The sequence below is a fragment of the Zootoca vivipara genome, chromosome 10 (genome assembly GCF_963506605.1).
Source record: "Zootoca vivipara chromosome 10, rZooViv1.1, whole genome shotgun sequence".
NCBI lineage: Eukaryota > Metazoa > Chordata > Lepidosauria > Squamata > Lacertidae > Zootoca > Zootoca vivipara.
The window spans coordinates 18,897,456-18,968,954 of NC_083285.1; the positions used below are offsets into that span (position 1 = coordinate 18,897,456).

Here is a 71,499-nt window from a genome sequence, read left to right on the forward strand (position 1 = left end):
AGGTTGCCTACCTGATATAAACAGTTGCTTTGCCCCTGTTGTCCAGTTCTGTCAGTTCAATAAAGGTTCTTGCTGTTATCACTGTGTCTTGCCTTGTGGGAACCCACCTATACTACAGGGGGCATTGGGGGGGTGTGTTGGACTTGTGGGCACACTCCTGTCCCCCATCCATGGACACACATGCAGGCAAACACCTGAATATGTTCCTCCCATAGAGTCACCCAATGACATGGCAAAGTCTACACCAGATTCCGAGATCTTTCACCCACCTGTAGTTTCTTGTGTGAGCTTATACCTGTCAAAGCTGGTTGCCATATTTCAAGAAGTGAAAATCCGTACACAAAAGTTCCAGTAAAATGAAGTTTTTGACCTAAGTTTTCACTTTTCCTGGACATTTTATCTGGTATCCAAAAATTCCGCCACATGACAGCAATGCTACTTTGACCATGGCAGGTGTTCCCCAATCTTATGCCTTCCAAATGTTTTGGAATGACAGGAAAGATATGGGTTGTAGCTAACCTTGTGTGTGCACTGCTTTCCAAACCAGCAGCGGGAGTGCATTGGATGTAGAGTAAACAGGAGTCTGTACACTGCCATAGATACCCTGCTAATACTGGTTGATCATTTATCTTAGTAGAAGCCAAACCCAGTTCTATGACTTGGTTTCAAGCCACACCCCCATTTTGGGGGGCCCTCCCTGTTTGCTTCTACAGTCATACCTCGGTTTGAGAACGCTCCAGTTTGAGTACTTTCAGTTTAAGTAGTCTGCAGACCCAGAAGTGTTTACTTCCTGGTTCCGTGGCGCGCGCATGCACAAAAGCGATCTGTGCAGTGCGTGCATGCGCAGAAGAAATCTCCGCGCACATGCGAAAATAGCGCTCAGTTTAAGTACTTTTTGGGGAGCGAATGGCTCTCCGGAATGAATTGAGTATTTGAACCGAGGTAGCACTGTACAAGCACACAATGTCAGTGCTATATCTTTCAGAGGGTTGGTGGGGAGGCATTAAAAAACACACACACCTTGGAATCCTAGATGAATGGGGATCGTGTGTAGAGGTACTATTGCAGAGACGACGAGATATTCAGAAGTACATAGAAATGAAATGCAGAATGGCCTGGACACAGCTTAACCACATGGGACTTGTAAAACTCCCATGACAAAGCCCAAGTGGTGTTTAAAAATAAATAAATTAAAAGCATCTTTGTGAGAAGGGAATTTAGAGAGGAGTAGCAATGGCTAGGGTGGGGAGTTAAGGGCGCTTAATCCTTTTCCTACCTTCCTACCCTCCCTCTCTCCCTGCCTGCTGACACTCATATGCTTATCAGCTCCCCGTCCCCCAGTGACTGTTATCTGTGTGCGTTTAAGGAAAAAAGCACATTAAATACAAAGATATATTTAACATCCTGTCTTGTCTGACATATGGGCCAAACTCTGTAAGAATCCCAATCAGCCTCCATTTATATGGATCGAGCAAATTGGCCCTCAGTCCTTTGCAATAATCCAAACAGATACTAAGAACGCCTATAAAATGCTTTCTTGCCTCTTCTTTCTGTACAACTTGAGGCCCAGCCTGGGCTGCCTGTTGATTCCAATGAAGCTAAACGCAAGACTGTTAAAGCTTTATCATTCTGGCCGAGAATTCCAAAGGGTGATTTATTCTCCACGCAGAGATTTTATTTTATTTTATTTATTAAACTTGGCTGGGGGCCAAATCCTTTGGCATTTTAAATGTAAACTTAGGCTGGAATATATTGCCTTACGCCGAACATTTGTAACCTCTATTGATCGGCTCAAGTGGAAGTGCAGAATTAAAGGTCTTTATTATTGATGTGGGGAAAATTACTTCTCTACCGTTCTCAGCCTGAAGATATCCATCACTTCCCCAAGAGCACCTATCTATAACTCTTCCTTTCCTGTGGCCAGGAAACATATACTTATTTATAGTGTTTTCCTATAATTTAATTATGCTCCAGATACAGCCAATCCTTTTTAAAATTCCAGGCAAGGGACTATCTCAGCTTCGCTTTGCCATGGCACAGTGGGCTAGCTGCTATTCATTTCTGGAATGAGAGGGAACCTGCAGGGCTTGGAAGCTCTGGGCTATTTTCTGAAGACCTCTGCCAACACTTGCCTTGAGTTTGGCTTAGCCCCCAGTGCTGTAGTTTGCTTAGATTAATGGGTATGGAAGGAATCGCAGTGCATTTCAGATATATTGTTTACGTGTGCTTTCCAGTTGTAAGGCAGAGATAGAACTCCAGATGTTGATAGAATCAAACTCCCACTAGTCCTAGCCAACAGGGCCAGTGGTCAGAAATGACAGGAGTTGTTATCCAACAAGATGTGGATGATACCGTGTTCGCTATCTCTGATGTACGGTCTAGGATGGAGAAAACATACCACAGAGGTGGGTTGTTATGCATGTAAAAAGTTTTTTCCTATGATATGCAAAGTTACAGAGTAGCTTACAGCTAGGAAGCTAAATAACTCTTCTGGGTGATTGATAGCTTCTCTGTGAAGACTATATACTTTTTACTTATATAGTCTTCACAGAGAAGCTATCAATCAAAATCCAAGATCTCTGGTTTGCCGAGTTGTCTCTCGAGTAGGTCTGAAGTCTGAGTGACCCACAATGCAAAAGCTACAAAGAGCACTGCAATTGTCGAAAGAGGTTGGCATATTCGAAGAAGAACAGCATTCTTCATAATACAGAAATAATTTCACCCAGGAAATCCATCCGGCTTTCTGGCTTCTCATCCCGCTTGGAGCACAGGTGCCGTTAGGCTGGCATTGATGTGAAATCTGCGGCATAAAAAATGTGCTTCCAAAGTTATATGGCTATTCTAAAGAACAGCTGGAGGAGAAGAGCTGGATTTAGACACACATGTTTCAAGATCTCTGGGTTTCGCATTAATTGTTTCCCTGTGATATCCAAAACCTGATCTCCCTGTCTGTTTCCTAGGGAAGTAATCAACAGATTTCAAACACTGGATAGGGTTTGTTCTTTCTCTTTCTTCCCCTACCTCTTATGCTGTAATCCTATCGACCTTTGTAGCTAAACAATTTATGAGGCAGAACGACATTTCCATCCCTGAATCCCACCCCCCTCAGTCATTGCATCTCTGTCATGTTTTATCTCAGCAAATCGCCCTCGAATCAGTATCTTGCTGCAGCTTTACTTACAATTATCATTATTTTGCCTACTTCTGTTAAGGCCCTATTCTTCCCCCACTGCCAGAGCTGCAATTCTCAGAATGGTTTAACAGTTAATGCCACCTCACAGGGAACTCTGGGAAGTGTAATTGTGTGATGGGAATGGGAGTCTCTTAACAATGCTCAGCACCCTTAACAAACGACAACTCCCGGAATTCTTTTGGGGAAGCCATGGTTTAAAATAGTATCAGGAACTATGTGAAACTATCTAATAGCTTAATCCTAACCATGTCTACACAGAAGTAAGTTGATGATGATGATTTCAACTGATTTCAGTTGGACTTGTTGTTGTTGTTGTTTAGTCGTTTAGTCATGTCCGATTCTTTGTGACCCCATGGACCATAGCACGCCAGGCACTCCTGTCTTGCACTTCCTCCCGCAGTTTGGTCAGACTCATGTTGGTAGCTTCAAGAACACTGTCCAACCATCTCATCCTCTGTCGTCCCCTTCTCCTTATGCCCTCAATCTTTCCCAACATCAGGGTCTTTTCCAGGGAGTCTTCTCTTCTCATGAGGTGGCCAAAGTATTGGAGCCTCAGCTTCACGATCTGTCCTTCCAATGAGCACTCAGGGCTGATCTCCTTCACAATGGATAGGTTTGATCTTCTTGCAGTCCATGGGACTCTCAAGAGTCTCCTCCAGCACCATAATTCAAAAGCATCAATTCTTTGGTGATCAGCCTTCTTTATGGTCCAGCTCTCACTTCCATACATCACTACTGGGAAAACCATAGCTTTAACTATACGGACCTTTGTTGGCAAGGTGATGCCTCTGCATTTTAAGATGCTGTCTAGGTTTGTCATTGCTTTTCTCCCAAGAAGCAGGCGTCTTTTAATTTCGTGACTGCGTTCACCATCTGCAGTGATCATGGAACCCAAGAAAGTAAAATCTCTCACTGCCTCCATTTCTTCCCCTTCTATTTGCCAGGAGGTGATGGGACCAGTGGCCATGATCTTGGTTTTTTTTTATGTTGAGCTTCAGACCATATTTTGCACTCTCCTCTTTTACCCTCATTAAAAGGTTCGGGATTGAGACTGCAGGCTTTAGGTTTCAGGCACATTGAACAACAACAACAACAACAACAACAACATTCTGCCCATCTGACTAGGGAAACTTTCAGCAAATTAGAACATCAAACACAGTAAAACATTAAAAACTTCCAGCCTTCAGATGTCTTCTCAAAGTCAGATACTGTAATTGAAAGCACTATGTTGTAATCAGTGAGATAGCTCAGTTCATAGAGCATGAGTTTCTTAATCTCGGGGTCATGGGTTCAAGCTCCTCGCTGGGCAAAAGATTCCTGCATTGCAAGGGGTTAGACTAGATGATGCTCATAGACCTTTCCCACTCTGAGGGATTGAGAACCTCCAGCCTGTGGGCAATTTCCCCCAAATTGCACTCACTTGCCCCACACCTGACATTATATGCGCAATCACGTGTGCAGCAGGTATAGACATGGCTGGATTGGAACAGCAACCGACTTTCCCAATGGGGAACTGCAGCTGATTCCTACAGAAAGCAGGATTGAAGTTCTGTGATTCTACTCATGACTTAAGTCCCACTGATTTCAATGGGAACCAAATGCAACTAATTTAGTCTGGATCCATGTGGTAGTTTTTTTATTTTTTAAAACAGGAGTGGGAAAGAAGAAGAGAAACAAATTACTGAACAGGCCTCCCAGTCAAAAAAAAGCATTATCCTTGCCTTATTCTGTGCATTTCCCCCCTTCTGTGATAATTTTGCAGATGGCCAGTAGATGGCATCATCTGCATTCATATTATGAAGAGTTTAGCGGCATATCTGTTTTTCAAAGCCAAACTTGCAATGGCAAATTTAAGTTAGCCGTTGGGAAAGTGTTCAGAGTTGGAAAAATGAAGAGCACTGAAAAATAATAATGTGATTTCCCTAATATTTTCTCACATTCATCACTTAATTTGGGGTCTTTTTCCTAAACTTCCACAGTTTATGGAAGGCAGAGAACAGATGGGCACAATCCACAGGTGCTTGCCACAAAAGCTTTCTACTGAAAACTGTGGAAAGCATTCAAAATAATGGAGAAAGCCTATGCACTTATGGCAGGTTCTTCCCCTCAAACCTTACCCAATGCATATACAGTGGGCGGTGGTAGGGATGAGGGCAACTGGCTCATCTCTGCTCTTTTAAGCCACATGACTTCAATCACATGATTTAGAATGCACAGATAAGTCAGGCATGGCTAAAGACCTATTTGGGCATTCCAGACCAGCATTCCCCAACTCGTGGATTGCAAACGCTGTGCAAGCAGGTGACAGGCTTTATAAGTGAACCCCAAATAATGATTGCTTGTAGTGCAATGCTGTGTTGATATTGCTATAAAACGTCTAGATTCAGTGATATCTCATTATTACCCCCCTCATGCACACATAGAGTGTGTGTTCATGTGTCTAAGTATCTATCTATTGTTAAATTATGGCACCTCTTTTTCTCTAGGATATCTGTCACAATTGGCTTCTAAAAATACTGCAGCTGAATGTGCTATATTCTGCACCTTTAGCTACCTTTCTGTCACCACTAGCGAAGAGTGTGGTAATTATAAAAAATTATATCCTCTTACACTTCCTCTTTCATAAAGGAATCTATTTACCTCAACTTGCAAAGTCAATTAATAAAACCCCTTCAATAGGTTTCTGCTTCACTTGATTCTTTCACAGATACAATGGAAGAAAATGTCACTGAAAGGTAAAAGAGGGAATACTGTGTTATAATTACAATTAAATAAGAAGATGTATCCCCCATAGTATGATGGGGGAAAAGATGACTCTCTTTAATGAAACAACCTAGGTGCCAGAAATAAGTTTGGTCCTGATCCAACTAAAGTTAGCAGAAAAAATCTGTTTCTGACTTCAATGGGATTTCCTCCCAAGTAAAGTGTCTATAGGATTCTAACTTTGATTAGAGCATTTAGATATAAGATGGCCTGCTGGCTTAGCTGAAGGGGTGAAGTTAGGGCTAGTATTTCCCCTCTTGATATGGCTTCCTGTGCAAAAATCCAGTCACTGAGATTTTCTTCAGCATGAAGATTCACTGATAAGAAAAACAAATAACAGCTGTCACAAAGCCTTGCAGCATGGAGTTCCCCTGTTCAGAGTCCGGCCAGCCATGCCCTGTTCCAGGATACACCATTCAGCCTCTCTTAATTTCTATCTCCCCTCCCAACACACACTCAATATTCTGCAGTAACTGAGCATGCCCAGTCCTCATTGTGCTGTTTGGGGGTGGTTGTTGTTGTTTTGGGCCACTTGGGGCTTTTCCCCAAATATTTTTTATATGTCTGCAAATGTTGGGGTTCCCTGAGCACACTGATGTCTTGTATGTTGGTAGTATCGTTTCAGACTGGCACTCAACCCTGATCATCGCTAACAGAGGGAATAATTGCATTTCAGGCTGTCATTACACAACTATTAAGGAATGATATTTTTTAAAAGGCAGGTGGAGTGGACATCAATGGTTTCCCCACTCCTGCGGAAAATTTGCATCAATAATAATAATAATAATAATAATAATAATAATAATAATAATAATATATTTATACCCCGCCCATCTGGCTGGGTTTCCCCAGCCACTCTGGGCGGCTTCCAACAGAAAAAATACAATACAATAATGGATTAAACATTAAAAACCTCCCTAAACAGGGCTGCCTTCAGATGTCTTCTAAAAGTCTGGTAGTTGTTTTTCTCTTTGACATTTGATGGGAGGGCGTTCCACAGGGCGGGCGCCACTACTGAGAAGGCCCTCTGCCTAGTTCCCTGCAACTTGGCTTCTTGCAATGAGGGAACCGCCAGAAGGCCCTCGGTGCTGGACCTCAGTGTCCGGGCAAAACGATGGGGGTGGAGATGCTCCTTCAGGTATACTGGACCGAGGCCATTTAGTGACTTTAATGGAGCCAAGGTAAATGATACACCAACATTTATTACATTGCACCAGAGCAGGATTGCTAACTTGGCCCCATGGCCAATTTTAATTAATTAAAATTCATTATTTATACCCCACCCATCTGGCTGGGTTTCCCCAGCCACTCTGGGTGGCTCCCAACAGAATATTAAAAACATGATAAAACATCAAACGTTAAAAACTTCTCTAAACAGGGCTGCCTTCAGCAGAAGTCTTCTAAAAGTCAGATAGTCATTTATTTCCTTGACATCTGATGGGAGGGAGTTCCACAGGATGGGTGCCACTACCGAAAAGGCCCTCTGCCTGGTTCCCTGTACCCTCACTTCTCGCAGGGAGGGAACCGCCAGAAGGCCCTCAGAGCTGGACCTCAGTGTCCAGGCTGAACGATGGGGGTGGAGACACTCCTTCAGGTATACTGGGCCGAGGCTGTTTAGGGTTTTAAAGGTCAGCAGCAACATTTTGATTTGCTCTCAGAAACATACTGGGAGCCAATGTAGGTCTTTCAGGACCGGTGTTATGTGGTCTTGGCGGCTGCTCCCAGTCACCAGTCTAGCTGCCGCATTCTGGATTAGTTGTAGTTTCTGGGTCACCTTCAAAGGTAGCCCCATGTAGAGTGCATTGCAGTAGTGGGGAAAGATTGTGGAAGGAAAAAATACAAGTATAGGAAGGATTCTGCATTCTCTCCTGCCCATGCTGCATCTTAACTTCCTGCCTCTACACTCGCTTTAGGGGAAATGACTCACCTTGTATCCCATGGGATGTGCTATTTTAACATCTGGTCTCTGCTTTCAGTGAACAGGTTTATCTTCTGTCCTCCCCTACACCAAGTTAATTGATCTTCATCTGGCTGATTGCACACTTACCCAAGGGCAGTCATTGTAGAGGTACGGTAGTATAACCATTTTTGAGAAGGAAGGAGAAGGCAAAAGACAATGGGACAAGGAAACTGTACACATAGATCATAGATCATAGAATTGTAGAGTTGGAAGAGGCCCCAAGGTCTCTCAACTAAAGCATCCATGACAGATGGCCATCTCTGCTTAAAAACTTCCAATGAAGGAGAATGGTAGATAGAAAACAGATAGAATGAGTAAAAATCAAAATTATACCTAAGGTTTTTCCCCATGGAAAATCCAAATTCAGCTTTAAATTATGGGTTTTTGTGGGCAAAATCCCCCCAAAATGCTCATACATGGAGAGTTAAAGTGCAGACCTCTGCTTGGAAAGTGAGGGGGAAAAGGTGAGTGTGGATAAGACCTAAATTCTGCTTGTTTTCAATGAAGTTTACTCCCTAGTTGGTGCGTTCAAGAGTAAAGTTCTAGACATAGCAGCGTTAAGCTATCTTAGTCAAAGAATCTGCTGGATAATTGTCACATCATTCAGGTGTCTGCTCAAAGCGATGTCTTTTAACTTTGCATTCACCACCATGAAAGATAAAGGACAAATATTTGAGCAGCTAACAAAATGTTCGAGCGATTAACAGATTGCTAAGAGAGATTTAGGGTGGGGAACAGGGCGAACTCAGGCAGCTGCTCTTATGTACCCAATAAAACAGTCTGGCAGTAACAGAGTAGACTCCCAAAAATGTTGGTGTTTTGCAAATGGTGAAGAGGTGCTTCCCCCATTCTAAAGCTTCTGAAATAGTCAGTGGCACAGAGCTCCTTGCTGCCATTTGCATTGAATGAATATAGAATAAGTTCCCCTAAGAGAAATGGGACAGGGTGATATTGTGTCACTCGCAGGAGGAATTGTATGGGGAGGGCAAAACATGGCTGTGGAGGGTTTAAACCACTAGCCGTCAATGCTAGGGCAAAGTTTGATAGCGCCAATGTATGGAGTTTTCGATGGATTGGCCTTCCCTTCCCACAGTAGGCTTTATGTTAAACTTTTGTTTGCAAGCAGAAATTTTAAGAAAATAAGTATTCAGGGCAAAAGTTTCTATTAAACTGCTTTTATTGTGCAGGTTGTAGCCTTGGCTGTAGAACATGCAGAATTAAAAAAAATATGTGTCAGTTATTATACTTTGTAAGCATACAATAGCTATGTAAATATCTTGGATCAGCAATGTATTTCATTTGGGAACTTTTTCTGGGTACACAGTTTATGCAATCGATTTCAAAGTGATTTTCCTTAGGTAAAGACCAAATAAGATCTTGTTTTCATTATCACCAAAGGTGTGTCTCAATACTGCAAAAATATATATCTAATAGTACACTCTCGCTTATGTACATAGTAAAAATGTAAAACTATAGCAAGACCAGTGTTTGTTTTAAATGCAAGAAGAGAGAAATAGCTACTAGGCTTGCAATTTATGTGCTAAAAATAAGGGATCCCTCAAAAGCTCTTCCTAATTTTTATAGACCTGTTAAAACAACTCTGCAGACGTTATTTAGTATTACTGGAAATTCATTGGCATTTTCTCATTGGCTTCAGCAGTGACTTGCATCCTGAGTAAAAGTTGACTATGTTTTCTCTGCCGCTGCCAACTTAACAAGGTTTTTGTGGCAAACAAGCACAGCCTGGGCCTTCATGAGCAAAATGCATCTAAATACGTAGAAGCTTTAGCATCCTTGCAACCTGATGCAAGTTGGCTTGGGCATCACAGGACAGTCCTCTACATGTAGTAGTTGCACCGAGTTCAGTGGGGTTGCTCCTGAGTAAGTGGGTACAGGATTGGAGCCATAGTATCCAACCACCAACAGTACAATCCTGACCATGTCTACTCAGAAGTTAAGTCCTATTGAATACATTGGGGCTTCCTTCCAGGAAAACAAGAGTTGAGATTGCAGCCTCAGTCTTTTCCAGGTGATGAAATGGCACAGCATCTGTTGGAGGAACAGCACCTTTCCTAGTGCACTACTCACTGATTTTATGTTAAAAGGACAAAGCGAATTCCACTGTTTAAATAACAGTGGGAACGAGCTCAAGGTTGTGTAAAAATGAAAACTACCCGGTAAATGTAAGGCTCTTTTAAAAAGCTACTAAAATAGTGTTTCCTGTCACAAAACTTGAACGTCCCCTTACTGCAATAAACTTGCTTGTCTGAGAAAGAACTGCATTTCCCCAGCAACAGAATATTCCTGGTTGAGTGCTGGGGAAATGTGATTTCCTTCAAGCAGGAATAATTGCCTTTTGGAAAGATGAAGAGATGCGTCCATTGTGTGATAAAATGGACACCACATTGGCTGAGCAACGATAGCCGGCATGGTGTCTTCATGACATAGGAGCCAATTCCTAGGAGCTGTGGGGTCTTCAGCCCCCGCCCAAGTTGATAGGGATTGCCATTCAAATAATATGTGTGCATGTGATTGATTATGCAGGGTGAGGCTTACCTGTGCCCCCCAATATTTTATTCAAGTTGGCCCCCCTGCTTCATGGTGTTGCTGGGCTTCAACTCCCAGCATCCCTGGCCATTGGCCATACTGGCCGGGGCTGATGGGAGATGGAATCCGATTCAAATGACACACTGGGTTGGGAGATAAGCAAAGGTAGGGACTGGCGTCTGCAGCAAGAGTTGGCCTTAGCAGGGCTGGCCAGGAGGTGAGATTTGGACTCCACTTTCAGCAGTGGAATGTCTCGATCCCAATGAACGAAGCGGGGCCCATCTCCTAAGTAACATGTTTAGGACTGCACTGCTTTTTTTAATGTTGAAGCTTTCACATTGTGCCAAGAACTATGCAAGGTATTATCGCTAATAATGCTTGGCTGCCATCTGGAAGTTGCTACAGACTTTATGCAAGGTTGCAAACAAGCCATTCACTGGGAATGACCCCCAGCAAAAGTAAGCTCAGGCCTTAGAATTCCTCAGTTTGGATACTTAAGGAAGTTTATCCCAGTTAACTCTACCTCACAGCTATTTTTTTTTTTTAAAAAAAAGCAGCAGCAGCAGCAACAAACAGATTTCTTGCAAGGCTGAATAAGATACCTTCTCACCACAGTTAACATTTACAGTGAGGGCAAAATCTCCAAGCTGGTCATAGCACGACATCATGTTGCAGAGGCTTTATTTCTGATTTATTTCTTTTTTTTGTCACTGACAATTTCACACAAATTACCTCCATGAAGACTTCCTGATTGGTGTGTACAGCTCAGCTTAGGAGGGGGGGGGAGGGAGTGGGGAATCACAATGTAGTACATAATGCTAAAGCCACTCACTCTTGCAGTGGATTAGTGTGAAGTAAGCAAAGCGTGAATGTACCAGCAACATGCTGACCTTGGCTGAGGAGGGGATTTCAAAGAGAGCCCCTTGTACAAGCGAACAAACCAAACCAAAACACCCTTGCAAACCCAGTTCGTAGTTGTCATGGCTGCAGGAGCTGGACACACCTCGTCCCTCTGCTGTAATGTTGGCATATCCCCTTGGAACCTTTTCTTGCACGTGTTGCCGCAGATAGTACTGTGGCATGCAGTTCGTAGTAGCTTGGGCGACAAATTATCCTCCGGTACAGGTAGCGCCGCAGAGCATTTCCTGGTTTTACATGGGGACCCCGGTTCCAGAAAATAAATCCACAATGCATTTCTGGCTTGGATTCTGACCTTGGCTATTGACATCAGCCGGAACCACACCTTGATGATAAAGCAGGTGTGGTGCATTCCTGCGAAGCTGCACATTCGATCCCGGGCAGATCTAGAGTGTCACATGCAAGAACCACCAATATGGAGTTCATGCCACTGGGTTAGACGAATGATTCCATATTCAAAGGCACTAAGGTGGCTCCTTGTGTACTCCTTTTAGTGACATGCAACAAAGATCGGCAATGAATCTTTCAGGAGGAACCACAAATCAAATCAAAGGTGAAGCAACAGCTGTAGCATCTTGTGGGCAGGAATAGTTGCCTGGGTTGAAGGCGCTATCCTAAAAACATTTGGTTTCTCTCTGTGTGTCTCTCTCTTCACCATATATATTAGTTATTTGTACTTAGATCTATCTGTGTGTAGCAGTTAGATATGGCCCACTACAGTAAAGCACTACAGTCGACAGACAATAGAACTGAAAAAAGAACATTCTTTTAAAATCTGCCAGTTTGTCACGTCCATTATGCTGCAATAGCTTTTAGATCCTTTTTATTTTTTTTGTCGCGCACAATAAAATCAAGAGCAGCATTATAGCGCTGGCAAGCAATGTTTCGGCTCTTTATTTTATAGCGTTGTGAACTGAACTTGCAACAAATGAACGGAAAGGGTAAGCAGAACATGAGTCAGTTCGTCAAAGGGTCAGCAAAACAATAGGCAGCTAGGCTAGGAATGGGAGAGCAGCAATTTGGCCTAAAAAAAAAAAAAAATTTGCAGATCAGCCTCCCTCCTGAAAAAAGAAGGGAAGATATAATTCCAGGAGAGATTAAGTAGGAAGGAAATTTGGGCAAGTGATTCTTTGCTGCACTCAGGTTGGTTGCTTCATCAGATGACATGTGCCAGTTGCTTTGTTCATCGTTGATCTAGCCTTGGGACTGGCACACACACAAAAATGGAGGGGAGGGGAGAAGACCCTCTCTTCAGGCTCCTCGAAACGTCAGTTATGCTTCTTTCCGTACTGTTGCTCTGATGGAGCTGAACATTTTCCCAATAGCCTCGTAGAGTGGATTGCAGAAGGTGTGGATGCAGATAGAATAGACTCGGCCGATGCACTGGATCTCAATCAAGTAGCTTCTGATGCAGGGCACCACTGCCCAGATGTGGAGGAAGGACAGGATGGCAAAGTAGATGCCCCAGATGAGAGCCAGGGGGATGCCAAAGAGGGCAGACAGTAAGCGATAAAACCAGTATTTTGTCACAGTGAAGGTAGTGAAGCTTGCCTTCCAGACCCCATCGAAACTATGGGTTCCCTCAGGTTCGGCAATCACATCTTCGAAATCAATCTGCAGACCAAAGGTGACATAAGTTCAGAAGGAAAATCGAAAAGCGACAACCAAGCCTGCACCTATTCAAGCCGTCAAATCTGACAAATAAACTCTACAAGGCACTTCTTTCACTTTGAAGGCAACAGCCATGCAACTTGATATCCAGAGTAACCTATATCAACACAATGCTCGTGTTGTAAAAGAGGCACAGGAGGTGGAGTTGAGGTGCTGGCGCTAGGAAAAAGACTGGGAGGCCCATGGTAGCCTTCACTATGGTTTACCATCTTGTTTTGCCTATATGCAAGTAGAGGTGTGTGTGTGTGGGGGGGGTGTGTGTGCAGAAAGTTAATTTGCTTTTTCAGCTGCTGCACTTTGAGTCACAAATCAGCCATAATCTGAGCAGTTTCTGACATTTGTACCAAACACTAGGGCAAATGAAGCACTCAAACTTTGTTCCTCTGAGTCCATCTGCTTTCTTACCTGCATCCAGTCCAGAGGGTGGCTCTGACTGTCTGCTTCCTCCGCCTAAATTTGTTTGGCCCCAAGCAAGCATGGGGATGGGGACAAAGTTAGAATGAGTTTGGCTCTGGGTCCATCTATGGTTGGCCACCCTGCTTTCCACCAATGGATATCAACCACCACTGCATCTTGGGCTAGGCTTTCTATTTTGGCCAAACAAGCTCAAGGGTATGGAATCTTTTCTTTCAGCCGTGGGGTTGCATTTCCCCAAGGGCTGCTTCCCAGGGGGCATATGCCAGTGAAGGGTGGAGCCGGAAGCAAAAGGTAGTCACAGCAATAGATGTGGCCGCTTCGTGTCAAAACGAGAGGGGCCTAGGCACACATCTCTCCCGTCCGCCATCCAGGAAAGTCAAAGGCATCACCACCACCCAAGGACACAGTCCAGCCAGGCCAAAGCGCTCAAGGAGGGCACAGAAGAGAGGCAGCGAGGGGCATGGCCTAAAGAAAGGAGAGAATCCCAAGACTCAGAATGAGTAGCCTAGAAGACCACACCTGGCCCCTGGACCTGAGATCCCTCACCCCTGCTGTACTGGATTCAATACAAACAGCTTGTGGCATGTCATGTAAATGTAAGCGTTCCAAGTATATGTGCATTTGATAGTTCCAGTGCTTTTATTTCTAAAAAAAAATGTTTAGGGGTACTCTCATTTTCCTACTCATATTGAAATACTGCCCCTCAATGCGGCCAAACTTAGATTCACAAAATGTTTAGGGGCATGTGTAGCCCTGCGTCCCCCCCAGTCTGAAAAAAAAGCACTGGATAGTTCATTTCATTTATTGTAGTACTAGGTTGTGTGTATGCTATGCTGTTGAAGCGCATTAGAGGCACATTCTTTCCCTCAAAGAATTTGGGCACTGCATTATGTTAAGAGTTGCTGGGAACTACAGTTCCCAGAATTCTTTGAGGGAAACTGTGTGCTTTGCATGTCCTTTAAAGGTGTGGTGTGTACATAGCCCCAGTGTATTCTGTCACGAAATGGCTTTTGTTCTGGTCCTTTCAAACTTCAGGGTCCAGCTTACTTGCAAGTTACATGTAGTTTGGCCATTAGGAAGAACTACCTTTCCTTTCGATTTGAGGGGTTATTGAGTCCTTTTTTCCTAACCAACAAAAGAAAGAAAGAAAGAAAGAAAGAAAGAAAGAAAGAAAGAAAGAAAGAAAGAAAGAAAGAAAGAAAGAAAGGTATCCAAAGGAGTACATATTTCAGAAATGCCAAAATATCCACAGAGTCTGTCATAACATTTCTTTCTGCGAGAAAATTCACAGAAACATCTTGAAACAAAATAGCTCATCCACATATTGCACGAACGCATCTTTTGATATAATCCACAGCACAGGATATTTATTGTCGCCAAAATAACCAAATAGGGGAAGTACATCAAGAAAAAGAAAACAGAGCGGCTCAGATCCACTGCACTGTGCATGGATTCAGAGAACACACAGTTCTCCTTTCCATTGAGGCTCCAACACACACACACACACACACACACACACACACACACACGCCAAAAAAAAGTAATGACCCCCTGCTATGCAGGACTCTTTCACCCAACCTGGGGCTTGAACCCACAACCCTGAGATTAAGTGTCTCATCATGCTCTACCAGCTGAACTAAAGGCATTTTCACAGCAGCTGAGGTTAGAAAGCAGGGCTTTTAGACCTCAGAGTTCCAGAAAGCTTCTACTGGGGGTCTTCCCATTTCCCCAAAACAGCCCCAAAAAGGAACTGACTAGCAATTCTGTAGCAAATACAGTTTATACATCCTAGACAATTATTTACCTCACTTATCAGTTACCTTTCAACAAACATGGCAATCTAGAATAAACCTTGATATCCCACCTGTTATTTCGAAACAGCATTCTATCGCTAACATAACAGTAATTATTTCTTCTGAGCATTACAGGCTTCAAGACATTTGATGAATAGGCTTTGTGGGAATGCAATCTGATTTCTCCCCAGTAAGCAGATTCAACAATAGACTCAAAAGTCTGCATAAACGTGGTTGATGTTCACAGTGGGTAGTCTTGAAGGTGTGAACCATACATGCTACTACATGTAGCCGCGACAAATCTAGTAGACAAATCCATAACTATGTAATAAAATAATAATAATAATGTTAAATTATTTGTACCCTGGCCATCCGGCTGGGTTTCCCCAGCCACTCTGGGCGGCTTCCAACAAAGATTAAAATACATTAAAATGTCACACATTAAAGACTTCCCTAAACAGGGCTGCCTTCAGATGTTTTCTAAATGCCAGGTAGTTGTTTATCTCTTTGACATCAGGGTGGGCGCCACTACTGAGAAGGCCCTCTGCCTGGTTCCCTGTAGCTTTGCTTCTGAAATATTGTGTGTTGCATTTGTATGAGAGTGTGAGAACGTGTGAGAGAGCAGAGCTACCGGTAGTGCCAGTAGCAAGCTGTAAAAAAATAAAAAATAAAAAATCAGTTTGTACACTGCACAATAAATGTGTGCAATAAATTTAGTTACTGCGATGATATATTCTAGGGGTTGAGGACCTATGAAAGGGTATTGTAGGCTAAGACTCATTCGAGGTTCATGCGTTGACCTCAGTAAAAATGTTGATTATTATTACTAGGCGCTGGGATGAGGTCCTGCAAAAAGCCTCCTCTAATGTCAACTGAAGGCTCTTGGGGATGCTTTCAAAGCATTTTATGCTATCGTAATGACATCTTAACTCATCTAGAGGGACAAAGCCGATATACTTAGTCAAGTCCCTCCTCTCACCCCAATACTGTACATCATGATATCGTTCCATGATGGCCGTGCTGAAGAAAGCTTGATGGACCTGTCATAAAAACCTTAATGCATATTGGTGGGTCACTGTCCTTGGCGTCATTTGTGATAAGTGGTGTCAAACTGCAGGCAATGATCTAGTTCAGTTCTCTCTACCATCCAAAGCAGAACAGAGCATTTCAGTCAAAAGAGCTGTATGGGGCAAAGACATGAGAGTGGTAAAAAGAAGCTTTAGTGTATTGTGTTCCCAGGCACAGAAATTTTAAATACTTAGTTCCTTTATATATCTGGCTGTTCATACACACACACATACACACACACATACACACACACATACACACACACACCATTTTTAAGATTATGTCTGTTAATTGCCTTGGGGCAGATATGTGGAAGGTAATTCATAAAATATAATAATATTTTGCTTGCTGATCATAAGGTCGGCGGTTCGAATCCCTGCGACGGGGTGAGCTCCTGTTGCTCGGTCCCAGCTCCTGCCCACCTAGCAGTTCGAAAGCACATCAAAGTGCAAGTAGATAAATAGGGACCGCTCCGGCGGGAAGGTAAACGGCGTTTCCGTGTGCTGCTCTGGTTCCCCAGAAGCAGCTTTGTCATGCTGGCCACATGACCCGGAAGCTGTCTGCGGACAAACCCCGGCTCCCTCGGCCTATAGAGCGAGATGAGCGCCGCAACCCCAGAGTCGGACACGACTGGACCTGATGGTCAGGGGCCCCTTTACCTTTACCTTTTAAATAATAATAATATAAACATGTCTGAGTCCTAGTCCTAATCTCGTTCTTTAACCACCACTCCAGAGAAATGGCATATGTTTTTGCTTGGTCATTTTTGGGTTCCATTTCCAATAGATTTTCCAAGCAGCTATTAATAACTTATTTAAAGTTGCATGCCGGTCATGCTCAGAGGTACCGTGTTTCTCCAAAAATAAGACACCGACTTATATTTATTTTTCCTCAAAAAAACACACGGTGGCTTATTTTCAGGGGATGTCTTTTTTTAAATTAAGTATCTATCACTTTTATTAAGCCTATCACTATGGCTTATTTTCGGAGAAACACGGTAGGCAGACACCTGTTCCTTAATAGTACATGTACACAGGGGAATTTGTTGATTCTGCAGCTTCCAGGAAATGTCGCGGAATGAACACAACTCATTTTAAACGCTATTTTGCATGTGTCTCTTCCATCCCATTTCTGTATTAGTCTGGGATCCTTTTTTTTAAGTCTGTATGAAAATCTACATTCATATCAATGTATACTTTACTAAACATGTTTTATTCTAAAATAAACTTATGAATACATTTTGGTGATTTTTCAAGCTGAGAATTGTACTGCAAAATTTCACGAAGTGTGAAATGCGATTGTGTTCCAATTTGTGCATTCATCCAGAGGGTGCAAATCAAGTTAGTTTGCTTGAGAATGTGGAGAAAATGAAGCTCTCTCTCTCTCTCCTCTCTCTAAATTGACCAAGGTAAAAAAACAAAAACAAACACTCCATAAAAACCTTTTGCTGGGGTCAAGGTTTTTAAACGGTATGATAATCTCTTCTTCACCCACAACCCATTTCCTGATCTCAATACTGCTTGGCTTCCTACCATTCAATTTGGTAATTTCACTTGCACAACAGCTTTTGTTCATGTTTGCTATAAGAAATATTAAAGCTTAGTTTTGCATATGGGCCCGTTGCTCAAATGACTATGTATGTGTGGATTTTTTTTAAAAAAAAATGAATAAATATGCAGTGCAATCCTAAATTTGTTTTATTGGAAGCAAAACCCTCTGATCTTAATAGGCCTTTCTCCTGTAGAAGTGTGTTTAGGACTGCAGCCAAAATAAGGGGGGGGGGAGATCCACCAGAAAGCTTCAGAAATTTAAGGGAAGTTTGCATTTTTGTTTAAGACCTGCAGCCTATGCGTTATAAAGTCAAAAGGGAAGGTATGTTGAAGAGAGGAATCTTTTGATGCTGGGAATTCTTGCGCAGGTGCATTTAGTCGTGCTTAGAGATGTAAAATTTCCAGAAATTTTGAAGCTTGTAAAAAAAACCCGTTTTTTTTCTGGGGGGGGGTTTCGGGGGGGGGAAACGAAAATTTTCAGAAAAATTGAAAAAAATGCTACATTAGCACTTCTTTTTTCTTTTCCAGATTGAAAGTCATTCTGTTACTTTAGAAACATAAAATATAACTATGGAGAATTTTAATGGGCACAAAACTATCACAACTAGCATATTAAAAAATATAGTGTATCCAAACAGGAACTGAAATTGAACTTGTCATTCATCACTGTTTGCTATGCAACATGCTTACTCCACCTCCCATATTTTGCCCATGAGACCTTATGTATTTCCTCACACTAATGTGTGTGGTCTGTTAACCACTTTAGCTACTACTATGTGCTTAAATTAGTTTATTTCACTTTTTAAAGACTGTTTTACAGCATTTAATGTTTAAAATAGTTTCTTTTTTTCCTTTCATAACACTTCTCTGACAGCACATACACTTTCAGGCCCTTTTTGTTGCTCTATATTTTCTTCCAGTGCTTTGAGGCCTAGTGAAGAGGAACAGAACCCATGCATACCACACGCATGCAAAAACAAAACTGAAACCTTTTTCTTTTCTGGTGACAACAGCACCTCCTAAAGGAAGAAATGTATCTTGTTCTTGCATTGGTGAGGTCAGTTTGTAACCTAGGACTTGCTTTTCCTCACAGAAATTAGAATAATCTGATACCATACATATTTTTAAAAAATGATTTATAAAATATTTGAACCCCTTATCTTAAAATATTTTATTCATCATGTTAAATTAAAACATTCCATAATCTATTTTTTATTTTTCCAATTTTTCGGAAAAAAACAAAAAAGGCTTCAGGAAAAAAACAGAAAAAAACTGGTCCCCCCCCCGAATTTTTCCGTTTTTTTCCTGGGCCTTCACATCTCTAGTCGTGCTCTCTTGAATTCAGTTGTAGTCTTCAAGGTGTTGGGATTTAGAAACCTTTGTAAAATATGCAGAATGGCCTTTGCAATATAATTAAGTAACAAACCTTACTGGGATTTCTGAAGTAAAATCCCAAAGGATAAAGGGTGCTTCCTGTTTCTCAACCACACTGCTATTGCTCCTAGTGGTTAGGTCCTAGATCAGGCATAGGCAAACTCGGCCCTCCAGATGTTTTGGGACTACAACTCCCATCATCCCTGACCACTGGTCCTGTTAGCCATGGATGATGGGAGTTGTAGTCCCAAAACAGCTGGAGGGCTGAGTTTGCCTATGCCTGTCCTAGATAAGTAGAGGAGCCTTAGCCTCCTTGGAAGTGGGATGGAAAAAAGATAAATAGCCTCCCTGGGTTCTGGGTGGGTAGAGGAAATTGATCATTCCTAAAGCTTCAATCTTATATACCCACCTACCTGGGATTAAGCCCCTCTGCTCTGAATGGGCCTTACTCCTGAGTAGATGTGTACAGGAGTGCACAGTTAAATGTTTGCAAAAAGCCATCTTCCACCATGCCGCTATGATTAATCTTAGTTTCAGAGGAAGTAGTGCTGATTAAAATTATATTAAGAATCCCTGTTTCCCTGAAGGTCTCGGATTATTAGCGAATTAATTCATACCATTTGTAGGTGGATGCCTTCATCTCTAAATTTACATCAGAGATGGGGAACATGCGACTCTCCGGATGTAGATGGATTCTAACTCCCTTCAGCCCCAGAAAGCATGACGAATGGTCAAGGAAGACGGGAGTTGCAGTCCAGGAAAAATTCAGTGCTAAAAGTCCCCCACCCATGGCTTCCATTACAATCACCACCATTCTCTGAATGACTCTCTGTGTGTTTTAAATACTTAATTGTTAAAAAGGACCATCAGAGGATGATGATGCTTCTTGAAATAATAAAAATCTGTCATGTTCAAGGGCAAATAAGGCACCCTCACATGCTTAATGACCCAAACTGCACAGCTGAAAACAGATAAGAGTATTACAATAGAGAAAGATTTTATCACGCTCGTGTTCCCATAGAGCTCAGTTTCCTTTTTGAAACAATTCACTTGGAGCAAATATGCATTGCTCATAAAATGACCACAGCTATGAGTCATGGAAGTCTCGTTGCAGGGAGCAGGCAGGCAGGGGAGACAGATCAAAATTGGAACGCCACCAGAGAATGGATTCACTTTCCTTAAAAGGGGAGAAGTGGGATGGTGGCCTTTATATTATAATTACAAAGCCATTAAGGATCATTTGGAGAACCTTGTTAGTTAGCCTGAACTGAGGGGAAAGAAAAAGCCTTACCACAAAGTGCCAAAAGCTACAGAGACTGTGGAGCAAGTACTGGAACTAGCCTGGGTTTTGTTTTTTTCTGAACAGAGATTTCCCCTTTCCTTTGGAACATACACATAAGCAGCAGACATCCGGGTGTTCAACTTATCAAAGGAACGCTGCAGTTGGAGAACCACAACAGGTCAACACACACATATCTGTGAGAGGTATCAAGTGCAGGAGAAGAATGTGGGATTGATTATGAACCGAAGCATCTGCAGTGGAAAAAGCAGGCAGAGATTCAGGGGATCTGTGTGGTCTCGCAAGCACACAATCCAGGTATTTTAGCAAGGCGAATGTTAGCTGCAGCTGATGGGAGTTGTAATCCCGATTTATCAAACAATCGTTTCATTTGTACGCCACCTTTGCTTTTTATTCAGGCTGCAGTGCAGTTTAACTCTTCCCTCCCCAGCTGCAATACCGATGAAAATGGTGCTAATGGATGCACTGGGGTCAATTTTAGTTGGGATCACACTTGGGGAGGGAAGGATTAAATCTACCTTTCCCTGCATCCTGGAGTCTCATGCTTAGTATTAAATGTGGGGTTGGGAACCTGATGAAGCCACACACTGCACATTGAAAGTACAGGTAAAGGTAAAGGGACCCCTGACCGTTAGGTCCTGTCGTGACCGACTCTGGGGTTGTGGCGCTCATCTCGCTTTATTGGCCGAGGGAGCTGGCGTACAGCTTCCAGGTCATGTGGCCAGCATGACAAAGCCGCTTCTGGCAAACCAGAGCAGCACACGGAAACGCCATTTACCTTCCCGCTTGAAGCGGTACCTATTTATCTACTTGCACTTTGACGTGCTTTCGAACTGCTAGGTTGGCAGGAGCTGGGACCGAGCAACGGGAGCTCACCCCATCGCAGGGATTCGAACTGCCGACCTTCTGATCAGCAAGCCCTAGGCTCAGTGGTTTAACCCACAGTGCCAAGTAGAATGTAGTTGATGATGATGATGATGATGATGATAATAATAATAATAATAAATATTTATATCCCGCCCATCTGGCTGGACTTCCCCAGCCACTCTGGGCGGCTTCCAGAAGGATATTAAAATACAATAATCTATTAAACATTAAAAGCTTCCCTAAACAGGGCTGCCTTCAGATGTCTTCTAAAAGTCTGGTTGTTGTTCTCTTTGACATCTGATGGTTAGCTAAATATTTAATCCCGCATGCTGGTTTCCCCCGACATCGGTGCAGCCGTGTGGCTGGGGTTTGATGGGAGATGTAGTCGAAAAACTCTGGAGTGAACTAAGCTGGGGAAGACTGACCTACAGTACTCTATTCAGAGTGCTAGACAGCAAAGAGCACTTTCCCTTATGGTCATTTGCAAATAAAGATCTTCTTTCACTTGAAGAAGGGGGTGTAATATCTGACTTAAAAGATTGTGCAGCCAAATTGCATTTTGTCATAGGCTGCCTACGCACCATACATTTAAAGCTCTCCAAATAACCCTGGGGAATGTAGTTTGTTAAGGGTGAAGGGAGTTGTAGATCTACAGTTCCCATGATTCTTTGACATGTGCATGTACTTGAAATGCAAGCTGCATAAAGAGACATTTATAACTGTTGCTGTCCTTTGTAAATCCTAGCATATGAATTTGACAGGCGCAGGCCGACCAAAGAATGCAGCACTTTCACCTTTAGCTGTGATGGAATCTTTCCTCCTTCCTATTTCGAGAAGCTGAACTTATCAGCCAGCACTTTGCTGAAAACTAAGCAAGCGCGCTAGATATAAACAAAGCTTTGGGCCATATTTATCCTTCGTGTAATTTATCCAAAACCCATGAACCCTACAGCCTAGAAGATATTAGTCTCTAAAGCCATTAACAGAAATGTACTGGAAGGTAGAGGGGACTGCAGCGCATTGAAGGTCCTGAGAACTTTGAGGTTAGCAAGTTTATCTCTGTTTCAGCGGCATCGGACAAAAAATGCAGTCATGTGTTCTTGTTTTAGCCATGCACAAATAAAGTCCAAATGCAGAATTCTCTCATGTATTGTTTCTGAACCCAATTTCATTCACAGAACATCCATAAACTAGAAACCCTGTGAGCTACACTAGGCTGAGAGGCAAAGCCTGGCCCAAGGTCACCCAGTGAGCTTCATAGCTGAGTGGGGATTTGAACACGGGTCTCCCAGGTCCTAGTCCGACACTCTAACCACTACGCCACACTGGCTCTACATGCAAGTGACGAGCAGGGGGAAGGAAACTAGTGCAGGACTATATATGCCATGTTGAGTAAACAGGACTAGATAGGAATGCCCTCTATCTAGTTTGCCTACATGTGAAGAAAATTCTACAATGGGCAAACTGGAATCTGTGGGAATAGCTGCAGCCTCCCCGAGCCAATCAGGGATGCCTATTCTTCTGACCTTCCCAGGAGCCTCCACTCTGAGCACAACTATCTGACAATCTTTGTCCATTCTCTCTTGCATACTCAGAGCAGAAGCATGCATACAGGAAGTGGAACGGTGGTCTTGCTTTTTACCAATATTGGCGGCAGGTGCTTTCATGCTGGAAGTCAAGACACAGTCCAGGCATTAAATGTTGCTTTCCAGACTCCGACACTGAAGCTGGATCTGGATGTTATGCTGTAGTGGGAAAACCAGATGTGTGAGCAGCTTGCACACCAACCTACTTTCTGGGCTTCTGGCGTAAGTAACTCTAAAGGGGTATGTGACATATATTCCCCTAGGACAGAAATATGGGTACCATATGCTGCGACAGATGGATGTCAACAAGCCATTTTTGGAGATTGCCCTGGGTGGGCCATTGGCCTTGCCCAATAAATTGCTGTTTTGACTTTTATGCACATGGTTTACACATAGCTATAGCAAGCAAACATTTTCCTACGGGGTTATGACTCATGGGCACTGGCACTGAAGTGAAAACCAGTACATAAGGGTTCAATTATGCTGAAAAAAAACTGAGGCATAAACAAAATTAGTCCTTGATCCTAATCAACATCGCCACTGGTTCATTCCTTGAGGAATAATTCTTCACATCCAAGATAGAGAAAATTCTCGCTTTTCTATCAGGGTGCCAAAGTAAAACAAACCGAGCTGGCCTCTGCATCAGTCAACGAGTCAGCAGAGCTTAGGTAATTTTAGGAATCCTTGGATTTATGAAAGCTAAAAAGACAAAAAGAAATATATTGTAATATGACCTGTGAACTGAAGTTCCAAATCTATGTCATGACCTTAGTAAATCACCTGATTTTTAAAATTTATGCGAGAAACTTGAAAACAGACATGCACACATGCAATGGCCTTAAGCACTTTTCGGATGGAAACTGTGTGTACAGTGAATGCACACAGTGATGGGAAGGGAGCGCATAATGGTAAGCTGCACCCCAACTTAAGCATATTAACTACACCAGATGTGGGGAACATCAGGCTTCAGTGGGGTGGGTGCCATTGCAATCCTCCAAGTCATGCTGTCCAGCTGTTGAAACTCTTTCCAGACCACATGCCCTCCCTAAGCCACACCCCCTATTCTCACACCACTCCCCTCTCTGCCTCTGCTCCACACCCTCTTTAAGTGCATTTGCCTGGCTGGAATCGGTCTGGTCAATTTGCTGAGTTGTGGACTCTGCTGATGCTATTTCCTTTCCCCAGTTGGTGCCTCAGATGGTGACACCTTCCTGCATCTGCTTCTGGTCCAACCCTCTATTGCTGTCTTGGATCTCGGCCTTCTCTTTGGCTCCACTCTGCACTTCTGCCTGGTGCTCTGGTCTTTGTCTGGCTGGCCTGTCTCTAGCCTTTCTGGTCCTTGCCTGTTTGTGCCAGAAACTGGCCACAGCCGCAGCCTGTATCAGAGTTAGGCCATGGCCTGATACAGGGAAACTGAGATGTTGGTGGATTTTGAAAACAATCTTCAAAACCTGTCATGATGTGATGGCTCTGTGTGTGATGCAGAAGTGCCAACAGAGGATTTCTGTATTTGTCCAGGCTCCAGGGCCTTGTGGTAAGGGGAGGAAACTTGACTCTGCATAGCTCAGCTGGTTAGAGCGTGGTGCTGAGAACGCCAAGGTTGCAGGTTCAATCCCCGTATGAGACAGCTGCATATTCCCGCATTGCAGGAAGGGTATCTTCCAATTCTACATTTCTGTGTTGCAGGGGGTTGGACTAGATGATCCTCAAGGTCCCTCCAATTCTACAATTCCATGATCCAGGGCCTATAAAGCCAAGTGCAGTGCCTTTCCCCTCTGAGGTGATGCATGCATTTCTTACAGGTTAACAGAGCACTTTCCCTGCTAGGGGTGTGTCCACGGATTGCATTTCAAGCACAGGCTAGCTAGCCTACCACACAGGGTTGTTGTGAAGGTAAAATGGGGGTGGAGAGAATGAGAAACAGTATGCAGGCTGAGACCCTACCTGCCTGCAGACTGTCTCGCCAGAGTGGTGCATGCTCTAGTTATCTCCCGCTTAAACTACTACATTGTGCTCTATGTGGGGCTACCTTTGAACTAATCCAGAATGCGGCAGCTAGACTGGTGACTGGGAGCGGCTGCTGAGACCACATAACACCGGTCTTGAAGGATCTACATTAGCTCCCAGTATGTTTCTGAGCACAGTTCAAAGTGTTGGTGCTGACCTTTAAAGCCCTAAACAGCCTTGGTCCAGAATACCTGAAGGAGCGTCTCCACCCCCATCGCTCTGCCCGGACACTGAGGTCCAGTACCGAGGGCCTTCTGGCGGTTCCCTCATTGCGAGAAGCCAAGTTGCAGGGAACTAGGCAGAGGGCCTTCTCGGTGGTGGCGCCCGTCCTGTGGAATGCCCTCCCATCAGATGTCAAAGAGAAACACAGCTACCAGATTTTTAGAAGACATCTGAAGGCAGCCCTGTTTAGGGAGGCTTTTTAATGTTTAATAGATTATTTTATTTCATTTTTCTGTTGGAAGCCACCCAGAGTGGCTGGTGAAGCCCAGCCAGATGGGCGGGGATAAATAAATTATTATTGTTGTTGTTGTTGTTATTACTATAGGGGCCAGCAGGGCTGCACAGGTGGGGCTGTGTTGTTTTCTGGGCTTCCCAGCACTGTGTGTCACTGCCATTTATTGAGAGGCAGAAGAGGAAGGCAGCAGGCTGCTAATGCAGGTACAGTGGGAAAGTCATTCCTTGCAGAGCGCCCTGCTCTGCCTTTCAGTAAAACAGCACACAGTGTTGGGAAGCTAGAAGGGCAACACAACCCCACCTGCTGCTACTATGTAAAGTGCCTCAAGCTACTTAAATCTCTGCTAACTCCTGCAGAGACAATCAGCTGCCTCTTTTAACTCCAGTACTGAGAAGAGAAGCTGCAATTATCTCACATACCCTATACTGAGCAAGGGAGTGTGAAAGGGGATCCAATTCAACCATTTCTGCCTATGTTCTATTTCTCAGCCATCCTTACAGGCTTACCTAACTTCCTTGTAAGTACAACACAGGGTTGCAGCCTATGTTTATGAAAACAAACACAACCCGAAACACGCAGAAACAAAGTTGCAGGCAACCGTGAGTAGGAGTTGCCAGAGGGAACGCACACAAGGGCCTCTTTCACTTTGCCCCATCGTTTTAGGAGGCCGGCATAATCTAGAACTGGCTGTCATTAGGGAGACTAAGAGGAAAAAGCGTCCATGGCTACATTTAATGATTCAGAGAAAGGCCATGTGTGGGAGTAGGGAGAGGCTGTGCTTGGGGAAGGAACAAGAAAGCATTGGAAAAGCAGAGAGACTATGGCATAAATCCTAATGTATATAAATGGTGCACATAAACTCTGCAGGCGTTAGCAGATTCTTTGTACATGTAAGGATGTGTAGCCACTGTTCTCAGAGTCTTGGAGTAGCAAAGGATTTTGTAGTACCTCCCTCTCCCCCAGATACTGGTACACACCCTTTATACACTGTGCTGTGGTTTTATTGTACAATACTTTTTTTTTTAAAAAAAAAGTTCTTCATCCTCAGGTGTTGGGTCTGATCATGCCTGTTTTAAATTTCTGCTTTGAAAATGCAAATTTCAAGACTTTTCACTGACACTGGGGGTTATGAACCATTATCAAAGGGCAGAACGGGAGAATAAGCGAATATTTATTCTGCTGATTTCTAAAGCCACCTGTGTGGCTTCTGGGAACTATATATTATGATTTTGTAAGGAACATAAAAAGGCAAAGGAAACTATGGCTGTAATCCTGTCCATGGTTACTTGGGAGTAAGTTCATTGAACTCAATAGGACGGCTTACTTATGAGTAGGCCAGGTATGGGTAGGATTGCAATTTACATTAGGTTGTAAGAAAAAAAATCCACCCCTGCCCTCCAAAATCTCCGGTTGGGCATCCATTCCACACATCCATTATTAGGAACAACCAAAATGCCGCAAAATAGGGAGCTCAGTTGGACAGAGCATGGTGCTGATAACACCAAGGTTGCAGGTCCAATCCCCATATGGGACAGCTGCACATTCCTGTATTGCAGGGGGTTAGACTAGATGATCCTCAGGGTCCCCCCAACTCTATGATTCTATGAATCATTTTAAGTTCTGCAGAAGTTCTGGAGATATCAAAAAATTGCCCACTATTTTGTAACATTTTGGTTGGTCCTAATAATGGAATTGTCCAACGGTGGATATTGGAATGACTTTTTTTTTAAAGAAAAATTTCAGGTCTGGCTTAGTCTTCACAAACAGCCTAATCAGATGGTAAAGCTGTAGTCTGTACCACTTCAGACTGCAGTGTATATGTGTACATGTTTCAGGAGTTCTTCCTCTATATATTCGAAACAGCATGCCAGGGAGAAGGTGCTTCAAAGACCCTTCCCAGCTGCTATTTACTTTGGTATAGGCAGAATTTCCAAATACATGCATATGGGAGAGCATCAGATCCATACCATACACTTAACAGTGAAGTGCATACTGGACACAATGCCCAGATGATTTGTACACCCCCTAACCATTAAAATAACATGGTGAAATAAACGTAACTGAAATACAGGGTGGTACCTCGGTTTAAGAACAGTCCGGTTTAAGAACGATTTGGTTTACAAACTCTGCAAATCCGGAAATAGTGTCTTGGTTTGAGAACTTTACCTCGGTCTAAGAACGGAATCCGAACGGTGGAAGGGCACCGGCAGTGGGAGGCCTCATTAGGGAAAGCGCGCCTTGGTTTAAGAACAAATTTGGTTCAAGAACGGACTTCCGGCACAGATTAAGTTCGTAAACCGAGGTACCACTGTAGTGAACTAAAGCAGGCACCCCCAAACTTCGGCCCTCCAGATGTTTTGGACTACAATTCCCATCTTCCCCGACCACTGGTCCTGTTAGCTAGGGATCATGGGAGTTGTAGGCCAAAACATTTGGAGGGCCGCAGTTTGGGGATGCCTGAACTAAAGCTCCATTGCAACCTGTAGAGAGAATGCAAATCAAGCCCATTTGCATGTTTACCTTATTTTACCTAACTTATTTTGCTTCTATGAGACACGGGGAGGAGCAAGGGGAAATGAAGCCAAACCTCCTAAAAACCCAGGTGATACCCCCAAATTTGAAGCTGCCAGGGCAGGAGATAGCAGCCTGGCACCCTTGGGCAGCTGCCAGGGCCATGCCAGAGTCCACTGTCGGTGGGCCATTCTTACAGCCTGGCACTCTGTGGTAGCTACATCTAGCCTTTTCCTTCATTGCCCCCTGGGTAGGCATCACTTTAGGGAATTGGAGGTGGATAGAGCCAGCTGTCCAATACTGCCAGTGCAGCCAGGTAAGCCTGCTAAGGCCCTCTGACACAGGAAGGGGGCTCACCTGTGGATACAGCCCCCTTCTGGCCCCAACAGTGGTTACCAAGCTAAAGGAAGCACGATCCTTTCAGAAACTTGTTTGGCTTCCTATTCACTTGCACATATCTCACCTCTGCCTTGAAGCTTATTCGTCTTCAGCTTTTCAACCTCAGGTGCAACAGACTTTTATGTAGCACCTTGCAATGTACATCGCGGGAGCACATCCCCTGCTTATTATGAATTACGAGGCATTTTTAAAAAATGCAAAAAAAATAAAAAATTACTGAAGCCATTTGATGAACTGCTTACAGAGCAGATTCCTTGTCCCCGGCCTAATCATTTATCTTCTGTGGTTGGCTTTGCTTTTATGGCGCTGTGTAGGTGTCAGCATGGAGCGAGCAACAAGAAATGCAAAAGTCCTGAACAAATAGCTAAAATGCTCAGAAATGGGGTGAGTGGGGTAGCAGGATTCAAAGTTAAAGCAGGGGTTTGACACATGCAAAAACTAGACTTGGAATATTATTATTTTTAAAAATATTATGGCAATTAAGCCTGGATTTTGTGTTAACAGATATAGAAAAATAACTAAACCTAATTTCCATACTATCAGTCACTGGAACTGCCATTTCAGACCAGCCCTCAGCTGGATTCAAAGCATTACTGCATTACTGCTGCTGTTCCCCAATTGGCAGCCACCTAAAGGACATTTCTGTACAGCAGCAGTTTGAATGTGTAACTGCAAAACTAATTGCCCCACGTAAATTATGAAAACAAGAATCTTGAGTTGGGGAAAATATCTTTTGTTTCTGAGAGGGTCCGCTATCTGAAGTTGTTCCCAATGTTCTCATTTTCCTTTGGGATGCAGGATACAACTGACATCTTTGACCTCTCCCTTGAGAGATGCTTGCAAACATTTCCTTAAAGATATGTGCTTTTTCCTCATCAGTGATTGGCCTCCTATTCCCAGTAGGATCCATCTTTTTTTTTCATTCTGTAATGTTGTTGAGAGCTATCTAGATTCCTTTCAGTCTTGCACATATCACTAATCCTCAGAAGGTTTTGTTGCTTTGGGAACCTCAGCTGGTGCTGAAGAATGAGTTAGAAAATATGTTATTCTCCTCACTCCCCAAACACTCCCCTTCTCAGGCTTATTTTTGCTTCCTAAAAGAGAAAGATTATATTATTTATTCAACCTGTTTTCTTGTGCATTGTTTTGCATGATTCTTTAACTTTTGCAGTTTTTTTTGCAGGACAAAGTAGCCTAATAGTGAGAAACCTAAGATATCAAGAGTCTAGTTCTATGTAAGTTTGCTCAGAAGTAAGTCAATGGACTTCTGCCACTGAGCTGTGGCCCTTTCAACACTTTAGATTGAATGATGGGGTTTAGAAAACTTGGAAGGTCCAGTTCTGCAAGCAAACATCTGTTGCTAATCAGCCTATAGAAAGGAGCTACTTCTTCCCTCTACGCCAGGCATAGGCAAACTCAGCCCTCCAGATGTTTATAGCTAGGGATGATGGGAGTTGTAGTCCCAAAACATCTGGAGGGCCGAGTTTGCCTATGCCTGCTCTATGCCAACAGAATAAAATATTTTCCTCCACAATATCTCCACTGGGCAGGTGGAACCTTACAGATATCTATCTGGGACAGAAAGCCTTTCTGGACCGTAGCTTCTATCATTTGTGATCCTTAGCCAAAATAGTTGGGGCTGATGGGAGTGGCGAACATAGCTGCCAAGTCTCCCGTATTCCCCGGGAAACCCCCGTTTTTCCAGCTGTTCCCAGCCGAAAAAATGGATTTTTTTGTCCCCCCCCCGGTTTATTCTGGCGTGGCGGCCATTTTGGAACTGGGCGGAGCATGCTCAGAAGCGACTTTTGATGCTGCTTTGCCCAGTTTCAAAATGGCTGCAGCGTGACTTCTGGTGCGACGGCCATTTTGGAACAGGGCAGAGCAGCATCAAAAGTAGCTTCTGAGCATGCTCCGCCCAGTTCCAAAATGGCGGCAGCGCTACTTCTGGTCTGCTACTTCCGGTCCAGTCCCTTATTTCTCAGGCCGGAACTTGGAAGCTATGGTGGAGAATCAACCAGCACCTGGGATGGGCACTAGTCCCCCCATCCTAGATGCAAAGGTTTCTTCTTCCACTCAAGAGGCTTCATGATGTAGCACTGAACATCAGATTGCTTACAATGAGTGAGTTGCAGAAATATGTTTTTTCCAGAAGTTCAGCAAAACTTGGACTACAAACCATCCTTGGCCATCACATCTGCAGCATGATGTGCCTCTGCCAGGAATGGATTACATCCATGATTCTCCCTGACCTAGATGGGCCCCGATAGTAATTTCCATTGACCCAGATACATTGGACTAGTATAAATGTGACATTTACAAAACTAACAAGGGATCCAGAAGGGCCTTTGCTCCAATTCACTTAACGATTTCTCCTTTGGGCATTTTTAGATTGGAAAAAGGATCTCTCTCCCACTCCCCTTTTATATCCATTTGGATGAAGCAGATTCTCTCTGTGCTCCCACCTCTGTGAATAAAGCAATGCTTTTGCCAAAACGATTCGATGGAAAGTCAGGTCCATATAACAGAATAAGAACACAAGTGAGGCTTGCAACAAAATGTTGGAAAGTGTAATTCTCCTGTTCAGGGTTCTAGCCATGCAACTACACATACCCCTTTCAGGAGACTCCATTCCATTTGCCCACCCTCCCAGTTTTCTGTTCTGCACCTAAACATCCAACCAGCATTCCATGACCCCTGAACATACCCAGTCATCGCTGAATTTGTTTTAGGGCTTTTTTTTGCCCCCCCCGTTTTTGCAATGAGTTTTTAAATTATTTCTTTAAATCTTGGAGTGGGTGTGGTGCCATTTTGGCTACATAAGTGCTAACACTCACCCCTAAAGTTGAGAAATGGAATAAATGATTCCCCCTCCCTTGTTCATTAACATTGGGCCCTTCAGGGTAAGCCACTGTCTGAATCAAAAATGAGCAGCGGGTTGGCCCATTGTTGCTCAAATTATGCTCACCCCTGTTCCTCCCTTTTGTGCAGCTGCAAAGCAACAAACCACAGTGCTGGCTTAGCATTATGTACAAATCAGTGTTCATGGCATATGCTCATGGCTTCTTTGGGAGACATAGCACTAACCCAGAGCTGTGATTTGTTTATTCCTGGCTTAGCAAAGTAGCGTGATTTGAACACCATGAAAATGAAACCAGAGAGTCTGCGCCCCAGTTAAGCCCTCTCATCTTCCCCGAGGCTGCGGCATGTTAAAAATCAATCTCAGACAATATATCCCATAAATTTTAATCTATCAATTCATTGATTAACAGCACAATCCTGTGCTTACTCAGAAGAATGTGCCACTGGGTTGACTCCCAGGTAAATGTGCATAGGACTGCAGCCAAAATCTGCCTACATTTGTATATGAATAAGCAATTGTTCACAGGGTTTTTGTTTTGTTTCTCCGACTATGCCCTTGCGTGCTGTAATAGGGTACCATCTTAGAACTGACATTCCCTTCTATGTGAGGGAGAAAAGGGAATAGTGTCTCTAAGGGGATGTTTGCCACCTGTAGGTTTTTTGTGTGCAAGCATTAGTATTCCCCCCCAAGCATTTCTGTTTTAAAAAATGTCAGATTAATAATGAAAACATGACAAAATATTGCAGGTTTATTCTTCTTCTCTTTCTTCAGCATCCAGTGGCAAATTACAGCCTTGCTTTAAAAAAAAAAGAGCTCCTAGCCCCGCCTTCTGAAGCCCAGCCCTTGTGGGCAGCTTGATACTTACTGAGAAAAATATACAAATACGTTTTTTCCTATTTAGTCAGGCAACCGGAAGAAGTTACATTTTGGGACCAAGTAATATTCTAGCTATGGATGAGAGCAAAGGAGCCAACTCCTGGGGGCTGAGGCCACTTTGACCCCCCCCGAGGGGGTCAGCCCCCCCCCAAGTCAATGAGCATTGCCTACAAATGGTGTTTGTGTACCCTCAATATTTTATTTTATAATGCACTGCTTCTGTTAATAGGCTGACACAGTGACAGGCGTTTTAATATGCATTATCCTTCATGCCTAGAAATCAACGCAAACATTGATCAAAAGTGCAGTCCTAAGCAGGTTTACCCAGAAGCAAGTCTCAGCAAGTCCAATGGGGCTGAGTCTCTAGTATGTGTGTTTAGGATCACAGTCCAAGAGTGCAATCCAATGTATGTGCGTATTCAGAAGTAAGGGCCATTGTATCTAATGGGGTTTATTCCCAGGCAAGTGTCAACAGGATTGCAGCCTTTCTCCTTCAGAGACCTAAACAAAAGCAAGAGCTGCTCCTGCTCTTTTTCACTTACAAAGGTACTTTACAATCGATGACATGTTCACATTCACATTACTGTGAGGCTATGGGAGGGCAGCTGAGTTTAAAAAGCAGGGACTTGTCAGAAGGTACATAATCCCTCCATGAAAAAGGGTGGAGCTTGTACCCAGCTCTTCCATAACTATGTTTATCAAGCCTAGCACACTGGAAAAATCCAGTAGGCTAAATAGCCTGGAATGAAGGCTCTGTTAGAAAGTAAATAGGAAGAAGCTTCCATTTCTGAAACAGGATATGCTTCCTTCACAAGACTTTCTGAACATGCTGTTAATTTGTTAAAAGTTTGTAAAGGTACTGTGTGGAGTTCTCAAACATTCTAGCGGACAGAGAATTGAAGTATTTTGCTAAAAAGCAATCACAAATGTGATCTGTTTCCTTAGAAAGCCCCCCAGCACCACCTGCTTTTGGGGCTGATTTTCCAAACCAAAACCAGTCCTCCTTCAAGCATCCCATACGAACCAGTCTTATTCTCTCTCCCTACCCCCACCCGGCAGCCCAGCATGTTTTCTGATCTGATTCGGATGGGTTCCCCCTTTTTTGTGGGTTTGAGAAAAGTTCTGGACTTCCTCCTACCTTGACCACATCGTCGTTGAGATGCTTGGGGTCTCGATCGACCAGGTCAATCTCTTTGGTGTGAACGTCATGGAACTCCTTCTCGTGCATTTCATCTGCCATGACCTTGTTGTTGGGCTTGTAGATGTTGCCTTGCTCCCTGATGGTGATGGGCGCTGTGTAAAAAAAGTCCTGGAAAGAGAGGGGTGTGGGAAAGCGGTCAGTGAATCCGCTGCAACTGCTAAGTGAACGACGCGGTCCTGGGAAGGGGATGTACGCCAAAAAAAATCCCACTCGCTCATCGGACGTTCAGAGAGCGGCTGTCTATGCTGCACTGGTCAGGGAGAGCGCGCGGAGCCTGGAGGAACTTCATCCAGCGAATGCCCCAGAGGCTGGCATTTTAAATGGACATAAAGTACCTTACACCACACCCCTCGGTACCAGGCAGAGCCGCGACTCCCGCTCGCGCCGCCAGGGGTCCTCTCCTGGCGCGCGCAAGAACTGGGCAGGTTTACAGCCGGGGAGGGCGCAGCCACCGCGCCCCTGTTCACGCGCTTGGAGAATTCGCAGCTTGGAATCCCCAAGTTTCCTCTTGCAGGGAGCTCTTCCTTAATAAAGCAAGGGGGGACCCAGACGCTCCCTGCCCCCAACAAATCAGCTGGGACACTTGGCACCTTGCCTGCTACCTCGCGTTTCACGCGCACCGGAGTATTTTGCGCCGTTGCGCTGCCTGCCAACCGGCGCGCCACCGCGCAGCCTAATCCCACGCGCGTTTCTACTCGACAGCAAGTCCCAGAAGTCCCGCTCATAAGAAAGAGCGCACAAGATCGCAGCCGCGCCCAGCATCTTCAGTGGCAAATGTAAGCACCCCAGGACACCCCCTTCTTCGCCAATTTCCTGAATGCCCCCAGCAAAAGGAGGAGGGAAGGCAAAGGCGAGACGAGACGGGGATGCAAATGTGACAAAGGACAACCCCCGCCCCGTTGACTAAATAACCCCAACATGTTGGCCTGGGAGAGCGCTCCTTGCCTTGGGAGGAAGGCTGGCTGGGGGAAAAAAACGTCTCCTGCAACGAGGCCACTACGATTTAACCCCCCCTCCTACTCCGGATCCGTTAATCCAGAACAAATACCTCATCCCTAGGTCCATTCAGTCATAAACCCTCACATGCGTTAGGTTTCATCCCTGAATGGACGGGGGAGGGAGATGCAAGACGGTTAAAGGCAGAACTAATCCTCAATAAGTGTTAGTGCGGGGCTCTCAAAGTCCCTCTAATCGTGCCTCCCTGGAATGCCACCCATTCAAAGAGTCGCTTGCCTGACAGCCGTCCCTCACTCCGCTTCCTCCTTTTTTAAAAAAATAAAAAATAAAAATGACCTCTCTCTAAAGTTAAGGCGAAAGAGTGCTGTCCCAGCCTGACCCACAACAACCACCCATAGATTTCTAGAAACCCATTCAAATCTGGAAACTTTTGGTGCAAATCGGTTGGGTTGTGCCGTTGCCCGAAGACGAGCCGCTTTCGTTTTCAGAAAATCCAAACTCCACGCCACTCTCCAGGCTAGCAAACTGCAGCTCCCCTTAAGAAGAAATGCCTTTTGCACGCTCGTTACAAGTTTAGCCTTGGAGACGCTCTCCGGTAGATTCCCTCTCCTGCCTTGTAAGAATTAACCGAGGTGGGGTGGCGGGGAGTGTGAGAGAAACCCCAGTCCTTTCTTTGCAATGGGCAGTGACAGAGAACATATTTGCAAAACACAACACTTCCCCCCCCCCCAGGAAAAAGCCAACAACTTACTCTAGAGTTGTCCCTAAGCCTGGGTGGGCGCCTCTGCAGCCTTGGAAACGCTGCGGGGGGAAGCAGTTTAAGCAGGAGGAAGGCTCTCTCTGGGAGCGCAGGGCGCACGGAGGGAAGGGGGGGGGGGGAGAAAAAAACAACAAGTGCCCGTCCAGGAGATCAGATTACCAACACAACACAGACAAATAACCCCCGATTGCCCTGAAAACAGGCTTTGCAGTTCTAGCTCTGGAAAGGGCTCCGCCGTGGAGAGCAGGACTGAGATAAGGGACGAGCCAAGTGCACTCAAGAGATGGCTGGCGCAAGCAGGTACTCTGTGCCAGGAACGCAAAGCAGCTTCGCGAAAAGAATGAAACATTGCAAAAGCATGCCCTACCTCGGAGTCTACGTATTTGCTCCCAGACATGCTGTCCTGGGCTTGCTGGAGGCTTTGCGGAGGGCGTTACTGACCGATAATTTAAAAGATCCGACGAGGGAAGATCCGGAATTGTTAGCGGGGGGGGGGGGGAACTACCGCGCACGCACACACACCACAACCGCTCCCCACTCCCCAACAACGCACACAAATAGAAGACTGCCGAATGGGCGGTATCTCTAAGTTAGAGTCCTGGCTGGGCGCCAGGGGTTTGTTCTCCCCGCTGCAGCTCTAGACTTGGAGGACAAGGCTGGTAGATATCGGTACATCCCCAAGGCTCGAGGACGAGGAGCAGCGCGGAATTGGAAAGGGTAAAATCCACACAAACAGGACGCGCGCTCTGCGCTCTGCTGCTAATTTCCCTCCTTTTGGAAAAGCCTCAGGCGATGCTTGTTTCCTTGCCAGTTGCAGCGACTGTAAAAGTACACACATGTGCAGTCAGTGCACGCTTATTCCCTGAGTTATCCGAGGGCAAGCGGTTAGTGTCTGGTTAAAGAAAACGGTCGCCGTGTTGACTTTTTGCACGTCCGGGTTTTTTATTTTTGTTTGGAGAAAGAAGAAGGGCCTTTCCCGTTTCCTTCCAATCGCCGCCTCCCCATGTCTTGCGTGGTTTCTCCATGGACACCCGAAGCCTGATTCAGTCAGGGTTTATGAGCGATCAGGAGGATCCTTGATGCTCCTGCCATGGAATTAAAGAATAACATAATGTATTGGATTCATGGCGCTTTCTTTTACAGTACACCCATCCGAAGTAACAGGGTCAAAAACTTTTTTGAGTATTTTCAGTTTAAGTACTCCACGGACCGTCTGGAATGGATTAATCCACTTTCCATTACTTTCAATGGGAAAGTTCGCTTCAGGTTAAGTACAGACTTCCGGAACCAGGGCCGGCCCTACATGCAGGCTGGGTGGTGTAGGGCACCATGGTGCGGCCCGCCAGGAGGGCGCCGCGAGCTGCGCCCACCCGCTGGCCGGCCCGCCGCGCAGCTGCGTGCTGCGCGCTGCGCCCACCCGCCCACCGCACTGGGAAACGGGGGTGGGAGGGCGCCAGAGAGATCGCGCTGTGCCTGCCCGCCCGCCATGCAGCGCGCTGCGCCCACCCGCCCACCCTCTGGGAAATGGGGCGGGAGGGCGCCGGAGAGACGGCCCTGTCTGGAACCAATTGTGTTTGTAAACCGAGGTACCACTGTATATATAAAGTCTTACTTGGATGGATTGTATTAGTCAGTAATTATAATAAAACCAGGGACGCGGGTGGCGCTGTGGTGTAAACCACTGAGCCTTGGGCTTGCCGATTGGAAGGTCGGTGGTTCAAATCCCCACAATGGGGTAAGCTCCCATTGTTCGGTCCCAACTCCTGCCAACCTAGCAGTTCAAAAGCACGTCAAGTGCAAGTAGATAAATAGGTACCGCTCCAGTGGAAAGGTAAATGGCATTTCTGTGCACCGCTCTGGTTCGCCAGAAACAGCTTAGTCATGCTGGCCACATGACCCGGAAGCTGTACGCCGGCTCCCTCGGCCAATAAGTGAGTGCCGCAACCCCAGAGTCGTCCGCGACTGGACCTAATGGTCAGGGGTCCCTTTACTTTTACCTTTATAATAAAACCAGGAACAAGACTTGGCCTTTTACAATGTACATGTCCCTTGTTTTACCAAAATTACACTGTACATTCTAGGAACGTTGATGGAGGTGAACCACACACACACACACACACACACACACACACACACACACACACACACAACCACCCTGCGAGCTATTTTCCTTGTGTTGGAATCATGGAATTCAGGGTGTGGCTTCTGGTTGTGTCCCGGAGAAAGAGAGTGGAAAAGGTAGCCTGAAGAAGAATGCTGCTGCTGCAAAATCTCCTATTATTTTATATTTCCATCTTGCTGGTTCAGTGTTCCCTTTCCTTTGTCCCATTGAGATCTTTCAGACTCACTGCAGATCGTTTCGTGTCAAGGATGAACAGAGTGGGTGGATACAGATGTAGATACAGACACAGAGGGCCATTATCATCTGGTAACTTACCATGGTGTACATCTCATTTGGCATACTGGTTGTCAAAACCACCCTTTGGTGACCTTCCTACCCTATGGTAGCTTGGTCACCTCTCTCATCCTTCCAAGTGCTAAGGAATTAATCTTTGCCACCCATAAAATGGAAATGTATAGTAATAGAGGGGGACGCGGGTGGAGCTGTGGTGTAAACCACTGAGCCTTGGGCTTGCCGATCGGAAGGTCTGCGGATCGAATCCCCACGACGGGGTGAGCTCCCGTTGTTCAGTCCCAGCTCCTGTCAACCTAGCAGTTCGAAAGCACATCAAAGTGCAGTAGATAAATAGGTACCACTCCGCCGGGAAGGTAAACGGTGTTTCCGTGCGCTGCTCTGGTTTCGCCAGAAGCGGCTTAGTCATGGTGGCCACATGACCTGGAAAACTGTCTGCGGACAAACATCGGCTCCCTCGGCCAGTAAAGCGAGATGAGCGCCACAACCCCAGAGTCATCTGGGGCTGGACTTAACTGTCAGGCATCCTTTACCTTTACCTTTTTACAGTAATAGAAATAGCCATTTCTACCCCACCCTTAAAACTTTCCTAAATGCAACTTACCACACAAAATATTGTTGCCTCTGTGTTGTTTGGCTGAGTTCAGATTTTATATTTTGCAACACGATTGCAGGCCAGAGATCAAATGGCTGTACTGTACTTGTTGTTGGCAGTTTCATTTATCTTGCAGGACAATCCATATCTCTTGTTTCATCACTGCCTGGTGCAGAGTGATGAAACAGTCAAGCCACATCTTCCGCTCTTGTCCAGTGCAGAAGACAACAGCTAGAGGCAAACTGCTGCATCAACCTGGAGAGGGCACACGAATCAGGCCCCAGTCGTGCCTGATGCCATCAAGTGACAGCAGTGGGGCTGACTCAGCATTTAGTGGATCCCAGGCATGTTCAGACCCTCTCCTCCCATGGAATGCCCTATTTTGGGGCTTCCTGTGAGCTAACATGAGCAGCGATCTTCCTGCCTGCCTGTTGGTCAGGTGGAACGAGATGCTCCACATTTGTCGAGGACACTAGCATCACTTTGTGGGTGGAGCTGAGCAGAGGGACACTCCCCTCAATTTAATATCCAGCAAGCCCTGCTGTAACGGGTGTTGGAACCTAGATTGTGAATTTTTGATGTCTTTATATTTGTAGCATTTTTTTGGGGGGGGTATACTTTTCCGATAGGCCGTTAAGGAGTGCCTTAAATAAATAAAAATGCAGCAAAGCATGAACACACAAAGCAAAATTGAACACAGCAAAGTATAGGAGGCTGTGTGCCCTACTTTACAGAGGACTGTTTCCTATCTGACAGTGTCTTCTATCGGAAGGGCTGTCTGGTCTGCGCCCAGTTCAAATATAAAGAACCACATGCAGGAAGAAGCAAGTTGTTCATCAACAGCTAGCTGCCGAAGGGCAGACAGGGCAGACACACAAGACCACAGTATTCCCCACTCTGATGAGATGTACTGAATTTCTATGTAAATGACGGCAACTATTTCTAAAATTGCATCTATGCATATCAATTAGCACATGAAAATCTTAGGCAAACCTCATTTTTTGGTGATGTGACTCTTCTTCTTTTTTGGTGACGCTTATGTGGTCAGTCTAGGCAAAGTCTATTTAAAAAGCAGCATAAAATCTCAGCAGAGATTTAAAAAACCCACATAAACGGGCCTAGAAGGACAAAATTGGCTTCACATGGCAGCAAAATGTAGTTGCCAAGCAAGCCCCATCTATGGGGTGAGCAGTCCATCTATGCTTTAGTTGAGATTCCGGCATTGCAGAATGACCCTCCAGATCCCTTTGAACTCTACAATTCTATTATTCTAAGAACCTTTTCTCTGGTAGGCTCCTGTTACAACTCAGAAGGTGGGGGGCACTCAAAGGAGGGCATCTGTTCGAGATCTCAGTGTATAAGCAGGCACATGTGGAGACAGGGAGTCCTTCTAGCACCATAGTCCCAAACTGTGATGGGCTTTATAGGTTGAAAGTCTCCATAAGCATCTGGTTGGTCACTGAGAACAGGATACAGGACCAGTGTTGGGCCTCTGGGCTGACCAAGCAAGGCTCTCTGTACGTTTTCATGTTTTCAGGTTGAATTTTGACTGGAAATTAGAGAGCAATGGTGTGAAAAATAGTAGACAGTAGCTCTGCTCTGAAAATATTCATGGTTGCTAAAATACACTTGATATTTTGGAATATGTGTGCAAACCCCATTAAATTGTTTTTATATGAACTGCTTAGACATTTCTATTTTTTAAAGCAATTTAATAAATAAATTATATGGAACTGGACACAGGCATAGAATTGCAATTGGCAAGCACAATCGCAGGCATGCTTACTTCAAGCCAAATCCCACTATGTTAAATGAGACTTACTGGCACCCTAGTTTAGCCCAAGGAGAAGAACTCAAAGTGCTTACTTGTAATGGGGACAAAATCCATGTCTTCTGGTAGCAGCACTTTTGTCTTTTACAACACCAAATAAATTTTAGTCTACTATTTTGTGCTTATTTTTTATAAAATTTTTAAATTAATTTTGATGTATGTAGTCTTGTTGTTTGAGTTGTATTTTAATCAGTTGTTTATATTTGGTGTTAGCCGCTCTGAGCCTGGCTTTGGCTGGGGAGGGCGGGGTATAAATAAAATTATTATTATTATTATTATTATTATATACAGTATTATTCATACAACATCAGTGTAACAGTTTAGCTCAAAGTAAGTACAATTTGCATGGGTCAGGGCATGCATATAAAACTATTTATTGAACCTGCATCAAATGCATGGATAATAACCTTTGTTATTAGGGTTTCAAGTAACATGGCTCAGAGTCAATAAGCTTGGGAACAGCAAAGATTTGAGAACAGAAATTTTAAATGCACCTATTTTCTTCCGCAAGAGAACATGTAAACAACAAAGGCAGAAAAGTTTGAATGTTCAACATACCATTTTAATAAAAATACTTTTAAAATACAGAGTCTTTGTTCAGAATCTTTGGCATAGCTTAGAACATAGCATTTAGGTCTCAAAGTGGAATCATACAGAGTATTTGCTGTATTTATGAATTGCATATATCAGAATTTCAGTGATTTTCATTTAAGTTCAAAATCTAGAAAACAAACCCCACTCATTTAAATTGTCATTGGCCTCCCTCTAGAGATTCTCAGGCACCCAAAAATTATTTCATGCTAGTATTTCCATGCACAGAAACTGCACAAGTTGGGAATGTAGGCCAAATATCTAAAACCATACACACCCCTCTTTGGAAAGAAATCTGGGGAGATCAGAAGTGGAGAGTACCCACTTCTATGTGGAATGCTTTACTACTGTCTTAGGCACAACAGGATTCTGCTTCAGGTCCTTGTGGAGAAGGCAGTTCAGTGGCTCCTCCCTTCAAGAAACCTTTGTGGACTTGTATGCATGGCACAGCCCTACAGAGCAACGAGCAGGTGATTGGCTGAAGCATCCTCCTTCTTTAAAACAAAAGCTTGGCAAAAATATGGAGACCATAAAAATAAAGCTTCGAGGCAATTCATTACAATACAATTTACATAAAAAACACAATATGTACAGCAAAAGAGTTTCATTAAATAAAAGTGAGATTTTCTACCCAAGTTAACACCTTGTTTCAAACAGTTAATTTTGGAGTAGCCTTTCTCCCTTCCTTTTGATTCTTAGGGGTTTGCATAGTAGGCAAGTACTTAGTTCCCTTGCGCAGCAGTATTGTGTAAATCTGCATGCAAAATTCTGTGGATCCTGAACTGTGTCCACATCTGCAGAAGAGAACCTCATAAAATCCCAAGAGTTACACTATGATCAAGAAAATGCCACATAAATGTAAGCCACCACCCCGAGGCAATAAGAGGGCAATCTTCAGCAAAGCCCTTTAGGGGCGGTGTGATCTGTTACCCCAGTTGAGAACCCAATATCCCACATATGCAAAATATAGGGCTACTGTATGAGCTTCTCAATTCACTGGATCGAAAGGGAGCAGTTGCCTGCATTCCTCCATGGGCATCTTGGAACATGCTTATATGGCTGAGCACCGCGTTGTCAGGGGTTCCTGTGCCTGAACTGGGATTCTCATTATTTGAGTCTGAGATTAGCCTGAGACTAATGAACTCCTAAGGAATAGGTCTTCAGACATGGAAGGGAGGAGGGAAGTGCAGCATTGATCCCTGCATTTGGCAATAATTAAGAGTTGCTATATACATTAGCTGAGGCCCTTGCCTGACCAGTATGGATTCCCTACCTGCTGCTTTTGAGACTCCAACTCCAACTGTGGCCCAAGTCCCTAGATCCCATTAAGGACCAAGGGGACCCAGACGGACCCAATCTGGCCTTGAGCTGTGCACTTAGTGCACTGGAAGCCACTGGATCTGAGAGACTACATGTATTGGGGGTTTAGGGATGCTGGTAGGTTTATACTAAGTAGACTTGATTGATTCTAGAACATGTTTGCAGAAGCTGTGGTCCTACAGACAGTGCTGGACTCCATCAGTCCCAACTAGAATGACCAATGGTCAGAAATGATGGGAGCTGTAGACTAGTGCAGCAACAGCTGGAGGGCCAGATGTTCATCACCTGTGTTTTATAGGGTGCTAGCTGTTGCTGAAAGAGAAGACTTAAATTAGGATTCAGGTGAAGAATTTTTTCAGGAGTAACAAACAATATTCTGGATGCATTCATAATTCTGAGAGTGAGCTGTATAGTATAACATGCATAAAATAGGCCGGGTATTAGCTGTCAAAGAAATTGGGTAATACTATAGATACTGTTTTAGTTGATACAGTGCATAGTGACTTCTTGTAGTTAGGATTCATTGTAGTAATACATGTCTAGGCAGGCATATGTGATGTGGTCATGTATGTCCCCATGACACATCAGTGGGAACCAGACAATGATAGTACCATTATAATAGAGTGATGTCAAATGCAGCCTGTTATTTTTCGTTTAGAAAATGGGATCATTTTTTTCTTAACAATTTTTCCCCATTCCCAAAGCAAGCTTTGTTCCCAGAAAAGTGCAACCCCGACGGAAGAAGCCGGGGTGTGTGTGTGCCAGCCTTTTAAACAGTAGTAATTTGGAATGAATTATTCAGCAAGGAGATTTAACATTGTTTAAGACTAGAGTAGCGTTAGTTCCCAGATGTTCACTCTTGGACAAGGCGTATGTCGACTGATGCAAAGCACCTTCCTATGCTGTGATATAACGGTGCAATGAAAACATCTGTCACGCTCTTCCATACGGCTTGCACAGAGGGCAAAGCCATGAGACAAGACTTTGTGAAAGGAACCACAATCCTAGAAAAGAGAAGAAAAAGAGAAAGTTTAAATGAAGGACACTTTCTGAAACACCAGCCATTAAGTTCTGCCATTCTCATGGTTTGTTAAATAAAAAAAATTAGAATTACTGTTGTTTTGCACAAAATTTATCCAACGCCTTTGCTCTGGGTATGGTTTGACAAATCCTGGGCATGGCTGAATTCTAGCACTCCAACATAAAGATGGATTTACAGAGAAAAGACAAATGCCTACAACATCTTCATAGCCCCCAAATTTTCTGCTTTGCAGTTCCTTGCTACTGATCTTTACTCAGAAGTAACGCATAGGTAACACATAGGCAAATACTCAACAGGACATGTAATGTGCTTCTTGAAATTTCCTCCTTGATTTAAGTCTACAGCCAAAAGGAAAGGAGAAAGATCCATTCAAAGCAACAGAGGAATGTGGAGAGGCAACCTTCCTTTTAACAAGCCTGCAAACAGCTCACTCAACTGGTGGTTGGTACTGGCACAGATTCAGAGTGTTCTTTCATACCTAACAGATAGTGTAACTATGGCCACCAATGTAACTAAACCTGCCAGAGGGGAAAGGTTCAAGGAATGCTAAAACAGTAACAGTAGCAGTTAATTTTTTTCTTTTTAAAGTATGCTATTGTATCCTGCCCCATCCCAATTATTTTGATTCCTTTAAAAACAAAACAAAGCTGTAATTCTGTTCCCAATGTACCGTAATAAGGCTTGTCTGTGGATGGGGAGAGGTGCAAATTTTAGACCACAGAGAGGTAAAACATCCTGCCCTCCAACGTGGGTCTGCAACTCAACTGCTTCTCTAGTCACAGAGAGTTCTGGGTGCTGAAGGAATGCGAGGTCAAGCTCTTGTGCAAATTTTTGGCATGCTAACACTGCAACAACTCCTCTCTATTGGCACTTCAGCTATGCTTCCCTATGGAGGGTTTCCAAAACGCTTCTCCACACAGGAGAATGTTGTTCCTCCCAACGTACATCGTTCTGAGGCAGGTTAATAACAGGGTCTCCTTTTCCAGGCCGAAGAAACAAAATATTGTGGCTGGAATTAACTGCCTCTTATGGAACTGGCCGAGACCAGGGTATCTAGCAATCTCCCCCACAGTGGAGTTGCTTTGGCTCTTTCCCAAAGGGCACTGGGAGTGTTCGAGAGGAATTCACTACCCTGCCCTCAAAACAAGCAAGAATTACACGCTCCCAAACCAAAGGGATTCCACAGGAAAAAAGAACAATGGCCCGACATTTCCACCCACCTGACTCCACCTTTAGGATTTTTTTATTTTTTATTTACAAGCACAGCTGAGAGTACATTCTTCAGGGGCGTTGTAGGGTGAAAACCAGGAAGACATTAAGTAACACTGTTATGAAAAAAATAATAAACTATCTAAGTCTTTTCTCTTTTAGCTTTTCAGATGTTTGAACTGTATATCAAATGCACCAAAGAACCCAAAAAAAATGTATTCCAATTTGCCTGTGCATCAAAGTCATCTTCAGAAGCCTTCGTCCAGGTGTTCCCACCATCTGGTGGCAACCACAGACAGAGCCTTCTCGGTGGTGGCCCGTCCACCTGTGGAATTTTCTCCTTAGGGAGGCCTTGCTGGCACCAACCTCATTTTGGCACCAGGCAAGGATTCTCAGAGGGCGCTTCAAGCCTGTTGCTATTTGGGAGCAGGAGTCAATCACATACCAGCAAATTCGGGTTGCACAATGGTAGTTGATTGGCAGGCCTTGTGCAACACATCTGCTTCCCCAGAAGATCAGACTTTTTGCAATAAGGCAAGTGATGGGAACACACCCTGGAAAGTGTGGGGTAACCTCCCCTCAAGCAAATCAGCACAAATTATCAGTAAATAGCCAACATTCTCTAATCTCCCTGCATACAAATCAGGATGATTGATCCATACACAAGCCATCTGAAAGGCATAGCTGCCAAGTTCTCCCTTTTTTTTAAGGGAAATTCCCTTATGCTGAATAGGCTTCCTCGTGAGAAAAGGGAAAACTTGGCAGCTATGCTGAAAGGTTTTTCAATGTATTTTAAGGTGTTTAACAATAAAATGAAATAATGCTTGTTTAATTTTTGTCGCTTTGTAATAAAAGCCAAATTTGATCCTGGCAAGGAATTTGGGCCTATTACCAATCACTACATTGAAGCAAACTTTTTAATATATATAAATTGCTCTCAGCCGATATTAGCCTTCTGTAGGGAAGGGGGAAATTGCCTCCTGGCCTCACCCTGTACCAATCCACACACATCTCTAGCTCCACATATTAGGCAAAGGTTGAGCCTTGTGTCTTCAGGGCTCCTGATCCTTCAGAGAAGTACAAGTATGGCCTTCACTCCTCCTTCAGAGCATCATCCAATGTGGAGTGGTTGGTAGAAAGAGCAACTGCAGGGCCTACTTGTCAGCCCTTGTGGAGTTTTCAGGGATCAAAAGAGAAGCAGGAAGCCACTCACCCCAAAACAAATTGCCTGTGACCCTGGGTTCAGCCCAATTTCCTCCCATTTATTGGATGATTCCCCCTATTGGATAAACCCAAATTCATAGGGGGGGAGTGTAATCATTGGCGGTGTTTTGAGGGTAATGTCATGCCGACGACACAAATTAAATGGGAAGACAAATAGCGGCAAGCACACAGTAAACTCTGGTGTGGACAAGTCCTGGGTTTCAAGTCTCCACTCAGCCACCAAGTTCCCTGCATAGCTGCCAAGTTTTCCCTTTTCTCACGAGGAAGCCTATTCAGCATAAGGGAATTTCCCTTAAAAAAAAGGGAGAACTTGGCAGCTATGGTTCCCTGGGTGACCTTGAGCCAGTCACTGCCTCTCAGTCTAATCCACTTCACTGGGTTGTTGTTAGGATAAAGTGGGAAAGGGGAGTTTCAAGCATACAAGTTGGGTTAAACACTGCCATTTGACCAGGGCTGTGTTGACACATTCAACCAAGTGAATAGCAAACTTCTCCAACATAGTCAATATAGTTGGGTACCCAGTTATGGCTAGGTGGGTGGGTGGGAGGTGACCTTTTGAAATGAAACTGAGTACCGTAAGATTTCAAATATGCGCTTTTAAAATATTATGTTTCAATTGTCTCTTCAGCAGCACCAAAGTGACTGAGCATCTGCAATGGGATGGTTTCTCTCTCAAGGGTATAGGTTTTCATTTAGCAAATACTTGGCACATGCAACAGATGCCCTTTCATACAATTTTGCTCAAAGCTTTCATTTCTGATAGTTGTTAACCCTGACCCAAAGCCTTTCTCTTACAAAATACGGACGATACGTGCCCCGAATTCTTTCTGTCAAATGCGGATTACTGTGAACAAGAGCATCAATGTGAATTTATGCACACACACCCCGTTGTAATATCGCACTCTTGATTCCTTTCTCAGTGTGGGGAGACACATAAAACAGTGATCGACTTCAAAGAGGGTTACAACTAGAAAATGTAGTCCCAATTATGTGCAGCGGGAGCTGTACTTCAGTGGTAGAGCACACACATTACTTGCAGAAGTCCCCAATGTTCATTTCCAGCTTCTCCAGTTAAAGCAGGCCGGGGAACCCTTTCCTACAAAGGGCTGTTGAGCCATGGGAAAAGTCAACTCATTGTAGGCGGAGCCAGAACCAAAAGTGGGTGGAGCCAGCATTGCCAACCTCTCTCTTTCTCTTTGCCCTCTACTCCTCCCCAATCTATCTCTGTGCCACCCCATCTCTTTGAGCTGTACAAAATGGCAAGGGCTGCCAGTGGGCCACAGGTTCCCCGTTGCAGTGTGAAAGGATCAGGTGGAACATGATGGGAAAGAGGCCTGCCTGAGACCCTGGACAGCGGCTGCCAGTCAGAGTAGATGACAGAGGGCTCAATGGGCCGAGCACTTTGATTCAGTGCAATCCTGTTTAATATGTCCACAAGGTCCATAAAAAAATAAATAAAACGATACATTTCAACAAATAATCAAGCAAGGAACTAGGTCAGCATGGGACAGGCCACAGCTCAGCCAGGATGCTCTCAGTTTTCTTTAGCTATTGTGGTGCTTTTGCATGTACCAGACATGCTGAGTTAGCTTAGTTAGCACCCTGCAACCAATGCTGCAAGCTAAAACCTTTAAAGCCTAAATGGCCTCAGTCCAGTATACCTGAAGGAGCATCTCCACGCCCATCGTTCAGTCTGGACACTGAGGTCGAGCTCCAAGGTTCCCTCACGGCGGGAAGTGAGGTTACAGGGAACCAGGCAAAGGGCCTTCTTAGTAGTGGCGCCCCCCCTGCGGAACGCCCTCCCGTCAGATGTCAAAAAGAACAACAACTACCAGACTTTCAGAAGACACCCGAAGGCAGCCCTGTTTAGGGAAGCTTTTAATGTTTGATGGACTACTGTATTTTAATATTTTGTTGGAAGCCGCCCAGAGTGGCTGGGGAAACCCAGCCAGATGGGTGGGGTATAAATAAATAAATAAATAAATAAATAAATAAATAAAAACAGAGTCATGGAATCAAGATGGGTAGCACAGCACAAATTCTGAGACAGCAGCTCAAAAATCTGGAATGACAAATACCTAGCACAGAGGTGGTGGGGAACCTCAGATGCAGGAATTTGACACAGCCCCTCGGATCTCTCTACATGACACTCAGAACTGAGCATTTTTTGCCTGGCCGGAATGTGTCCTGGAACTCTGATAATGCCTCTTCATATGAAGTACTGTACTTCCTGTTTCACCTTCTGTTTTTTTTTCTGGCACTTCAGTTATTGATGAGACTGGCACAGACACACACTTAAGCTCCCTTGTGCCCATGGCAAGGAGATGTATCAGCGTTCCACCTTCCCTGCCACCCACAGCAGTGGAGGAGCAGCCCAGGAAGCGTTCGGACAGGTAGGCAGGCTCCTAGCCACTCCAAGCCAGAATGGAGAGGCTGATGCTTTTAATGTGCACATTACTGCCTCACATATACATATCTATTTGCAGGATTGGGGCTCACATGCATAACAAGCACTGTAGCACCCCAACCTGTCGGGCCTGCGTCAGAATCAACCTTACCTGACGGCTCCAGGCAAGTTATCTCTTTGCCTCAGAAGCCCATCTGTAAAATGGGAAGAACAGTGACCTTCTTAACAGAGGTACTGTGATGCAAGGATTAGGCATGTGTGGTAGGATGCAGAATTCCGCTGACATCCCATTATGTGCAAGAACACAGGGCTGGTTCACATGTGCCTGCTCACCACTGCAGCTGAAACAATCTGTATGTGTGAATGGCCATCAAAGATAGAACATGTCGCCTGCTGTCACATCAAAGGCAATGCTTTTTAGTGGGTTCAAGTCTGCACATTTTTGCCATCAGGTGCAGAAATAAAACATTGTGAATGGATGGGCCTGGCCTTACTTCTGAGCAAGCTCAACTCCAGTCATGGTGCAAAGGAAAGGAGGACTTTAAAAATGCAATCTTCTGCACACATTTAAGTTCCCATTGGATTCAGAAACTGTCAGAATGCAACCCAAAACTAAAATAAAATAATTAACAGTGGCCCTAAAATTACCAGCTGAAGAGGTGGCTGGGGCAGGACTCCTGGGAGAAGCATGAAGGACGGTTCTTCATAATTCCCAAAGTCCACCGTGTTCTTTCTATATGGCATATAGGTGATAATGTTAAAATGTCAGCAGGTAGAAGAAGCAGAGTTCTTACCAGATGTGCAGACAGCTGAGCACAGCAAAGAGGACCCCTGCCACAAAGGCCAAGGGGACCGCAAGGAAGAGCGTCAGGATCTTATAGATCAGGTATTTGCTGAGCTCGAAGAGTGCGTGGCTGCAGATCCAGACTTTGTCGAAGGAGTGCGTGGACGCCGGCTCCGCAATCACATCCGCAAATCCCAGCTGGAACGAGAGACACAACAAGCAGGCAGCGACATAAGCCCCTGTTTTGAAACGCAACAAGGACAGCTATGCAAAGGGAGGGGGGAGAGACGAGTGGGCAACCAACACAAAGCTAAACTGCTGCTTTTGTTACAGTTCTGAAAGAATCCTGCTGAATCAAACAGGCACACGCTTTTGACTCAAATGTCCTGAAATGGATCTAGAGTTCTGTTGTTGTTTTTTTAAAATGCACCGCAGAGAACGTGGAAATGCAATTCCGATCCGTTTTAAGTCGATCGGCACAAGTACCAACGAATAATAATAATAGGACCACCACAAGACATGCTACCCCTCCAACTTCCGGAAAGAGAAAATCAAAAGTGCGGTGACTTGTAACTCTTTGGCTGGGTTGAAATCGCCTTAAATGGAATCAACGGTCAATGTCCCAGGGAGGGAGCCCCGATCGCTGCAATGCAAAGCAGCGGCAGGAACAGGTGGAGGAGCGACACGGTAACGTGTGGATGCGTAAAGCAAACCCGAGTCAGGCGGCCTCGCTCACCTTCAGATGCGTGTTAATCCCGCGCGGGTCCCTGTCCGGGGTTTTCTCCAGGCTCTTTTCCGCGTCCGACAGAGCGGGGCTGCTGCTTCGGTTGAAGCCGTATTCATCCATGAAGATCTTGGTGTCTGCTTTCTCTTTCTCCAGCCCCATCGTCGCTGGGGCAGCCTGGGTCCCGAAGGTCTTCCTGGGCTGCGGCTGGGGAGCTCCCCCCTCCTCCCCACCTCTCCACGTCCCCCTCTTTCCCCCACCCTTGGGTGCTCGTGGATCGCGCCGCTGGGTGGAGTGGGCAAAGCCCGAGACCACGCCCCGGAGAAGCCCACGGCAAGCTGCGCCGTCGCTCCTGTAGTGTAAACCACCAGCGAGGCTGCAATGGGCTGGGCAAAAAAAAAGCAGCGCTTAGCGGTTGACACTGGAAAGCGGCCGATGGTGCCCGCCTGGCTCCCGCGCATGCTCAGACCCGACACTCTCCTCTGAGGCAACATTTGGGAGAAGCCAGGCGGCCACCTCGAGCGACCTTCCTCGGGGCCTCGTTTGCAAAGGGAGACTTGGCCAACGCCAAAGGGGCGAGCGAGCGCGCTCTTTCTCCTCCCGCCAGAAGTAGCGCCCCTCTTTTCATCGCTGGACCCCTGTGGTTACTCCTGAGGGAAAGCACATTTGTTTTTCACAGACCAATTAGACCTGAATAATCACACACACTGGGAATTTTAAACCAGGCTGAAATATTAGGTAATGCTTCTTTTGACGTTAACTCCATCAGAATCAATGGGGCTTACTTCAGAGAAAATGGGTTTATTTTCACCATGAACACCTCCTATGTTCTCTTATAATGGCAATGGCGCCCACCTGAGAGATGCCGGAACTGAGTTCCAGAAAGTTCCGGCTGGAAAAAAAGAGAGCCCTGCAGTTGGCCATGGGCTGGAAACAGCCTTGGTCGCCCTGGTGGAAGATGTAACACAGGGAAATAGAGGGAGCAGAGTGGCAGCCCTGTTGCTTCTCCTGGACATCTCAGCACTTCCTTCTGACTGGTGCAAGCTGTCAGTGTGCAAGTCCAGTTTGGGAGGAGAGCTATGGCAGGTTGAGGTGATAGTACCAAGTCAGGTAAAAGGTAAAGGTAAAGGACCTCTGGATGGTTAAGTCCAGTTAAAGGTGACTATGGGGTTGCAGCGCTCATTTTGCTTTCAGGTTGAGGAAGCCGGCGTTTGTCCACAGACAGCTTTCTGAGTCATGTGGCCAGCATGACTATATCGCTTCTAGCACAACGGAACACCGTGAGGGAAAGCACGGCGCACGGAAACACCATTTACCTTCTTGCCACAGCGATGCCTAATTATCTACTTGCACTGGCATGCTTTCGAACTGCTAGGTTGGCAGGAGCTGGGACAGAGCAATGGGAGCTCACCCCATCGCACAGATTCGAACTGGCAACCTTCTGATCTGCAAACCCAAGAGGTTTAGACCACAGTGCCACCCACTCCCAAGTCAAAGTACCAAGTACTGCCCATGGCAGTAATCGTTAGCTGCAAGCAAAGTTTCATAACGATAGCCAGGTTTGCCATAACTCAGGCCAATATGTAGTTCCCTTTCTAGTCTATAGCTCCACAAGATTAGAATTCTGGAATACTAGGCTAATAATAATAATAATAATAATAATAATAATAATAATAATATGCAAAAGGGTATTCCCTTGTGCATGCTCATAACTCAAACATTTACTGGCTGAAGGAACAGGAGGCTACATGTCTACAGCCATTGTACTTTTCTCAATTTGGACACAAACCCACCATGACTATGGAAAAGAAAACCTTACAGCCGCTCTCTAATTGTGGCGACGTGTGACCAAAGATGCAGATAACCAGCTACAGATTCACTCTTAAAAACATGGGATCAAGCAGCAGCTGTACCACTACACCTGGTAAGTGCAAAAACAACAACACCCCAAACCCTTGTGTTGGGAACAAGGGGTCGGCTGCAGTGGTTTTACAGAATTTTTTAAATCTATGCTTCTCTGTGGCAAGATCTTATGATCCTGAAAAGGCAGCACCAAGATCATTTAAACATATAAATAACTTCCATGGACTAAAGCCCGCGGCTTCATCATACAAGACATGTTATTCTTCATTGGCTCGTGGGAAAAGAAACAGAAAAATGGAGCCAGAGGAGTGTAAATGCTTCTTATCATGTATATATTAGTAAATGCTGTAAGGAAAACACTCTGAATGTGCTCAGAAGCACTCTTTCTTAGGTTCGAGGCTGAGCTGTGGCACTGAAAACAGGCCCAGCAGCTTACCTTTGGCAGACTCCAGCTCATATGAAGCCCTGCACCTACCAGCTAGCCGCTTGGGTGCCCAGTGCGATGTGCGTGTCCTGCAGCTGGGGGCGGAGCTAGCAGCCCATGGGGCAGGGCAAGCTGCCCATGAGGGCATGGCAAGCCAAGACAGGACTGCATGGAGCCTCTCCGCAGCCTCCCCCTCAGCTGTAGGGTGGCTGAGGCGGTGGGCAGACACAAGCTCTGCACTGCTTGAAAAAGCATGGAGCTTGCAGGCTGCCTGCCTGCCGCCTCCCCCTGGGATGGACATGTGGCTCAGGCATGCTGCAGGCCCCATGGTGTGGCACCCAGGAAGGGGGGGGGTGCACGGTAGGTGTGGGAGTTATTTTTTCAAAATAAATATGAGCCCAATTTTTATATATTTATTTTAAAAACACCTATTTTTTGCCATTTTGTCACCCCCTCAGTGATGACTCCTGGGGCGGACCACACCCCGCTTCCTACACCATTGGCACCTGCTTGAAAAGTGAGTGGCAACAAATCTTTGTACGAATTTACTTTTAAGAAGTAAATGTGCTTAGAAGTGCATTACTCTTCTGTCTTGATGGCCTCAGTTTGCGCAGCTGCTTAATTTTTTTCTTGACGTGCCTGAAACAGATGGAAGTTAAGAAGGTGATGCAGATGGAAATAAAAGCAGCCTCGTGAAGATGCATGGGGATTAGGCCCAGATCCGGTTTCTATTGCTAGGGCTTCCCTTTCAAGTCTTTCCTTAAAACTTCCATCTTCAGCAGCAATGTTTTCCCTTAACCTTAACCTCACCTCAGCTTACCCTCCGCTGCTTCATCAACATGACTTTTGTATCGATTCTGGCTTCGCAACCATCTCTTCCTTATCTTCCTTCTGAGAACTGTTAACCTTCTGAGATAGGATCCTGTTTTTCACTTATCTGGCTCTGTGTTCATTAAAAAAAATAACTAAAATCTGCTAGTGCTTCTCTAAGAGTTGCTTAAGAAAGTCTGACTTACTTTTGGCACTGTCTGTGCACATTTATGGATAGGATTCCATAACGTTGTCCCTCCACATACCCAGAGAACCATGTTCAATATTGTTACCCGCACCCATTATTATTATTAATTTATATACCACCCAATGCCAAAATAAGTTTCCAAGCAGCCTAAAAGTATAAAAACAAAGGACAGAAACATTTTCTAGGCTCTCTTTCACTGTACATTCTCTGAGGCAGACAGAAGCATTGTAGAGGACATTGTAGAGGACAGAAGCATTGTAGGGGACATTATCTGAGGAAGACAGAAGAATGTAGAGGACTGAACTTCTATTATATTTAAATGAACAGGCACTTCAGGGGTATGGTTGTGTACCCTTTTAAAAAAGAATCCGCACCCTGTTACTGATGGCAGGGGGTAAGGGTTGTGGGGCTGTGTGATCTAGCCCTGCCACTGGTAGTCTCTGCCACTGGTAGTCTACACACACTAAAGTATGGGGATCCCGGCCCCTGGGATGTCAACCAGAATTTGCCAACTAACATTTTGGTTCTAGGTATGTTCGTAGCTTCGAGAACACTGTCCAACCATCTTGTCCTCTGACGTCCCCTTCTCCTAGTGCCCTCAATCTTTCCCAACATCAGGGTCTTTTCCAAGGATTCTTCTCTTCTCATGAGGTGGCCAAAGTATTGGAGCCTCAGCTTCACGATCTGTCCTTCCAGGGAGCACTCAGGGCTGATTTCCTTAAGAATGGATAGGTTTGATCTTCTTGCAGTCCATGGGACTCTCAAGAGTCTCCTCCAGCACCACAATTCAAAAGCATCAATTCTTCGGCGATCAGCCTTCTTTATGGTCCAGCTCTCACTTCCATACATCACTACTGGGAAAACCATAGCTTTAACTATACGGACCTTTGTCGGCAAGGTGATGTCTCTGCTTTTTAAGATTTCCTAAAGTTACTACAGACATACATGCTATTTTAGCCTGTCTCCTGGTTCATAGGAAATCTACCAGACTCCATGTTCTGTCAAATTCAAACTCCCCTAAACAAAAAAGTCTGATTATTTTCCTATTAATTCTTCTTCAACAGTTACAAAGTTTATGTCCTCAACTAAAGTCCTCTCTCAGTGTGAACTACTGTAAAGAGTGCTAAGGACTGAAAAGTGCATTTATTAAGCAGAAATAAATTTTTCTGACCTGTAAAGTGTCTAGCCTTCGGTTTAGCGGTAATAATATGACATAATGATTCTGAGCATATATGGAGTGCAAATCTCTCAGCGTAAAATACCTGCTCAGTCACTAAAAATGAGTTTGTTTCTCTGTTTGAGCTCATGCAGAAACATACTGCAAGCATCAGAAACAGGTGTGCATTTGTTGTTATTTCCATAATTATAACAACTTCTGATCTCACCTATGATCAGGAATAACCACACCTAAAGGCAAAATTCTGAATTTACATCCCAATGCAACTTGCTTTGGAAATTTGAGGGGGTGGGGGCTGCTTCATGCTGCTTGCTTGCTTGCTTGCTGGGGTGAAGACCAATTAAAACCAGTAGTGGTATGTTGGCACTTGATCTCGACTTCTTTAATTTACCAGTGGGGCAAGTTAAGGGACAGAAACACAGGAATTCACAACCTTCCATTCCCCTCGATTGACCTGTTTGTCATATTTTTGAATTCCTAACTGGTGAAAAATGGGCAAGTCAGAGCCAGTCAGGTGCCAAACAATGCACAACCACATTGAAAAATGGTCAAGTTCATTTATCCTTTGATCCGTAAGTAGAGGATGTTCCTGTTTAATCTGCAAGCCACAGGCTGTTGTTGTATTTTATATACAAAAAGCAGCTATCTTCCCTGAACATAAAAAGGATTCTACATACTGCTCAGCTGGTTGAAAGGTTTAGGATTACATTTGTTTTTATTAGGAAGGCTCTCTCCAAGAGAAGGCTGGTTATAAGCCAGTTCCACAGCCATCTGCTAGGTTTGCATTTCTCCAAACTTTAAAAATACTTGCTAACTTCTTTCTGAAGGAAGGTGCAATACATATACTTTAGGTCAGGTGCCATTCAGATGTTTCTGGACTATAACTCATATCATTGCTGACCATGGAGCAAGCTTGTTTTCTCCTGCTCCAGAGGGTAGGGACTAAAACCAATGGATTCAAGTTACATACAAGAAAGCAAATTTCAACTAAACATCGGGGTGAACTTTCTGGCAGTAAGAATGGGTTCCCTAGCAAGGTTGTGGGCTTTCCTTCACTGGAGGTTTTAAAGCAGAGCTTGGATAGCCATCTGTCACAGATGCTTTAGTTGAGATTCCCGAATTGCAGGGAGTTGGACTAGTTGACTCTTGAGTCCCTTCCAACTCTACAATTCTATGACTGGCCATGTTGGTTAGGGCTGATGGGACCCAACAACATCTTAGCATATTGATTACCCCTGGTTTATGTAGAATGTACATTTTTACATCAACTGACAGCTTATGTAAAATTCACCAGAAACCTAAACCCAAGGAATTGGTTAGTTAATGTTAATCAATATGTAAAAATTGCCCCCAACACAGCCTATTGTCTCACAACTCCTTTCCAACTGTTGCAGAAGGTGAGTGAAACAATGCTGCAGAAAGTTGCAGCTTTTACAATCAACAGATAAAGGCAAGGAGATGTTTTCCAATTCTGGACCTAGATTACTGGATTTACTCCAGACCATTTCAGTAGATATTCAGCACAGAAAATTTCAATCTCTTACTTAGATAATCCTCAAAACAAAATTGATCATCCCTATGGATATATATACTGTACACACACACACACACACACACACACACACACACACACACCTATAGACTATGGGAAAGCCATACTTTGAGCTTGCTCAACCACAAGGTCAATAAAAAATTGTATAAGTAAGGATATTCTGCTATAAGCATATTCAAGTTTGTGGCCTAAGTCCTAACCTAGAAACATCACCCAGTATCTGTGATCCTTACAGAAATGTGGACAGAAATAGGGTGCGTAAACACACTATACTTTCAAAGCACGTTTGAAGCACATTCATTCCCTCCAAGAATTCTGGGCACTGTAGTTTGTTAAGAGTTGCTGGGAATTTTAACTCTGTGAGGAGCAAACTACAGTGCCCAGAATTCTTGTGTTTCGATGAATGTGTTTCGATCAAACTTTAAAGGTATGGCATGTACACAGCCAAGATCTCATGATGTCAAAGGAACAAGGGGGTTCCTTGGGAAGGTTGTGAGGATGCTCAAGTTAGCTCTGGCCCCCTGCTGCCTGTACATTTAGTGTGTGTCAGAAGGAGATCTGAATTTATACTGCTATACCTGTGTAGTGCTCTTGCATACCTGACTAGCCAAGGTACCCCACTCTTGTACAGGAACTATATATGCATATTTCAGAATACATGTAGAGCCACTTCTGGCACATGCTGAACATGCACATAGTGGGGTGTGTGTTTGTGTGCGCTAATTGTGTGGTGGTGTGTATGTGCCCGCTGGTTACTTGATTGATTAATGAAATTACTGTGTGCTTTAATCCCCTCAAGCTCCCTGCTGGAGTCTGAAAGAGAACCAGCAGAGCAATGTGAAAACCGAAACCTTTGGCTAACGCTGTGACTATTAATCCAATACTTGTTAATTGCATTTCTTTCTTTTTTTCTGTATTGCCTGGGATGGTGGTAGAGTGGGAATGACAAGGTGCCGTTTAATATAAACTTTTAAAAACTGCATAGAATTGACCAACACAATGGTGAAAGAGGTTGGAAAGCATTTATTTAGCTCCACAGGCAATTAATTGGGTGTGGTAAGACGAGATGAGACAGGTATCACAAAACAAAACAGTGCTCCTGAGATAAGTGATTTCAAAATCTATAGTTGCCTCTAAACATTCCCAACATTCAGGGTGGTCATGCTTGGCGTGTGGATTTTACATGCTAGAGAGAGGGTTGTAAGCTACACAGATTCCAGACATTTTCCTGTCTCTTGCCTCTGACTCAGCATGCCATTAACAATGGATGTATCGTTTTGACTTTCTGCTTCAGGTGCAAAAACTACCTAAGGGTTGATCCACACTTCATAGTAGCAAGAACATTTGCCGCTGTTTTACGCAACTGTTCCCTGCAGGGCAAAGAAGAAGGAGATGCAGATCTCAAAACATGCAGCAAACTCATCCCAGAGGCAGTCAGTCAGTTGCAGGGAATATGGATGCGAATATTCCCTGTACATCTGTTGGAGAATTTCTTGAGCAAGCAATTTATAGGTTTTAATAACAACAATAGTAATGTAAATTAGCCCTAAACCTGGCAAAGTTGGCTGATGTCAGTGCTTCAAAATGGACATATTCTATACCGGCAAAACTCCATTTATGCTTCTTCTTTTTACATATTCAGATGACAACTTACAGCAGTACCATGTCCACAGTTCAATTTTTGCCTCAGTTGTGAACATGCTATTATATTGATTTTGGAATGTCACTGGCTCAGCCTCCAGACAGCAATATGCAAATAATAATGCTGACCTCCCTTACAGGGCATTGGGATGCTGGTGGCGCTGTGGGTTAAACCAGAGTCTAGGGCTTGCTGATCAGAAGGTCAGCGGTTTGAATCCCCGCGACGGGGTGAGCTCCCATTGCTCAGTCCCAGCTCCTGCCAACCTAGCAGTTCGAAAGCACATCAAAGTGCAAGTAGATAAATAGGTACCACTCCGGAGGGAATGTAAACGGTGTTTCTGTGTGCTGCTCTGGTTCGCCAGAAACGGCTTTGTCATGCTGGCCACATGACCTGGAAGCTGTACGCCGGCTCCCTCAGCCAATAACACGAGATGAGCGCCGTAACCCCAGAGTCGGTCACGACTGGTCCTAATGGTCAGGGGTCCCTTTACCCCACAGAGCAACACTACACATGCATGTTCTCCACCCACCACTCTCTCTCACACACATCATTACTAGTATTTCTCGAGTATAAAATGCAGAAAAATGTGGAAAACCAATTGTGCCTGTTGCAAATATGCAACACAGGGAAGGCATACATGGCCTACATATATATTAAATTAAGAAAACAATATTATTTAGAAGAAAGTGTTTGTATGTGTCATAGCTTCTCAAGCCAAAACAAATCCAAAATTGAAAATTTGCCACTTGACTTCCTGAACTTCAGTGCTAGTCAGTGTTTCCTCCCCCTTAAAAAAATGTTTAGGGGTGCTCTCATTTTCCTACTCATATTGAAATACTGTCTCTCAATTAGGCCAAACTTAGATTCACAAAATGTTTAGGGGTTTGCGTACCCCTTTGGGCCCCCCGCCCAGAAGAAAGCACTGGTGCTAGTAACCCTCTAGGAGTTTAGTGTTGTGACTCTGCTGACAACTTTCAGGCTCTGTGTTTTAGCTGTGTGGTGCTGTGGTTAGACCACTGAGCCTAGGGCTTGCTGATCAGAAGGTCGGCAGTTCAAATCCCTGTGATGGGGTGAGCTCCCGTTGCTTGGTCCCAGCTCCTGCCAACCTAGCAGTTCGAAAGCACGTCAAAATGCAAGTAGATAAATAGGAACCGCTACAGCGGGAAGGTAAACGGCATTTCCATGTGCTGCTCTGGTTTGTCAGAAGTGGCTTTGTCATGCTGGCCACATGACCTGGAAGCTATATGCTGGCTCCCTCGGCCAATAATGCGAGATGAGCGCGCAACCCCAGCGTTGGTCACGACTGGACCTAATGGTCAGGGGTCCCTTTACCTTTACCTTTTATGCATTTCTAGCAGCAGCCTGCCGCATGGCTTTCCCTCCATAAACCATTTGTATTGAAGTTCTTGCTCACGCATCCTCTGCGTGGCCTCCTCTTCACGATACATCTCAGTTAGCAATGGACTTAACTCATTAAATTGGGATTAGGAAGGTTTGATGTTAAATGTCAGCAAAGGGTCTTCAGGTCTGCCTGAGCAGATGGAGAACCAGGGTAATAAGCCAACGGGTAGGGCTCAGGAATTTTCAAGTTGTTTGTTTTCAAAGTACATTCCTGGAACAAAATCAGATTTCCAGAATTCTCTCGTTCTGCAAACAAGGGTTGTGATTTTTTCTTTCTTTTATTTTCTGTTGAAAACAGAGTTTTGCCTTCCAAACTGTGGAAATGTAGAAACAATTAAATATAATGTAAATGTAATAACATATTATTTATGATATAAACAGAAATACAACAAATCTCACCATAGTTGAGAAACCTATGACCAGGTGAGCTGCATGCTTGGTCATTCTGCTGTCAAGGTGCTTATTATTATCTAATTTCATTAGAGTTTATAAAGAGAGATATAAAACATAATACCATACACATACATGCAATATTAATCTGAATAAAATAAAAACATAGAGGGGAAAAAGGAAAAGGTAGGGAGGAGAAAGGAAAAGAAGAGAAAATGAGAGAAAATGGTAAGAAAGAGATAGGAAACAAAAGAGAGAATAGAAAAGATAAAACACATAAAGACATTCTGATTTCTGTCCGCTATGTATAAACAATAGTCACTTAATCCACCTCAACAAAACCACTTTTTATAAACAATATCTTCAGTCCCCAAATCCATATCTCATTGTTTCTTTTTCTTTTTCACGCAAAAGTGCTTATTGCTAATGGGCAACTTCTGCTCTCCTCTCTTTACCTTTAAACCATACTTGGACCAATGCAGCCTTTCGAATAAAGAAAGTCCTTCAAAGAGACTATAAATAATACTGTAAAGTGGGACCCATAATCACAGAGCTAATAAAGACATTTACCAGAGATTCTATCTACTGGCTTGGTGGAGCACTGGTTCAGTTATTTATTCCTCTCTTATTGAATTTATAAATCACCCCCACACAAAAAAAGCAACTAGGCAATTTTCACATTAAAATTAAGGGCGAGGCATAGATCCATACATGCAAATTCAGTGCTTGTAAACCCAAAGCAGAAGCCTTATCTAGTAAGGGCAGTAAGATACTCCACTTCACGATCTCTCCTAATATCAGTTTGCAACCTAGCAAGAGGGATCCATGTGGAAACAGGATGCATAGATGTTCCGTCCCATATGTACCAAAGTCTGCTGCAAGGTGTGTGTGTGTGTGTGTGTGTGTGTGTGTGTGTGTGTGTGTGTGTGTGTGTGAATTTGCCTGCATCCATACATGGCTCCAGTATTTCACATGCAACCCTGAATAAGTTGATAAGCATCTGTTGGAAGGTAAGAAGATGATAGACCAAACTAGTCATGGCATGCAGGCCACAACTCTAGATGCTCTTACCTAGGAATAAACTTCATTGAACTCAGTGATACTTATTTCTGAGAAGGCTTGTTTAGGATTGCCCTGGCAGTCACATAGCAAAAGCAACATCAGGACACTGCAGTATTGAATAGAGGACTAGTAGGAAAGTTCTTTCTCCTCCAGTTGTCTTTTTGCACACTCAAAAGTTGTCCCTGAGCTGCTATCCCTCCCCCAGTAAGAGGTGTCTGTACAGTCATACCTTGGTTTAACTACGCTTCGGTTTGAGTACTTTCAGTTTAAGTACTCCGTCTGGAACGGATTAATCCACTTTCCATTACTTTCAATTGGAAAGTTTGCTTCAGGTTAAGGACGCTTCAGGTTAAGTACAGACTTCCGGAACCAATTGTGTACTTAAACCGAGGTACCACTGTATTGTGTTCCCCAAGGGCATTTTGCCCTTTCTGGAGACTGGATCTTGTGAGTATGTGTGGGGTGACTGTATGTATCTGGGCTAGTTTTGTATATCCACAGATTTCAGAAACAAGATATAGCTTGTCTTTCCAGTAACATTTATGTAAACTTTGACAACAAAATACTTGCTTGAGGCAACCCTCTTTTGAAGAAAGGTGCCACAGAAACTCCACCCAACCTGTAGTTAGTAGCAGTGGATTCTGTACATAAAGTGGCATGTTTCTTGGATGCAGTGCTTTTTTCTCTTTCAGGGGCTATTCAAGGGTACGCAGTACCAGCACCTCTTTATGTTGTTGTTAAAAAGTGTGCCACTTACTTTAGCGACTTCCTGGTGAGTACTGGCCAGTGGCAGAGCTTCATGCTCTGGCAGCGGGGAGTGGAGAGCAGGTGGGGGCGTGGCTGGTGCGTGTCCCGGGGGCGTGGCACACATCCTTGGGGTGTGGTGTGCTGCCTGCAGGGGCGTAGTGCGCGTCTCAGGGGGCGTGGCATGCCTGGGGGCGTGACACACCATCAGTGGGGGCGTGGTGCCCAGCACAGGCTGGGGACAGCCGCGATGGCACGCCAGCGAGATCGTGCTGCCGGGGGTGGTGTGCTCCCCCCACCCCATCTTTCTACTCCAGTGGTACTATTTTCCTGGGGGGGGGGAAGCACTGCTTGGACACATTGAGTTTTGTTAACACAATAGAGCGGATTTTGCACAAGATACAGGAGAAAAGACAGTAGCAGCTGAAACTATTAGTCTCGGTGGCCATATGATAATGTAGGAAGAGCCTGCTAGATCACACCAAGGACTTATCCAGTCCAGCACCCTGTTTTCATAGTGGCCAAACAGATGCCTATGGGAAGCCTGTGAGCTGCACATGAACGCAACAGCACTCTTCCCACCAGCAATTCCCATCAACTGGTAGTTTAGCACCCCTAGGTTCATAGGCAGTATGCTACTGGATACCAGTTGTTGGGAAAATGTGTTGAATTAATGGCCTGCTTGTAGGCTTCCTAGCGGAATCCAGTTACGTCTCTTACAGCTTATGCATCTCTTCTTAAAAGTAAGCCCCTGGGATTTATTTCCCAGTAAGCAAAGACGGCAGCAGCCTTGCCCTTGCACAATAATACATTTTAAACTAGATAGGTCCTCGGATTTATTATTGTTCAGCTGTTTGTTTAGTAGTCCTAGGTGGGCAGCAAAAAAGAAAAAGGAAAAAAAAGAGGTTTATCAGGGTCTTGCCTGACATAGCCAGCATATCTAGCACACTGGTAAAACATTTAAATTGGATGTCATCTGGGAGTCAGATAATGCCCATGCCAGGAAAAAAATCTTGCATTCAGAAAGCATTTGGGGTAATAGTATAGCACAAGTAGGATTTTCACTAACACAGAGCACACAGTTCATGTGCTTGTTGTGGAAAGCACATATTAACCCTACTTAGTGGTTTGCCCACTCATGGTAAAGGTGCAAGATCTCTGCCAGTAAATATACTGGCAAAGCTAGTTCATCCCTGCTCCCCCACTTTTATTAGCACAATCCATTTGCAAATGGATTAACAGAACTAGTTTCTCTGCTTCACTTCCACTTGTCTCAGTGACTGGGCTGGCAACTCTTTTCATCACCACCTAGGTGCTGCTGTAGGCAATTCTTCATATTAGCACCCACCCGAAGATGACTGTTCTAGCTTTCTTCCAAATCCTAACCTCTCTGTGTTCCTAGCACATAGGTTCAAATCTAGCTGTGAGCCTTGAACTGCTCCCCAGTCTTTGAAGTTTCTTGGCCGGACGGACTGTGCTGTAAGCCTGATTACAGCCCCTCCCATGTTTCCAAGTCTTTACAAAAATGCTCCTCATTGCCTGTTTCTCCTTTGAGAGCCCTGAATGTTCACTTGTCTCCATCAGTAATATGAATAATTTGCTTCCTGTGCAGAAAAAAAACCCCAAACAATGGAGAGAAGGCAGAATTAAGCCATGGCTTCCTGCAGGCTCATTGTCTTTTGGATCCTGTAATTCAGGTACAAGTTGTGTGTGTTCATTTATTTGTTAAGCACCTATGGGGAACGGAATGAAAATCTATCTCTGTCAACTTCTTATCAAAGAATGCTTGTCATAACAATCCTTTGCTTGGCCTTCGGAATCCCTGCACATCTTGGCCAACTTTTTTCAGGCTGGGTGAAACCCAGAAAAGGCAAAGCATATCCAGCACACTACAGCCTTGTTTGTTCCCGTTCTAAACTTTATGGACCCAGCCTGTGCTGGAGTAAATCTGAGCAAGGCTTGTTAACTTTGGTTGAGCTACAGTGATTTATATTAGTTGAGAATTTACAGGCTTTAAAAATAGATGGAGGGAGACAGTGCAATGTGATGAATTCAGTATTAATTTGTAAATGTTTGCACATCATTCAAATTGTGCCTCACTGGAATATACAAAAAAAAAGCCAGCAAAATGCCTACATCACAGGTTTTTCTACACAGATATAGCAAGTCTCTTAAAGGCCTAAGTCCTTACCTAAAAAGTGCAACTCTTTGTCAGTGGCTTGGCAATCATAAAGCACAAGCTGATGTCAATACGTCACTTTGCCATGGAGAGATACCCTAGGTCTCTGCTCAGGTTGCTTGGCAACTGGTTTCGGTCCCCTGTGCATCACAAAGCTTATGAGCTGGTATTATGCAAATGCCTATCACATCAAGGTTAGTTTACCTGGGATGCTGAAGAGACCTTGTAAATGTGGAGGAAGAAGTCGCTGACAAGTGAAGGCATGTTGCATTGCTCTGTTGCAGAATTTGGTTGACATACAACCATTAATTTTATTTATTGATTGTACTAATACCCCACTGTGTCTCCTGTTAGCCTTAGGTGCCTAAAAACCATCCAACATAAATATATAAAGCAATAATTAAAATTACAACTAATCACCAACTTTTAAAAACTCAGCCATGAAAACAATAAACTCTGTTGAGATCTACAGTTAACCACCAAATGCCTGGCACAATAAAAATATATTTAAGCGACGCTGAAACGTCAGCAGTGTTCGAGTGAATTAAGGTCAGGTGGGAGGGAGTTCCATAGGGAGGCCCTTCCTTGTGCCATTGCCTCATGGGCCTTGCTCATTGGTGGAACTATGAGCACCCACCAACCTTAAAAGGAAAGATGGGGAGATATTGGGTAGAATACTTGGGTCCCAGATTGTGTAGGGTCTTATACCTTGAATTAGGCATGGTGGCTAACAGGAAGTCAGTGCACAGTACTAAACACATCAGTATAACATAACCTTTTCTTGCTGCCTTGTGTAACTGCAAAGTGCAATGCAAATATCTACGTTATCCCTCAAAACATAGCTTGTTTTTGGACTGATTCTTCTTTCCTTCCCCACCCCCAAGACATATCAATCCGCCCTTTCTAAAAATCATGAGTCAATAATATTTAGATACCTAATTTCAGGACAACTGGTTATTGACCTAGACAATAGTTAGTGATTTAGGAACATATTGGGTTGTATGAAAGTCACCAATACAAAGGTAAAAAGTAAAGGACCCCTAACAGTTAGGTCCAGTTGCAGACTCTGGGGTTGTGGCGCTCATCTCACTTTACTGGCCGAGGGAGCCCTTGTTTGTCCACAGACAATTTTTCCGGGTCATGTGGCCAGCATGACTAAGCCGCTTCTGGTGAACCAGAGCAGTGCATGGAAATGGCGTTTACCTTCCCGCCGGAGTGGTACCTATTAATCTACTTGCACTTTGACATGCTTTCGAACTGCTAGGTTGGCAGGAGCAGAGACCGAGCAATGGGAGCTCACTCCGTCACGGGGATTCTAACCGCCGACCTTCCAATTGGCAAGCCCTAGGCTCAGTGGTTTAGACCACAGCGCCACCTGCATCCCCTAATACAAAGGTACACAGTTTTAAAATTAGAACTTTGGTATGGCCCCTTGTTGGGCTTTTTGGCCTGGGATATAGCCAGTGCTATTCTTCTAGAAAAAGAGGTCACATGAAAAAAAGCGCCCTGGGTGTAGCACAGGTAATATACTGTACGTTCTTGCAAGGCTTTCAGAAAACACAACTGGTTTAGATATTCTAAATATAAGAATCCTCTGAAGCAAGCCAGAACACCCTGTAAACATACATTCCTGTTTATTCAACCAGTTTTGTTAGTTTTACATTCTGCTAACAATAGAAAATCTTGACAAATCCACTCATCAGAGGATGGTTTCAGCAGTCGTCAGGTCATAACTGGTCTTTGTGTTTCAGCTAATCAGAAACTCAATTTAAGAAACCCAGCTAAACTAGTAGACCAGTCCTAAAGGTGCAACTACAAAGGCAATCTTCCCAATCAGATATGCTATTTCAATGAAGCTGTTTGCCACAAACATGATGGCACTGGTACACCAGTCATTTATGGTTCCCCATTGACTTGTCTGTGCAGAAAGCTGGAAAGCTCCTTTGCTAAATATATTCATATGGGGTGAGTTGGTGGGTACATGGATGGAGACCAGGGTGGAGAGAGTTCAGAATCAACAGGGATCAAAACAGAAAGCATTTTATTAAAACTTCTGGTTCTTAGAATACCTATTATGTTGACTCTTCTTTGTAATCGTAAGAACTGGTGCCAGAATTCACTTTCCCTCCATAATCCCTGCAGACCCATTTTCCCCCTTTGAGCCATGTCTTTTAGATGGTAGGCTTGAGAGTAGCATCTGTTTTTATTTGTCTGTAAGTCCTTCTGGGAGCCCCTTTCATTTGAAGAGCAGGGTAAAAATTGTTTTTGAAACATCACCATCATCTTATTTCAATTCCTGTTGTTTTGATGATGGATTCTTTGCTAGTGAGTTGGCTTTTGAGATTCTTTATACCCTTTGAAACATCAAGCTCTTCTCTGTCCCCTGGCAGATATCTGGTGTTGGTCTCTGCTTAAGTGAAAGAAGCAGAGTTGCTTCATGCTGGGGCATCTGTAATACCTTTGGTACAGATATGTGTGTCTTGGAAAGTACACAGCACAGCACATTGATAGGAAAGAAATGCTAAGTCCTTCCATACTCTGGACTGCACAAACAAGTCTTGAGAAAATTGCTGTTGTCTCTCTCTTTTTTTTAACCAGCCCCTACAGGAATAAAATGCAAATCTTTCCTTAACCACATGTTGTGCTGCTAAAGGCATACTGTATTCGCGACGAACAAGTTTGTTCAGTGTGCAATAGTGCTGCTTGATAACACTCAGTGCTTTGCTATAGCAAAGTTAACCACTATGCTATAGCTTTGGATCCCAGTGAAATTGGCAGCATTCTCAAAGAGCTCTTTGGACTGAAAAGTGTGCTAATGCTGTTAGCGCTTTTTAAAGGTTTCCCACAGCTCAAAATATATTTATAGAGGCTGTAGATGGTAGAAGATCAACTGTCACAGACATTTGCCCCTATTCCTGCTGCAAAATAAAATTATTAATAGGCAGCCCAGCATGGCAGTTAGAATTCCCTTGCTTGGGATCTGTCACAATGGAGAAAGAGCCCTCTGTGTGTTTACATTTGCGTAAAAGGCATTTGTGTGTGTGTCATAGCTGCCAAGTTATCCCTTTTTTTAAGGGAAATTCCCTTATGCTGAATAGGCTTCCTCACGAGAAAAGGGAAAACTTGGCAGCTATGGTGTGTGTGATGGGAGAAGATACATGTCCTTATATCCTGTTTGATTAGAACATAGGAAGCCATCCAGAGAGACATGGGACTGAGCAAGATGTATAGACCTGCTCCAGCCTATCTGCTTATTCTAAAGGGTGGGCCCATTATGTTGTTGTTGTTTAGTCGTTTAGTCGTGTCCGACTCTTCGTGACCCCATGGACCATAGCACGCCAGGCACTCCTGTCTTCCACTGCCTCCCGCAGTTTGGTCAAACTCATGTTCGTAGCTTCGAGAACACTGTCCAACCATCTTGTCCTCTGTCGTCCCCTTCTCCTAGTGCCCTCAATCTTTCCCAACATCAGGGTCTTTTCCAAGGATTCTTCTCTTCTCATGAGGTGGCCAAAGTACTGGAGCCTCAGCTTCACGATCTGTCCTTCCAGGGAGCACTCAGGGCTGATTTCCTTAAGAATGGATAGGTTTGATCTTCTAGCAGTCCATGGGACTCTCAAGAGTTTCCTCCAGCACCATAATTCAAAAGCATCAATTCTTCTGCGATCAGCCTTCTTTATGGTCCAGCTCTCACTTCCATACATCACTACTGGGAAAACCATAGCTTTAACTATACGGACCTTTGTCGGCAAGGTGATGTCTCATTATACTTAGTTGTTATTGTCTTGGGGTCTCAGTATTTAACATTTTACACCTGTAAGGTTAACAGAAAACAAACATATATCTATCACCTATTTATCTACACACAGAGAAAGAACAATCTACAGAAATCCTTAGAATTTTTGGTCCATCAAATGTTTGTTTGGCCCACCTCTTGAACGGAGTGCTTACCCCTGAATGTTGGCCTGCAAAAAGCCACAATGTGATAAAATGAGTTGGCTGCCCCATATCATCTGTGTTTGATTTAGATCAGACCTTCTGCTTGATTTAGATCAGACCGACTGATTTAGTTCTATAATTTACAGGCCATCCTTCATCAAGTCAGAATGATGCCACTGCTGTTTCAAAACAATGCATAAAATACGTAACAATAACTAAAACAATTAATTAACTGAGCATCTTTAGTTGTTGGGCTGCTTTATACTGTGTACAAGTTATATATTTATTTGAGTACTAATAAAACATTTCAACTGATTTTCAATGAAACCCATTGGTACAATTATACATTCATATTTTATACAATTAAAAACTACCATTGCCTGAATTTTATTCAACTCACGTGAAATAAAAGTACTGGTATCTTAAATAAAATAACAGACATGACAACTACGTTAACACATGATTCCAAAGGCAGCAACCTTACACAAACTTCCATATAACCAGCTGCATTTTTCACAATTCTATTTCCTGGGGATAGGACACTGATTCATAAATCACAGTAGATTTATGCCCATTGCCAGTTTTTTTGTTTTTTGTTTTGTTTTTTGGTAGTTTTTTGGTAGTTTTTGGTAGTTCTGCTATGGCAGATCATCCACCTCTCCAATTTTCCCCAACAGTGAAATGCTCCATTTTCACATTCTTGAACATGGCTATACAGCAGGGGCCAGGGAGTCTTTTTTCAGACCAAAGGCCTCATTCCCTTCTGAACAACCTCTAGGGGCCAGATGCCTGTGGTTAATGGGTTCAGAGGCAAAAGTGGGCTAAGTTATGAAAGTGAATATTACCTTTGTACAATATACTAGTTTCTACACAAACTCATCCACCCTCCCATCTTCCATCCAGGAAAGCAAAAAAAAAAAGCATTATCAGAGTTTAAGGACACATTCCAGCCAGGCAAAAATACTTGAGTAAAGTGCAAAGCAGGGCTCATGGGGAGATTGCCCTGGGGAAAGTAGGTGTGGTTTGGGGAGTGTCCCAAGCAGCAGACAGACAAGGCCTGGAGACCCCAGGCCTGAGGTTCTCTACACAGAGAGAACTGAGTTAAACTTGAGGGACATTGCAAAGCAATATCTTGCCAAGGCATAGCTGGCAAATCACAAGCTGCTGGTTAATACACTGGTGCTTTATGATGTCATTGCCACCATGGAAACGGCATTGTCCACACATGAGTATTCACTAGGGGCCTGCAGAAAAGCACAGAAAGCTGAGAGAGGAGACAACATCTTGAGTCTGTCAAGGTCATCGGAACAGCACCAGCAATCAGAACAGCAAAATGTATAGCCATGGAAAGGAAAAGGGAAGCCGACAGACAGAGCCTCATCCCTCTGGAAGCAAATGTCTAGAAAAGCTAATTTCAATGGATGAGTGTGCAAAACACATTATCGATAGTGCATTAACAAAGATTCAGAAGCAGCTATTGGACAAAAGCAAGCAAGGTGGAGCTCCTAAGCCAAGTATTTCTTCATTTGGCTTCAATCGCCCTGATACTAATTTTGAGAGGGGAACGGGAACGGGAACGGGAACGGGAAGCTTAGGCCCAAAGTTCCCGAACCTTAGCCCTTCGAGACGAGGGGGGCGGCAGGAACCTCAACACCAACCTCAACACCAACCTCAGCACCAACCTCAACACCAAGAACCTAGAAAGGAAGATTTTACAAGTATCCTCTCGTCAACCATCCAGAAGGTGATGCGTGAAGCTGTTTCCAATGCAGAAGACAATTCCAGCAACACAAACAGGGGCCACCGACAGGCTCCTCCTTCTGAAAGCAGGCCCCAGAGGATAAAGGCTGTTGCAAAACAAAATGCGAATCCATGGGAGATGTATGGCAACATGGACCCTATGGAGATGCTGGATATTGACCAATTGGTGAAGTCTATGACCAAGTTGTGTCTCTTAGAGACTGGGGGCAATGGCTCCAACTTAGCCAGTGGCGACACATCACATAAGCAATATAGTGGTTCATCCCAACATTTGGGAGTGCCGAGGAGAGCTTCCCTGGTGAGAGCTAATATGAGGCAAATGGGTCCGAATGGGGTGATCGTGACTAACCAGAATGGCGAAAGCGATTCACTGAACAAAGAGCTCCAGGCTGTCCTCCAGTGGATGGTGGCTTCTCACTTCAATGTGCCCAACCTGACATTCTTAAACGACAGAGAAGGAGAGCTGGCTGATCTTCCACGGCTGGCTCAGAAGGCAACCAAGAAGGGCTACAGCGTGGGAGATATCCTTCAGAGAGTAATGAGGTACCTCGAAAGAGTGCAGATGGAGGAAGCGATGGGGAAAAGGCCTCAGTGTGGACTGATCCGCTGGCTTCTTGCCAACTTATAAGAGCCACCTCTTCCCTCTCATATTAATTTGTCCCAGCAACAGGCACCCACAATCACACTTTGTGAATGCACCCGATATGTATGTACCACCACAGCACGACTGCAAGCAATGATGCACCAAATTCATCTGATCATTCTACATGATAGCTGGGCAAGATCGTCAATAAAAGACATTTTATTAAAGTGAGAATTTGGGAGAGTCCATTTTATTCATTGTCAGTTTAACTGAGGCTTACAAAAATGTAGAGACCCTGGTAGTCAATGTCTGTGCAGTTGTGCATGTTTTTGTTAGGAGGGTTCATAGTCTATTGCAGGGCTGCAGAGGGGTAATGAAATGTATATAACAGGTAACCTGGGGTGTGGGGCAAAACTTTACCCTGGGGTGGTCAACATGCCAGTAGGTAGCTGCCAGTAGGTAACATGGACCACTGGCACAATAACAACACAGTTTAGTATGCAGTATTTTATTATTATAAATTTATTAATAACCACGAATGCCAATTCTCTATGTAGGCAAATGGTTTGTCTATCTAGTGAACTGGCACTCGTGGTTGTTAATTAATTTTATTTACTTTAACCTACTTTACTGAAATGCAAAAAAGGAATATTATACAACCTTAGGAAATTACAAATAACCATATTATTTATAAACGGTACGCTCACTAACGATTGAACACTCTCACATTTCAAACAAAATGTTGCTTTAATACAGCATTTAAAGAATCATCTGATACTTAAACCGTTGGCCAACTTGAATGGCTCCTTCCTTGCTTTCATTTTCCATGAGCCCATTGACATTGTCAAAAGAGAGCATAATAAGGTGGTTAAGGCTTTCTTGCCCTGTAGCAGAACTTAGGTTATGCCTTATCACTTCAATGGGAAAACACTGGGCTGTGGTTGGATATTCATCTGGTGGCTATCACTCATGCCCTGGCTTACCCGATCTTACCCTTGGTAATAACTGGCTGGGTGGGGTGAGATCATAGGGGGGGGGGCACTGTTTGAAGGAGCCTAAGAGCATGTGCTGCCCATCTCCCGGCCTTTCTCTTATTTATTATTACATATTTATGTTTATATAGCACCATTTTCTTCCAAGAAGCTCAATGTGGTGTACTGTACATGGTTTTCCCCCTCCCCATTTTATCCTCACAGCAATCCTGTGAGGTAAGTTAAGCTAAGAGATGGTCACCGAGTGAGCTTCATGGCTGGGCGAGGAGGATTCAAACCCTGGCTTCCTAGGTCATAGTCCAACACACACTAACTATTATGCCACACTTTGCCTTGGAGCTCCAACCAACTGTCAGGCACATAGGCAGCAAAAGCCAACTTGCGCTTGCCATTTCTTCTTGGCTCCTGGATGGAGGACAATGGGGGAAGTGCTCCTTTTGGTGTTGACTCTGTCTCAAAGATGCAGTGTGAGATCAGGGATAAGACCCCATGTCATGGGGCTGGGCCATGCCCATGTAAGAGAGAGAAAAGGGGAAGTTCTGATCACATTTGACTCTGGCTCCACCCATCATTAGTTCCATCCTGGCTTGGAATTTTCCTGGGCTTTAGCAGCCCCAGACATAAAAAAAAGCTGCCCAGCTCATTCTTGACCAGTTTCAGTTTAATAAAGTACGCTCACTCATCTAATGCAACCAACATGAGGATGCAACTGAGCATTCTTTGGGTAATGTCATTTTCCAGAACTTCCATGTAAATTGGTTCAAGGTGCTTTTTTATGTGTCACAGTTTTGAGTCTTTTTTCATTTTAAGAAGAAAGCCCAAGCTGCTCGACACAGTACTCCATTAGCCAGACCCCCATCTAAGTATGATACACTAACTGAGCATAGGTCACAATGCTTCCTTCATCTGCATCAGATGACTGTTAAGGGCCCCTAGCCTTCTGGGACCCTGAGGCATTCCAGTTGTCTCTCTCTCTGCACCTATGACTTACTGCCATGTCATGTACTGCTGTGTGATGAGCAAGGAAGTGAGGTGGACTTGTTTCCACAGGACTAGTGCAGTGCTTATTCGGAGGCCTCTAGCAATCCATAAGGACCAATGAGGTGACTGGTTTATGCTGGTAGCCCTCTGCTAGCCATACCTGTATACTATATGGGCTGGGCCTGCCCCATCACTGATGTTGAGGACCACTACTGTACTTATAAGCCGCATGAAGAGTTTTGCTAGATGTGCATGTCAATGGAAAGTTCTGAGTGCTCTTAGTTCAGCATTCTAGAATGTTGGAATCAATAACACCCAGAACCTTCCATTGGCATGCAGATCAAGCAAACTCTGCATGCAAGGATTTAATTCATGTTCTTAGTAGGGGTTGTGAAGAATTTGGAGGCATATCTTATTGGACTCTGAGGTAGAGTGGAAGAAGGAACTGGGCATGTAGGGAATTAGAGGGAAGAGGCATATAGAAACACAGGAGTTTTCTCACTGGATTTCTCAGCTTTTAATAAATTTGCATGATTTCTTGTTCTGTTTCACAACAATGAGGTCTCAGTCTAGTGTGCACTTACAACTGAATTTCATGCAGAGGTTCCATGAGATTTGC

General features: G+C 44.3%; 3 protein-coding genes across 5 annotated transcripts; 1 reads left to right on the forward strand and 2 right to left on the reverse strand.

Moving 5' to 3' along the window:
* Positions 1–9,083: 9,083 nt before the first annotated feature.
* CAV1 (caveolin 1) lies at positions 9,084–35,885 on the reverse strand. Of its 3 annotated transcripts, none has more exons than XM_035126823.2 (3): positions 35,589–35,885; positions 33,256–33,426; positions 9,084–12,995 (listed from the first exon to the last, which is right to left on the reverse strand). In XM_035126823.2, the coding sequence occupies exons 2-3, from the start codon at positions 33,355–33,357 to the stop codon at positions 12,654–12,656; spliced, it is 444 nt and encodes a 147-aa protein (XP_034982714.2). In that variant the 5' UTR covers positions 33,358–33,426; positions 35,589–35,885; the 3' UTR covers positions 9,084–12,653. The 3 variants fall into 3 exon arrangements, with proteins under 3 accessions (XP_034982714.2, XP_034982713.2, XP_034982715.2); XM_035126822.2 differs by lacking the exon at positions 35,589–35,885 and adding an exon at positions 35,403–35,542; XM_035126824.2 differs by lacking the exon at positions 35,589–35,885 and adding an exon at positions 35,027–35,371.
* Positions 35,886–40,414: 4,529 nt separating this feature from the next.
* Positions 40,415–49,542, reverse strand: CAV2 (caveolin 2). The gene is made up of 3 exons (XM_035126825.2): positions 49,188–49,542; positions 48,462–48,649; positions 40,415–42,789 (listed from the first exon to the last, which is right to left on the reverse strand). Exons 1-3 carry the CDS (start codon positions 49,335–49,337, stop codon positions 42,639–42,641), a joined length of 489 nt encoding a protein of 162 aa, XP_034982716.1. The 5' UTR covers positions 49,338–49,542; the 3' UTR covers positions 40,415–42,638.
* Positions 49,543–67,896: 18,354 nt separating this feature from the next.
* LOC118091425 (A-kinase anchor protein 4-like) lies at positions 67,897–69,010 on the forward strand. The gene has a single exon (XM_035128418.2). The coding sequence runs from the start codon at positions 67,897–67,899 to the stop codon at positions 68,950–68,952; it is 1,056 nt and encodes a 351-aa protein (XP_034984309.1). The 3' UTR covers positions 68,953–69,010.
* The last annotated feature ends 2,489 nt before the right edge of the window (positions 69,011–71,499 follow it).

Bases quoted from the DNA above. Each gene is read 5' to 3' on its own strand.
- CAV2 (XM_035126825.2), bottom strand. From the start codon at position 49,337: ATGGGGCTGGAGAAAGAGAAAGCAGACACCAAGATCTTCATGGATGAA. The intron at 48,650-49,187 runs GTGAGCGAGGCC...CTCTCGTTCCAG, and splicing joins GGATTAACACGCATCTGAAG to CTGGGATTTGCGGATGTGAT. The intron at 42,790-48,461 runs GTAAGAACTCTG...TCTCTTTTCTAG, and splicing joins CTCAGCTGTCTGCACATCTG to GATTGTGGTTCCTTTCACAA.
- CAV1 (XM_035126822.2), bottom strand. From the start codon at position 35,432: ATGTCTGGGAGCAAATACGTAGACTCCGAG. The intron at 33,427-35,402 runs GTAGGGCATGCT...CTCTCTTTCCAG, and splicing joins GCAAATACGTAGACTCCGAG to GACTTTTTTTACACAGCGCC. The intron at 12,996-33,255 runs GTAGGAGGAAGT...TTTGGTCTGCAG, and splicing joins TCAACGACGATGTGGTCAAG to ATTGATTTCGAAGATGTGAT.
- LOC118091425 (XM_035128418.2), top strand. From the start codon at position 67,897: ATGTATAGCCATGGAAAGGAAAAGGGAAGCCGACAGACAGAGCCTCAT.